Raw genomic sequence first — 72,089 nt, 5'->3', positions numbered from 1 at the left:
TTTAATAATGGTCACAAGAAAGTGAAACAAGCCATACAAGTTAACAGAAAGTACAGCAGAACTCTCTGGCTTGAAGTTCAACCCAGTCCTATAGCCCCTGAGTGTAGCACCCAGTCTTTCTGAAGGCACCCTACATCCTGGCTTCCAAACAGCCACTTTTATAGCTCTTGGTTTTGCTTGGGTGTGTGAAATACAGTGTAGCCCAACATCACAATGGAAATTATATTGCATATACTGCACTTTAGGTAAGGTTTTTATTTCACCAATTTAAAGGCCTTTTTTATTGTAAACAGCTTGGATTTATAAACCGACCAACCGACAAAAAGCCTTTGATTCATGGCTCTATAAAACCATGCAGGAGGAGGAAGTGTTTGAGATAACTAGATAAGTTGGGTATCAGAGGGGTAGCCGTGTTAGTCTGAATCTGTAAAAAGCAACCGAGGGTCCTGTGGCACCTTTGAGACTAACAGAAGTATTGGGAGCATAAGCTTTCGTGGGTAAGAACCTCACTTCTTCAGATGCAAGTAATGGAAATCTCCAGAGGCAGGTATATATCAGTATGGAGATAACGAGGTTAGTTCAATCAGAGAGGGTGAGGTGCTGTGCTAGCAGTTGAGGTGTGAACACCAAGGGAGGAGAAACTGCTTCTATAGTTGGATAGCCATTCACAGTCTTTGTTTAATCCTGATCTGATGGTGTCAAATTTGCAAATGAACTGGAGCTCAGCAGTTTCTCTTTGGAGTCTGGTCCTGAAGTTTTTTTGCTGTAAGATGGCTACCTTTACATCTGCTAGTGTGTGGCCAGGGAGGTTGAAGTGTTCTCCTACAGGTTTTTGTATCTTGCCATTCCTGATATCTGACTTGTGTCCATTTATCCTCTTGCGTAGTGACTGTCCAGTTTGGCCAATGTACATAGCAGAGGGGCATTGCTGGCATATGATGGCATATATAACATTGGTGGACGTGCAGGTGAATGAGCTGGTGATGTTGTAGCTGATCTGGTTAGGTCCTGTGATAGTGTTGCTGGTGTAGATATGTGGGCAGAGTTGGCATCGAGGTTTGTTGCATGGGTTGGTTCCTGAGTTAGAGTTGTTATGGTGCGGTGCGTGGTTGCTGGTGAGAATATGTTTAAGGTTGGCAGGTTGTCTGTGGGCGAGGACTGGCCTGCCTCCCAAGGTCTGTGAAAGTGAGGGATCATTGTCCAGGATGGGTTGTAGATCACTGATGATGCGTTGGAGAGGTTTAAGCTGGGGACTGTAGGTGATGGCCAGCGGAGTTCTGTTGGTTTCTCTTTTGGGCCTGTCTTGTAGCAGGAGGCTTCTGGGCACATGTCTGGCTCTGTTGATTTGTTTCTTTATTTTTGTGTGTGGGTATCGTAGTTTTGAGAATGCTTGGTGAAGATCCTGTAGGTGTTGGTCTCTGTCTGAGGGGTTGGAGCAGATGCGATTGTACCTCAGTACTTGGCTGTAGACGATGGATCGTGTGGTGTGACCGGGGTGGAAGCTGGAGGCATGAAGGTAGGCGTAGCGGTCGGTGGGTTTTCGGTATAGGGTGGTGTTAATGTGGCCATCGCTTATTTGTACAGTTGTGTCTAGGAAGTGGACCTTCCGTGTAGATTGGTCCAGGCTGAGGTTGATGGTGGGGTGGAAGCTGTTGAAATCATGGTGGAATTCTTCCAGGGTCTCCTTCCCCATGGGTCCAGATGATGAAAATGTCATCAATATAGCGTAGGTAGAGAAGGGGCATGAGTGGACGAGAGCTGAGGAAGCGTTGTTCCAGGTCAGCCATAAAAACGTTGGCATATTGTGGGGCCATGTGGGTGCCCATAGCGGTGCCACTGGTCTGGAGGTATATATTGTCACCGAATTTGAAATAATTGTGCGTGAGGATAAAGTCACAGAGGTCAGCAATAAGTTGTGCTGTGTCATCATCAGGGATACTGTTCCTGACAGCTTGTATTCCATCTGTGTGTGGGATGTTTGTGTAGAGAGCCTCTACATCCATGGTGGCTAGGATGGTGTTTTCTGGGAGGTCACCAATGCATTGTAGTTTTCTCAGGAAATCTGTGGTGTCACGGAGATAGCTGGGAATGCTGGTGGCGTAGTGTCTGAGTAGGGTGTCCACATATCCAGACAGTCCTTCAGTGAGCGTGCCAATGCCCGAGATGATGGGGCGACCAGGATTTCCAAGTTTGAGGATCCTAGGTAGTAGATAGAATAACCCCGGTCGGGGCTCTAAGGGTATGTTGATTTGTTCCTGCGTTAGTGTCTTTTGCCCCAGCACCCCCACGAACATGATACAGTTCTGCGGTGATCTCGAAGCATACTTTCGCTGCCTCCGACTCAAAGAATACTTTCAAGATAACACTGAACAGCGCACTGATACACAGATACCCTCCCACCAACAACACAGGAAGAAGAACTCCACATGGACTCCTCCTGAGGGTTGAAATGACAGTCTGGACCTATACATAGAATGCTTCCGCCGACGTGCACAGACAGAAATTGTGGAAAAACAACATCACTTGCCTCATAACCTAAGTCGTGCAGAACGCAATGCCATCCACAGCCTCAGAAACCACCCTGACATTATCATCAAAGAGGCTGATAAAGAAGGTGCTGTTGTCATCATGAACAGGTCTGACTACCAGAAGGACGCTGCCAGACAACTCTCCAATACCAAATTCTACAGGCCACTTTCCTCAGATCCCACTGAGGAATACACTAAGAAACTGCACCATCTACTCAGGACACTCCCTACACTAACACAGGAACAAATCAACATATTTCAAATTCGGTGACAATATATACCTCCAGACCAGTGGCACCGCTATGGGCACCCACATGGCCCCACAATATGCCAACGTTTTTATGGCTGACCTGGAACAACGCTTCCTCAGCTCTCGTCCACTCATGCCCCTTCTCTACCTACGCTATATTGATGACATTTTCATCATCTGGACCCATGGGGAAGGAGACCCTGGAAGAATTCCACCATGATTTCAACAGCTTCCACCCCACCATCAACCTCAGCCTGGACCAATCTACACGGAAGATCCACTTCCTAGATACCACCGTACAAATAAGCGATGGCCACATTAACACCACCCTATACAAAAAACCCACCGACCGTTACGCCTTCATGCCTCCAGCTTCTACCCCGGTCACACCACACGATCCATCGTCTACAGCCAAGCACTGAGGTACAATCGCATCTGCTCCAACCCCTCAGACAGAGACCAACACCTACAGGATCTTCACCAAGCATTCTCAAAACTATGATACCCACACAAGGAAATAAAGAAACAAATCAACAGAGCCAGACATGTGCCCAGAAGCCTCCTGCTACAAGACAGGCCCAAAAGAGAAACCAACAGAACTCCGCTGGCCATCACCTACAGTCCCCAGCTTAAACCTCTCCAACGCATCATCAGTGATCTACAACCCATCCTGGACAATGATCCCTCACTTTCACAGACCTTGGGAGGCAGGCCAGTCCTCGCCCACAGACAACCTGCCAACCTTAAACATATTCTCACCAGCAACCACGCACCGCACCATAACAACTCTAACTCAGGAACCAACCCATGCAACAAACCTCGATGCCAACTCTGCCCACATATCTACACCAGCAACACTATCACAGGACCTAACCAGATCAGCTACAACATCACCAGCTCATTCACCTGCACGTCCACCAATGTTATATATGCCATCATATGCCAGCAATGCTCCTCTGCTATGTACATTGGCCAAACTGGACAGTCACTACGCAAGAGGATAAATGGACACAAGTCAGATATCAGGAATGGCAAGATACAAAAACCTGTAGGAGAACACTTCAACCTCCCTGGCCACACAATAGCAGATGTAAAGGTAGCCATCTTACAGCAAAAAAACTTCAGGACCAGACTCCAAAGAGAAACTGCTGAGCTCCAGTTCATTTGCAAATTTGACACCATCAGATCAGGATTAAACAAAGACTGTGAATGGCTATCCAACTATAGAAGCAGTTTCTCCTCCCTTGGTGTTCACACCTCAACTGCTAGCACAGCACCTCACCCTCTCTGATTGAACTAACCTCGTTATCTCCATACTGATTTATACCTGCCTCTGGAGATTTCCATTACTTGCATCTGAAGAAGTGAGGTTCTTACCCACGAAAGCTTATGCTCCCAATACTTCTGTTAGTCTCAAAGGTGCCACAGGACCCTAGATAAGTTGGTGTGTCACTGTATAACCATTTTGTGCCCTATGAAGATGACTTTTAATAATGTCTATTCATGTAGCTTTGCACACAGAAGAAAGGAAAAGTATTGGCTTTGATTGTTTAATTATTTTGGCCTGCAATTTGACATTTGCCAATGGTTTTGCTTTGTTTGAGTTATTCAAGAGTTTTCTTTTGGACTATCTTAACCAGTTTGGGCTTGGTTCTTCACTGTGCCCAAGCAGAGCCCTGAGACCAGAGGAAGGGGACTTTCAGGAGACAATAGCTGGTTCAGTTGGAGTGAACTCTCTCAACCTGATGTGACACAAAGCAGGGTGCTGATGGTAGGGACCCTCAGGAAACAGCATCTCAGGTAGTTTTGAATGTCTGTAATCCTCTGTTTTAATGACAAAGTATCCATGGCATTTATATGACCTGAGCCTGCTCCCTTATTGAATTTGTGTTGGTCATCTTGCCTTATATGTGAGCTGGCTACCTATGTGGTGAATCATGATCTAGCTTCCCCTAAAGGCAGTCTAACAGAAGAATGCCTTACACTTGTTAACTCTCAGGAGTCAGTATGAGAAAAGAGGTGGATGACTATTGAGAAAAGAGATCCTTCATAACTCAGAAACATTAACACCAGTGCTTGATTCTCCTTTTCCCATTAGCCCGCATCATTAAACATGCACAGTGTACTAAGGACCATGGTGCCAGCCAGAATGACCACAGTCGATGGAGTCGCATCAAGCATCATGTAGCGAAGTTCCCAGATCTGGTTCAATCCTGCGAATCCGCAGATCTCTGGAGTGGCTCTGCAGGTGGCCCCAAATAGGATTGGGTCGTGCTCTCCTTTGTGAGTCAATGGAGAGTTTGATAGCATAGTTTGCTGGGGTGTTTTTGTCCATCCCAGTGACAGGACTGGAGAGCATGCAGTGCTGTTTTTGAGTATAAGGAGTGACTGAGGGAAGACCAGATCTTTGTGAGATTGTGACAATTTGCATAAAGTCAAACCACTTTATGCTCAAGGTTTGGCACTGACAGTGCATATGGAATGCCTCTAGCTGCCCCAAATAAGCCTGTAAGAGGGCCCAGGTTTCTGACCCATATAGCAATACAGGTAGTACACAAGTTTGATAGATCCTGAACTTTGCCTCAGTGCAAAGATGTTTCTGCATCCGTAAGTGAGACATGGATGCAATGTCTCCTGCAATGTCATGCAGGAGACAGCAAAACCTGCTAATGGGAGAATGTCTGGGTTGCTGTGACCATTTGAGTTCTGCTTACACCTTAGGTAGGTGAACGCGTCAACGCTCTCCATGGTACTTGATCCCACCTGCATCAGGGGTTCTGGTGGCCCAGCTCTGAGGTTCTGAATCTCGCTCTTCTACTATGAGATATTCAACCGCCTAGTGCAGGCAGCACCTTGGAGACATGGTGGGACATAGCTGAAATTCTGTGACTTCTCCCCAAGCAAGGCAGTATCATTGGCATAGTCTTAGTTGCTACACACTGTGAATGGATTTGGGGGGCAATCCAGACCAGTGAGGGGTTGTGTCACCGCTTACCCTGTAGCCCTGGGTGCCTCACAATGCTTTGCTACTATAACTCCTGGGACACTCACAGTCAGCAACAAGCATGCAGGTCATACCCTGTGTGTCTGTGTATAACTGCAAACCTGGTCCAGCAACTGACCCCAGTAGCCTACTAGTAATACACCAGTCACAGTCCCTGGTCTCTATTAGCCTTGGTTACTACTTGCAGGGTGACCCCAATATGCTCTCAGCTCTGAATTTTTCCAAAACTATGTGCTCTGTAATATTCAGCCCTCTCCTAAACAATTCAGAGAAATAATAAGGTTCATTTACTCCTCTAAAGACCTAAAAACAAATCACAGCTTATTAACTTAACTGGGGTAAATACACCCTTCCATTTAAACACAGCACTAAGTTGGTTTATTGTAAAAATAAAACAAATTTATTAACAATAGGACATAGGTTAAGTGATGCCAAGTAAAAGGAATAAAGTTAGAAAGGGTTACAAGCAAACGACAGTGAAAACACACATCTAAATGTCTAACATTTAATCTAGCAAGGTACAGGCTTTGTTTAAGATGTTTTTTCTCACCTCTATTCAGTTCCCAGAGACTTCAACCTCCCCTTTGGTTGAAGGAACCATCTTTCTCAGCTTGCAAGAACGCTGGCCTCTTGCATCAGTCCAGTGATGGATGCCAAAGATGGCTTCTGTCTTTGCTTATATCTTCCAAAGTTCAATGAATTTGTTTCAAGAGGCAGGATGACCTCATGCTGCTCTTCACTTCTTGTTGGCTTCCCATCCCCCTTTTATGTAAATTGGGTTTCCATTGTTTTGATTCCACCGTGCTTAATTCCATAGGAGACAGGTAGATAGCTGCGTTCTCTCCTGTCTGCGAGGGAACCTGTTTCTCTCTGTTTGGCCACAGACTTCAAAACACAATATCATTGAGTATCTGTATTTCCTCATATAGTGTTAATACATACATTTCACAATGATTTTAATCAAGAGTGTGTCATTAGCTTTCAGAAAAGACCTCACTCTATACAGTTTTACAATATCATGATATTGTATACAACCGGTTGATTCAATTGCTTATCACTTGAGGCTCTGCCCCCTTGTCTTTATAGACCAGTAAACCTTTGAAATGTGTTCTTTGAAAAGTAAAATCCAGACCAAGCTTCTGCCTTCTGTTGGCATGTGGATTCCATGCTATCTTCTATCCTGCTTGTTAGTGTGAGGTTTGTCTCCACCCCTTGTTAGCCTGATAGGTCTGCTTATGCGATATGTAAATACATTCTCATTGTCTTTCAAAGTACTTTGGTAGTAACTCCCAGGTGGGGAAAACACATTCCTTTGTCTAGTGTAGACCTATTTACCAACTCCCTTTGGCATGCCTGGTTTTAAACACACTTTAGTAATCATTCCAGCATATGTCCATAAATCTTGATACACACTGCATACATACATCACACAAGAGTATTAATGATTAGTGAGTTATTAGTTTTCCAATGACATATTACATGACACTTTTTAGATACCGATTATAACCATAGTGAGTTGGGGTACACTGAATTGGTCAGGCCAGCTGATACCAGTGAGCCCCTTGCTCTCTGGCAAGTAGCAACTTGGAGAGGGTGGAGCTGAAATTCTCTGACTTCCCCACAAGCAAGGCAGTGTTATCTTCATAGGCTTGGTCAGTAAACACTTCTTGACTAACCTAGATTCCAACATGTGGAGCTGCAAGACTTCATATCCAGTCAATATCTCAACAGAATAGTACTGGGGTGAGAATGCATCCCTGCCATACACCTGAGGTTATGTAGAAATGTGGCAAAAGCTGTGAACCAATGCACACTCTCACAGAGGTACTCATGTCGAAGATCGTGCTCCAGATTTGCCAGAACATCTGTAATGCTAAATCCTTTCAGTAGGAACTGAAGTGCTGACCTGTTGACCGAATCAAAAACCACTTTAATATTGATATATGACACATGAAGTGGGGCGTTAAAGTCTTGCTTTGCCTTTGGACAAGTTTCAAATCAGAAAGATTTTAAATGGGGCTACTACTCTTCCTACAGGTCTCCTTTGTGTTCCTTAAACTGCTGCATCTAGGCCCTATCATCCTTACTTGGTTTCTGGCCACAGGAAATGTATGGGTCCTCTTGCAGGATTTTCTCTGTCTTTTCATCACATGGAGTAGGGGATGGAAGAGAGGTAAAAAGGTTTTCCCTTCCTTGTGAAATAAGAGGAGGTCCCTAGAGCTAGAGACACCAGGCTTTAACTTTCCCCCAACTCCTCGTTAGTTCAATACTTTCTCAGCCCCTTGGCCATGCATGATCTTTGCTCACAAGGCCATTTTCCCACCGGTGTTTCATTTCAGTTTCAATACTAGTATTTTCAGGGATCCACCCTTCTTCTCTGGAATGGCATTTGTGTGGTAGATGGTGCAACATGGCCTGACAGGCACCATCTAGATGAGCATGAAAAAAACCCAAATACTAGACTGTGGATGACTTTGGTCTTGTGCCTTGTGTCTCCAGTGAATGGTGGAGGAGAATTATATTATCTGAAGATCATTTAGACTGGAGTGATGTTGAAATGCTGTTTGCTTCCTGTTCCTGGCATACTTAGGTTTCAAGTTGGCTTAAGCCTCCTTAGAAGGTAACTTTTTTTTTTTTTTTTTTCACCATTCCATTTTCAGTCCTACCCTTAAATGCTTAAGCTTTGTGTCATTTTCAGGGTGAAATTTTTTGGCCTCATATTTTTTGACTCATAAGGCTGCAGTTGACCCCAGTATTTGTTTTCATCAGTACTTATGCAAAACATTCAATTCTGATATGTTCATATTTGGACCAAATGGAAAGCACAGCCCTACCTATCACATGTTGGTACTTACTTTAGATGACTAAGCTCTGACACAGCAACTCTGCACACAAACATTGTATTTTCTTTACTTTGTGGTAAGGGTATGTGGCTTAGTAATCAGTTTGATTTATGATATTGTACTGACATGAAAATCCACAACTATTACTTTTTTGTCCTTTTAATTTTATGTTGAGGGAATGTGACTTTGCTACCATCACAGCTTGTGATACTGCCCTGAAATTCCTAATTTACATAATGACAGTCAACAATTAGTCTTTATTCCCCTTATCAATAAGGATTTTTCCGGATGTGGAATCACTAGTTGGCAGCATGCTGCAGAAGATGAACTGTAATGACTATCCATGCCCAGTGCAAAGAAGGTGAAATTCACACACATGCAGAGCCTAAGAAAGTTAGCTTTGTGTGGAGAATAGAATCCTGTACCCTGCTGTTATTCCAGTACCTTTGATATAAGTAATCCAACCTTCATGATCCAAACTGTTCTGATCCAAACAGTGCCATAAATTCAGCCGTGGGCTTTGGTTTCCAAAGTTTAGAAAACTAGTATCAGACTGAAACAAAAAAGCACTTACATGTATGACATGGCTGATGACCTCAGCTGGCCTCTTGATATTGTAAGTGCATTTTTTCACCCATAATTAAATACAGGCTCAAAATGGAGGGTGCATTACTTGCCCCTTCAGTTGCATTCAGTTAGACACTTAATTACATATCTCTTATTCATATCTTAAAAAACCACACTCAATCCTGTAAATTGGGCACCTAGTTAGTCTATGCAACCATGTATTACTTTCAGTGCTACCTTCTTTCTTCCTCCTCCACTACCTTCACTTGTTTGTCACATCCACTTGTGCCTTATATTAACTTAGACCCTGATCCTGTAAACATATATGTACGTGAATAATGTGTGTGTTTGCAGGACTGAGGCCTTACTATGTTCATAGAAGCTATGTATTTATTGTGATCGTATCAGTACAAAGTTCTGAAGTTTGTCTCCCCACTGACTTAGGGTCTGATTTTTGCTGATGGCCTGTATTATTATGGGCACATTTCTCACAAATAATTGGGCCTGCATTGAGGTACTGTGTGCAACTTTTAGACCACATCTAATGATCTGATTTAAAAGTGCAAAGATGTAAACACAAAACACCAAACTGATTATTTGTGATTATTTATGGGGTCACATGATTATTTATGGGGTCACACCTGCACCTGCTAGGAGTGAGGCTGGCTTGAGGCCCAATTTAAAATCAAACTTCTAAAAGAGAGAAACAGCAGAATCACCCAAACAAATGAAACTGGCATCTCGCCCTGAAATTGCATGACTTTAAAACTATGGAAAAAATTAGGCCTGCCGGAGTTGATGCTGATGTCTATTTAATCACGTGGCAAATGAACTTCTGCTTGCAGGTTAGGGCTGTACTTTGAATGTCTGCTTCAAACCATTTTATAGAGAGTATGTCTGGGCATTTAACAGAGAGGTTGGTTTGTTTATTTAAGTATCAGACAGAAACCACCATAGAAAGTTACTCTTGTACTATAGTAACCAGTGAGACGATTTGAAGTTGAGAGGAAAAATTCCATCTAGAAACAAGCCATTGCAGAGGCTCTGTATTTGGAGTTTGTATTTAATCTATGTTCAAGAGCAGTAAAATAGTTCAAACGCTTTATTTCTTTATACATATATTTTTATGACTATGTATTCAAAGAAAGAAATCCAGTGTGTGAAACAAGTAGGAGAATTCATGAAGCCTGAGGAAGTAGTGATCCCTGGAGACCTTTTACTTCACCCAATATCCATTCCTAACACTTCTCCCCAAATACAAATTCTAGTTGTAAGACTGTACTGTGATACCATAGCTGGCAGCACCTCAGCACTCCAGGCAAATGCTAACATTAGGAGACAGTCACAATGCCTGCCACAAGGCTGGAGGAGGTTCCAGCTGCTGTAATAAATTAATAAATTAATCAATTATAACAAGGATCGGCAGCCTTTGGCATGCAGCCTGCCAGGGGAAACTCCCTAGCAGGCCGGGCTGGTTTGTTTACCTGCTGCATCCTCAGGTTCGGCCAATCGTGGATCCCACTGGCCACGGTTCACCGCTCCAGGCCAATGGAGGCGGTGGGAAGCCCCAGCCAGCACATCTCTCAGCCTGCGCCGCTTCCCGCAGCCCCCATTGGCCTGGAGCGGTGAACCGCAGCCAGTGGGAGCCATAGTCGGCCGAACCTGTGGACGCAGCAGGTAAAGAAATCAGCCAAAGGTTGCTGATCCCTGGATTATAAGGCCAGTAGGGACCACTGTGATTATCTAGTTGGACCTCCTGCATAACATAGGCCATCAAACTTCTTTGCATTAGTTCCTACTTGGACTAGAGCACATCTTGTAAGGAAACATCCATCTTGATTTAAAAATTGCCAGTGATGGAGAATCCACCACAGCCCTTGTTAAATTGTCCAGCTCCAACTTCCAACCATTAGATCTTGTTATACCTTTGTCTGCTAGACTGAAGAGTCCTCTAACATCAAATTCTGGTTCCCCAGGTAAGTACTTATAGATTGTGTGATCAATCACCCCTTAACCTTCTCTTCGATACAAAACATAGAGTGACCTCCAGGAGGTCAATCGCTATAAGGCCTGTTTTCCAATTCTTTAAATAATTCTTATGGCTCTTCTTTGAACCTTCTCCAGTTTTTCAACATTCCTCTTGAATTGTGGACACCAGAACTGGACACTGTATTCCAGTAGCAGTTGCACCAGAACCAAATACTGAGGTAAAATAATCTCACTACTCTGATTTGAGATTCCCTTGTTTATACATCCAAGAATTGCATTAACTCTTTTAGCCACAGTTCAGCTGATTATCCACCATGACATCTCACAGATAGAGGGCTTTGGAGGTTCCCAGGTTGATCCCCAGTCTATTGATCAAGATGGTGGCCATCACATAAGCACTGAAAAATGTTATCTTCTAAAAAATACATGGTGCAGTTAATTTCACAGATATTTCTGCCAAAGTACATAGTAGTTTAGTAAAGGAAAGTCTTGCAACTCTCCTATCATATGAGTTATAGAAAACGAGAGGGCACTACCATTTAATGTTTCTGCAACTATTACAACAAATCTCCTAGGTCTTTGTAGAAGAATCCAGTTGTTTTTAATACTAGTAAGGCCTTGCATATTTTGAATAAAGCTCTGAATAATAATCTGATTACTCCTGGGCAAATATACATATGACTTGACCTGAAATTTCAAATCAATTTTAAAAAAATTTGCAACGAGCCTGACTCTCAAATTTTGGGTACAGATTCAGATCTGAACTTTTCCAAAGTTTGCATAGAGAAGTTAATTTTGAAAAAAAAATATTGAACGTTGATTTCTCATGAATTGTTCTATGGCTGCTAACTTTCCCCATAAAAACAAACAGAAATCCCCAAACCAAGATTGTTTTCTGCATGTCTTTTACCTTAGAAATTCATGTCTTGCCTTAAAAGACTCTATGATGACTTAAATTGCATCACAAGAGGCAAGAAACTAAAAGCTGAACAGTTGATGGGAGAAGATATTTTCAGTCAGGGTGTCTGTATTTGTCCACACTGAGTTTGTGTGTGTGTGTGTGTTTTCTTTTTTTGCACTGGTCTGAAAAGTAAAAAGTAACTTGCATTTGAAATGAAGATAAGCCACAACAGTGCAAGTGAGGGCTTGTTTATACAGGGAAGATATTCCTGAATAAGGTAGCGTATGGATTTAAAGTGCTATAACTGTTCTTGAATAATTTCTTATGGAGTCACTCTTCTTCTGGAATAAGAGTAACTTTTTCCAGTTTAGCTTAATCCACTATCAAAATGTCTGGACTAAAACTGTCCACTTCCAAAGTGGATTCTGAATGAAATAAGTGTGTCCACATTTGGAGCTATTCCATAATAGCTATTGAGGAATACTTTATTCTGCAATAACTTCCAGTCAATGTAGATAAGCCTTAACTATTTACACTAGGGTAATATGTTTACATTAGAATTTTGCACTGCTGCAGCTGCACACAATGCAAACAACTGCTCACCTCCAGTGTAGACAAGACCTAAAACTCTTTATTTGTATTTGTTTTTGTCAGTACCTAATTAACTCTAATACCGAGGGATGTGCTGGCCGCCGCTTCCATTGGTCTGGAGCGGCAAACCGCGGCCAGTGAGAGCTGCGATCGGCCAAACCTGTGGACGCGGCAGGTAAACAAACCTTCCTGGCCCACCCTGGTGGGCCGCGTGCCAAAGGTTGCTGATCCCTGGATTATAAGGCCAGTAGGGACCACTGTGATCATCTAGTTGGACCTCCTGCATAACATAGGCCTTAGAACTTCTTTGAATTAGTTCCTGCTTGGACTAGAGCACGTCTTGTAAGGAAACATCCATCTTGATTTAAAAATTGCCAGTGATGGAGAATCCATCACAGCCCTTGGTATATTGTTCCAGTGGTTAATTACCCTATCAAAATTTTGCTCCTCATTTCTAGTGTAACCCCACTGTCCAGCTCCAACTTCCAACCATTGGATCTTGTTATACCTTTGTCTGCTACACTGAAGAATCCTCTATCATCAAATTCTGGTTCCCCATGTAAGTACATATAGACTGTGTGATCAATCACCCCTTAACCTTCTCTTCGATACAAAACATAGAATGACCTCCAGGAGGTCAATCGCTATAAGGCCTGTTTTCCCAATTCTTTAAATAATTCTTATGGCTTTTCTTTGAACTTTCTCCAGGTTTTCAACATTCCTCTTGAATTGTGGACACCAGAACTGGACACTGTATTCCAGTAGCAGTTGCACCAGAACCAAATACTGAGGTAAAATAATCTCGCTACTCTGATTTGAGATTCCCTTGTTTATACATCCAAGAATTGCATTAACTCTTTTAGCCACAGTTCAGCTGATTATCCACCATGACATCTCACAGCTAGAGGGCTCTGGAGGTCCCCAGGTTGATTTATTCAGAAGCTTAAACTACTGTCATTAACTTTTATGCTTTTTGTCATCCTGATAAACCAACAGCAAGATTATTATTATTTTATGTTTTTTGGATGCTGAAATGCTAGATTGCTCAACAGCTCAGCACTGACTCCTGGCAAGCAACCCTTTAAGAGATCAAATAGTAGGGACTTTTACAACGATATGATGTAACCTTCGACTCCCTTATTGTAAGTGTTGTGTTGCAACCTGTGCCTGTTTTTAATAGTAAAGCTGTAATGTTTAGAATAGAGAGTTTTTACTGCAACCTTAGCACACTAGCCTTACACTTCAATAAATATTTCATAACTTTACCAGTGGAGAACTCTATGTTCAGTGACTTAATCAGGGGCTTCAGTTTCCAGTTCCTACTTTTATTTTTAGCTAGCTTTGCCAAGTGGAAAGTTTCCCTTTTCTCTGCAGTTGAAAGCAGCCTGATGCTTAGTTCTGTAGCTGCTCTGATAGCAAACAAAGTCCTCACTTCTACAGCCACAGAGGACATCTCCATCTAGAGCTAGGTGTTGATTCCTTCAGCTCTTTGCCTGGGACAGAGACAGAGCAGGGCGAAGCAAAGGTAGCTTCATGCTACCTCTGTGCTTCTCATTCTCTTTTTTACCATAATCTTCTGTTTTCTCATGGGGCAAATTCTGACTCCTCCTCTACAGCCAAGGATAATTGTTCATAGACAAACCAGCGCTGTTCTACTTTGTGGGAAAGGAGGCAGCTTTGGTAGACATTGCACAGGGAGACTGTACCCTCTTCATGTCCTCAAGCCCCCACCGGGGAGGGGAGATCACTGCATTCCAGCGTGAGTGGGGCAGGAGCAGGTCTGGTGGGTCTGTGGCTATGCCAATACAAATGTGGCCCAGTGAAATGCTCTCTTATGGAATCTGTGGACAGAGCTTGAAAACTTCGCTCTAAAAGAAGTGTAAACAGCTCCTCTGCATCCCCACGGGGTGTTTGTTCTGAAGCCTAATGAAGAATGTTTGAATTTCAGTGTTGTTAACTAGTTCACTGTGAGTGGAAATATCCCAGGGATTTGCGGATCCAGGGTGAGTGGACAGTATAGAAACATGAGATGGAAAAATACTTATTTTAAAGGTAATCCACTTCCTTCCTACTGCAGGAAGGAGAAAGGGGGCAGGAAGCACGAGGGCTGAGGGAGAAGCTATTAAAGGAGGGAAGAAAAGGAAAGTGTAATGACAGCAGTTGCTCAGGGACGGAGTACTGCAAAGATGTGCTTCCCCAAGCCAGGGCAGGGAGTGGCGGAGAAACTGTCCCTCTGGCTTTAGCAGCTGAGGGGAAGTTCCACTCACACATGCTACCCCTTATTTTAACCCCTTCTTATCATTTCTACTTGCTGGGCTGATGGCAAGGCCTTAGGTCCCTACCTCAGCAGCTTTAGCTTGCTGAATTAAAGCCAAGGCAAGCGCACAGGTCTTTATGAGGGGTCTCTGAGCTCACAGAGATGGGCTCTGCACATCTGCTTTTTGGGCCCATGCCTCTGCGAGGTTACTGGTGCAGCATCTCTAGCTTACTGCTTTTATGTGTAGGGCCAGACTTTTATGAGCTCACTAGGTCAGCTCCTTTAGCGGACTGGGGCTATATCTTGGCAGAGACTCTCCGAGGTTACATATGCAGTACCATTAGTTTGCAAAGCTCATGTCAAGGTTTGGGCCTCCGGGAGACCTCTGGTTCAGCATCACTAGCTTGCTGAGATGATGCCAAGGCACAAGCTTCGTGAGGTAACTTGCTCAGCAGCGCATAGTGTCTTTACGCAGTCTGATGAACACGAAACCAGAAAACCTGCTATCATTATCAACTTCTGGTTTGGTGTCTTTTCATCCTCTTGGGATACAGGTCAAAGGACATTTTGGATCTTAGGGGAAAATCATTTTCTGTGTCCATATAACTGAACTGGTGTCAGTAGCTAAACAATGTGCAGGCAGTTAATATTACTAGTTACTGGTTTGTCATCCGAGTCCCAGACGTTAAACTTGACTAACTGAAGGGCGTGGTTAGGGGATGTTGGAAGAGCCCGTATTTGACAAACTGTTTTGGAGCCTGAGCTGAAGTTTGCAAAAGAATTAGAATCTCAATCAAAACTGATTTCAAGTGGGTTCTGTGTAAATCATTCACAAACCATCATTAAATCATTAGATAAAAGCAGACAAAAGTGGGCTTAGGACAAGTTCCTGCCCTGTACAAGTGAGTGAAGATACCGTAGAGACACAATATTAAGATATTAATAATTCTTGGATTCATTTGATTTTTCATGCTTGTTTTTTTCAGTAATTGCCCCTTCCTCTGACAGCGATTTCTATAAAATTATTTTGCCTTCTTAACTTCATGTGCTTACTGTTTTATTTGAAGGGTTGCTCAGAGGCTGCTGGGCAGCTGGTAGGTTTTTTAAAATACGTGAGACCATTTTAATATTTTCTGGAGAAAAATTAATGTAATAATAATATAACTCTTTGGCCTGACCTTGCTAAGGTGGCAAGAACTGCTAGTGATGATGGCTCTACTGAGTTATTTGTTAATGGCTGCATTTTGATTGCTTTAAAAAAAGGGGGTGGGGGTGGGGGGAAAGCCACACCAGCACTCCAGTTTCTGCTAAACATCTGAGCTGCTTTTATGATGGAAAGACTCACAAGTTTAAGGAAGGAAAATGTACTGTATATGGACCTCTGTGCCATGTGGTGGCTTTCATGGATGACTCAATACATGCAACTGACCTGGTTCAGGATTATATGATGGGTCAGAATTCAGTGCACCAGTGGTTACTGTTCAAAAGTGTCTTCTTGAACTACTTCCATAGAACAGTGTTATTGAAACTAGGGTAAAAGCAGCAAACACCAGTAGAATGAAATAGCCATAGTGTGGTGTTCAGCATAGTCCAAGGGTTATAATTTAGGAGTAGTGGTATGGAATTTAAATAAAATTAGGTTGAAAATGAGGACAAGTTTCTGATCAGTGAGGTCTATTTAACTGTGAGATAATCTTTCAAAAGAAATGAGGGAAGGTCCATTGCTTGACTCACTTAAAACTGGTCTGGGCAATGAATTGGAGAGTACTGTGCAGTTTAGGGAACAATCCTGCATTAGTAGCATTGGTATTGGTGATGGTATGGATTCAGAGTCTTTCCCAGCTGTAAGTCTATGATTATAAATGTATGAAGACCTGTATATGGACTTACTCATAGCTGAGTAGCTCCCTCAATGTTTAGTAAGTTTTGTCTGGTTAGATGTTTATATATATTTTAATTGATTACATGTTTAATAAAATGAGGGCAGAGGAAAACCTATGAACTTTCCAAGTTGATATCCTGTATATGGAAAAGCTAGGATGTATTTTGAACCTTCCAATCCTGACAAAGTCCCTTTAAGAGAAAGTAGAATTTTGCCTGCACTGTCAACAATGTATGTGTTTGTTTAAGGAACCCACCATACCTACCTTCCTGATACAGAAGACAAGGAGTGTTGTGTCTAGGATACTGGGGGAATTGGGAATTGTTCAAAAACAGTTAATCCTTATGTAAAGATTGTCCCTGTTAGACTGCCAGAGTCTAGGCAGCCTACTAAGTGGCAGTAACATAAACCTGGAGATTTGGGGGCTGATCCTTATTTCAGCAAGAGATGTGGGTTCTCAGCACCTCTCAGCAAATGACATGGGCGAATAGGGGACGTGTTTTTAACGCAGAAGTGGTTTCTCTGTTGGATTCATACCTCTTCCTCCCCTACCCTACAAGTGCATCATTCCCTTTCACTTTGCCAACGCTATCCTGTTCCATGGTGAAACCCTTAAGTTAAATGAGAGAATCACATTTTGCCTGATTCATCTGTGACCTTACATTAAATCAGTGACACTCAGACTGAGGCTTGGGATCCGCAAGTGGCTCTTTAATGTGCCTCCTGCAGCTCTTTGCAGAACATGATATTAACACACTGTATGATTTTAATTATTAACCAATCTAAGTTATTAACCAATTAGGATGCTTTTACTTTGTTATTAACCAGTTGTAGAATACTTGTGAGAATAATATATATAAAAATAGTAAATGAAACAATAAATTCACACTCTTTTGGGCAATGTTGTTCACAATTTGGCTTCTGAACCACTGAGGTGTGAGTATCACTGCATTAGAACCATCTTCAACATGAAATCTGTTTTAAAGATGGTGATTTGTTCCCTAATTGTTCAGTATAGATGGCTTTATCTTTAGCAGGGCATCATCCTGGGATCATCTATCACACAACAGTGATTCTGTTTGCTATTGATTTGTACATTTGCATGATCACTGTAAGTTCATGGGTGTTACCCTTTGTTAGCTAAAATTCACATTAATTAGTAACACAGAAGGGGCCAGATCCTCAGCTGACATAAATGGGCACTGTTCTATTGACTGCCAAGGTACCTGGTCCTTACTGGAGTGGACAAATCTGTTCTCTTTGTGATCCACAGCATAATGAAAGCTTGGAAAGAAAAACTAGGTTTTAAAATGCTGACTCCCAGGGAGTTACATTAGGATGCATCTGGCCTCTGATTTTTATGTCACAATTTATAAACCATTTACCACCAGGATTGGGCTTTTTTGCTGTCTACCCATGAAACATATGAAACAGACTTTTTTCTTCCAGAGAATGAAAACTTTTTGTGTGTGATTTCATAATACACAGGGAGCTAACCTTGTTATTTATGTCAGAGAATAAATGCCAAGAAGGAGAAAGGCAGGAGGACAGAAAATGGCATAGCTTTGTTCCTTCATCCCCAAACACAGAAAATGTTCAAAACATTTCTATTCTATATGAGACCTACCATTAGAAAATCTCAATTTGCACGGGGCAAATTATACTGACACAGAGGGTTTACATAGTTTGCTTTCTTTTAATAAATGCATGTTATATGGTTACTGACGGTGTATCACATGACACACATTAGACATGAAATACAGGACTCCTTCATAAAGGAACACACACATTGGTGTGTAATGTGAATTCCTCTCACTTTTAAGGGCATATTCCCCCCCACACACATACACACACATTTTCCCTTTAGCATTAACATCAGTCACATGTCTAACATATGAATCAAGAGAACAGTCACAATGCCGTGAACACATATGCCTGAACTGATGCAAAGCTCCATGCTGAGAAAGAGAGAGAAGTTATAAAAGCAAGTTAAGCTGGAATGTGTCCGATGTGGCAATTCTGTAACTCTGTTGACATTTGCATACTACTTTGTGAGGGCAGCAAAAAGTAGCTGCTGGTTTCATAATGAACAAAGATCTGTGTAAATTGTAGCTGTGAGAATGCAGCCAGTTCTGTTATAGCAAAAATCAATCTTTCCCCTTCCTCTATTAAAACTGCATGTGAAATGTCGTGACAGTTTAAACCCTAAGCATAGTACAATTACAGGTTCTTTTCTTCTTTTTCTTTTATAACTCCAGTGTGCTTCCTTAGCAAAATTAATATCACAAAGTCTTTCTACTGGCAGACATTTATATTGGATCATGGTATCAGAGCACCTTACAAGTTATTAAATATTAAGGGCCGAATTCTGCACTTAGACACTGTGCAACCCCATTGATCTCAGTCACTGTAGAATTTAGTCGTATGTCTTTGGAATATCAGTGCAAAATGTCTTTTTAAAAATTAAGTGGGCCTTAATGTTAGATGGAGTGAGACTTTGCTGTTACTAGTCTCATATACGCTAAATACTTTTGAAAGGTGCTGAACTATTATTATTTGTATGAGGTTAATAGCTGGAAGCCCTACCTGAGTTCAGGGCCCTATTGTGGAAGGCATTGTACAGACACTAAGCGATAACCCCAGAGAGCTTACATTCAAGATGGACAAAGGAAGCTTTATTATCCCCGTTTTACAGATGGGGAGCTGAGGCACGTAGCTGAAGTGCCTTACCCAAGGTCACAGGAAGACTGTGACAGAGATAGAAATAGAATAATAATAGCCGCTTTGGCTTCTTACTCAGTGAAGTCAATGGGAGTTTTGCCTGAGTAAGGAAGATGGATAGGGCCCTGCAACACCTCACTCATTAATAAAGTGGCACTTCACAGATGGAGATGGCATATTCAGCTTGAGGAAGGAGCTCGCTGTACCACTTTATGACAGCCTGCCTGTCTCTGGAGCAGAGATGACAGGCTTTGGAAGGATCTGCATTCAGGTCTTCACATCTGGAAGGACAGTTGGGTCAGACCTTTAGGAATGGAGAGAATTTATTGGAACTTAGCAGTCACTCCTTTGGCTGTGGGAAAAGAGTAGAAGTTTTCTACATGGTTTGTTCTCCAGTCACATAGAAGACCCTTTTAAAATGGTCTTTGCATATATTATATAGGGTTATGGCCTGCGATCTATGTCACATCCACTAATATGACAATGCAAATGGTTGGGTTCTCATAGACTTCAAGGTCAGAATGATCATCTAATCTGCAGGCCACAGAACCTCACCCACCCACTCCTGTAATAGACCCCTAATGTCTGGCTGAGTTACTGAAGTCCTCACATCATGATATAAAGATGTCAGCTTACAGAGAATCCACCATTTACAGTAGTTTAAACCTGCAAGTGACCCAGGCCCCATGCTTCAGAGGAAGGCAAAAACACCCCCCCCAGGGTCTCTGCCAATCAGACCTGGGGGGAAGATTCCTTCCCAACCCCAGATATGGTGATCAGTTAGACTCTGAGCATGTGGGCAAGACCCACCAGCGAGACACCTGGGAAGGAATTCTCTATAGTAACTCAGAGCCCTCCCCATCTAGTGTCCCATTACCAGATGTTGGAGCTATTTGCTGTTAGCAGCTGCAGATCAGCTACATGTCATTATAGTCAATCCCACCATACCATCCCCTCCATAAACTTAACAAGCTCAGTCTTGAAGCCAGTTAAGTTTTTGCCCCCAGTGCTCCCCTTGAAAAGCTGTTCCAGAATATCACCCCTCTGATGGTTAGAAACTTTGCCTAATTTCAAGCCTGAACTTGTTGATGGCCAGTTTATAGCTATTGGTTCTTGTGTCCACATTGGTGCTTAACTTGAATAACTTTTCTCCCTCCCTCTGATGTATTTATAGAGAGCAGACATATCTCCCCTCAGCCTTCTTTTGGTTAGCTAAACAAACCAAATTATTTGAGTCTCCTCTCATAAGGTAGGTTTTCCATTCCTCGGATCAGCCTAGTAGCCCTTCTCTGCATCTGTTCCAGTTTGACTTCATCTTTCTGAAACATGGGAGACCAGAATTGCACCCAGTATTCCAGATGAGGTCTCACCAGTCCCTTGTTAATGGTACTAACATTTCCCTATCTCTACTGGAAATACCTCGCCTGATGCACCCCAGGACTGCATTAGCCTTTTTCACAGCCGCATCACATTGGCAGCTCATAGTCATCCTGTGATCAACCAATCATCCAGGTCTTTCTACTCCTGTCGCTTCCAACTGATAAATCCCCAGTTTATTGCAGAAAATCTTGTTGTTAGTTCCTAAATGCATGACCTTGAACTTCGCACTATTAAATTTTAATCCCATTTCTTTTCCTGCAGTTTACAAGGTCATCCCGATCTTCTTGTAAGATATTCCAGTCCTCCTCCATATTGAAAGTACCTCCCAACTTTGTGTCATCTGCTAATTTTATTAGCGCACTCCCACTTTTTGTGCCAGGATCAGTGATAAAAATGTTCAATAAGAATGGTCCTAAGCCTGATGTCCGAGGAACTCCACTAGTAACCTCCTGCTAGCCTGACAGTTCACTTTTCAGTGTGACCCGTTGAAGTTGCCCCTTTAACCAGTTTCTTGTCCACCTTTAAGTTCTCATATTAATCCCTATCTTCTCTAATTTAATTAATAATTTTCCAAGTGGAACTGTATCAAATGCCTTCCTGAAATCCAGGAAGATTAGATCTACTGCATTCCTTTGTCTAAAAAAATCAGTTATCTTCTCAAAGAAGGAGATCAGGTTGGTCTGGAATGATCTACCTTTTACAAACCATGTTGTATTTTATCCCAATCACCATTCATCTTTATGTCCTTAACTAGTTTCTCTTTCAAAATTTGTTCCAAGAACTTGCACACAATTGAGGTCAAACAGGCCTGTAGTTTCCTGGATCACTTTTTTCCCCTTTTTTAAAAATAGGAACTATATTAGCAATTCTCCATTCATAGCGTATGACCCCTGAGTTTGCATTTAAAAATCCTTGCTATTGGGCTTGCACTTTCATGTGCTAGTTCCTTTAATATTCTTGGATAGAGATTACCTGGGGCCCCTGATTTAGTGCAGCTAAACTGTTTGAGTTTGACGTCCACCTCTGATGTGGTAATTTCTACCTCCATATTCTCATTCCCATTAGCCACCCTGCCATTGCCCCTAAGCTCTTCATTAGCCTCATTAAAAACTGAGGCAAAGCATTTGTTTAGGTGTTGGGCCATGCCTAGTTAATCTTTTAATCTCCACCCCATCCTCAGTGCTTAGCGGTCCCACTTCTTCTTTCCTAGTTTTCTTCTTATTTGTATGACTTAGAACGTTTTACTATTGATTTTAATTCCCTTTGCAAGGTCCCACTCTGCTTGGCTTTTGGCAGTTTCCACTTTATCCCAGCACTTTCTGGCAAGAGGTTGCTTTCCTTGCTGATCCCTCCCATCTTCCATTCCTTGTAGGCTTGCTGCTTTCTCTTAATCACCTGTTTGAGATGTTTGCTCATCCAGCTTGGTCTGTGGCTCTTCCCTATGAATTTTTTCTCCTTGCTTGGGATGCAGGCTTCAGATAGTTTCTGCAACTTTGATGTAAAATAATTCCAAGCCTCCTCCACATTCAGATCCTTGAGTTCTTTGATCCAGTCCACTCCCCTCACTAATTTCCTTAATTTATTAAAGCTAGCTCTTTTGAAATCAAGGACCCTAGTTGCAGATCGATTTTTGTTTATCCTTCCATTTAGTTTAAATTGAATGAGTTCCTGATTACTTGAACCAAGGTTGTCCTCTACAAACAGTTCTTCTATGAGGTCTTCACTACTCACTAATACCAAATCTAAAATGGTATCATCTCTTGTTGGTTCAGCAACTATTCGATGAAGAAATCTGCCAGCTATCACATCCAGGAAAATGTAGGCCCTACTGTTAGTAGTAGCACTTTGTCCTCTGATCTATATCTGGGAAGTTAGTTTCCCATAATCACACAATTACCAGTAGTATTTATTTAATCAAAAATATTAAAGATGTCTCTATCCATCTCCAGATTGGATCCTGGTGATCTGTAACACACCCCAAGTACGGTAGCAGGGAGACCTCTAGTAGCTTTCTTCCCCAAAGTGATTTTGGCCCAAACAGACTGTCTTATCCAGTCCATCACTTCTAATTTCTTTACAGTCCAACTCATCAATATACAATGCTACTCCACCACCTTTTCTTTTATTTCTGTCTTTCCTGAATAGCACATACCCGTCAATACCTGTACTCTAGTCAGGATTACAATTCCACCATGTTTCTGTTTACCCTAATATCTGGTTTCACTTCCTGCACCAGTAGTTCTAGTTCTTCCATTTTGTTAGGCGGGCTCCTTGCATTGGTGTACAATCATCTTAATTGTGGGTGAAGCCAAGCAGCCACATTCTTTGCCCGACTGGGAACACAGTCATTCTATTGCCAATCTGACTATTCCTTCCCCTTAATATCCATTCTCCTACCCCCTACTGTTCCTTTCTTACTTGATTTTCCTCCCTCTCAATGTTAAAATCAGGCGTACAGATCACATGAGCATCCTGCTAGAGAGCCTAGTTTAAAGCTCTCTTAATCAGTTGTGCTAACCTCCATCCCAGAAGTCTATTTCCCTCCCTACTCAGGTGGAGTCTATCCCATGGGAACAGCACTCAGGGTTAAAGTCATAGAAGAGGCATGTTAACGTGGGCAGTTTAGATCTTGTGTACTCTGTGTTCCTACTGATGTAAGATTTTTTTTTTTTGTTGAATTTGGAAAATAGAAAAAGGAGGTGGGGCATTTAAACACAAAACTTACATGAATAACCTGTTAGGCTTCAGCTCTAAATGATAGTGCTGTGTTTAGGAAATGCATATTGAAAATGAACCTTTATGAACTGAAAGTGAGATTAGGGCTGAAACACCCTATAATCAAAAGCATAAGAGTGGCACAGAGGAAAATATGATGGTAGATAATGACATGGCTGTAAAGGAAATAATACATTGATGCCTCCTGCCCCCCACCCACCCTCATCCTAGAAACCTAGGCCAGAAGCAAGTCATTTCTATATCTACAATGTAGTACATTATATTCTCTAGGGGCCTGAATCAAATCCCACTGAAAATTTTGGGTGCCTTTCCATTGACTTTATTGGGCTTTGGCTTAGCCCCTAGAAACTGTATTTCTGATCAAGCTATACATTCCTTGGTTAGCTGATAAGACAGTTACAAACTGCAGCCTGAATTCAGCAGACCCCATATGTAGGCCTGCAATAGTGGTGGTGAGTACAGGCAGTCCTTGTGCATGATTTAGCCCTCAAAGTTCATGGTGCATCATAGGGCCATTGACAGATGAGGTTCTGACCAGCTAGTCCAAGACATTTGGAAGAACAAGTTTGAGAGCTTTTCCACTGTGTTTTGTTTTAAAGAGCACTTTATAAAACTACCTATTCTGCTTTTACAGCAGGTTGAATCCAGTGCAATGAGAGCAGAATTTGGCTCATATTTTTGTAACTACTAAAACAAGGGAAATGTCTCTTTCAAAAGCACTTGATCATATTGTTTCCTCCATTTTTTCTCCTTTAGAGAAAGGCAAGCTTAAGTATGACTGGCATGTTATGGCCTACTATCTTATTTTTGGGGGGGGGGGAGGGGAAGAGGGGGAGAAGAGAAGAAAACAAAGGACTCATGGTATTTGCAAAGTCACTCTTATTCCATACCAGGTGATGTTGGGAATGTTTTTCAACATGAGTGGGAGTTATGTACCCTTCACACATGTACCAGTTTGGGGATAGGTTGTAGTGGCTTTTCTACAGAGCATGGAGTTATTCTGGAATAAGTGTGTCCATATTGCACTTTAAAATTCACACTATCTTCATCCAAATTATCAAATGCCAGCTTGAGTTAAAGACTCTTGAAAATATTGTGTTCATCCTTCATCTGGAGAAGTTACATAAATTCTTGTAACTTGAATCAGACATATGTACTGTACTCTCTAGCAGTAAAGGGGGAAGAGTGTCAGCACCAGACTGTTTGAGGAAGGGCATAGAGCCTTATGCAACATGTTCTGTACAGAGCTAAACATCACCACAAAGAGTTATTGCCTGATTCTCCTCCCACAAGAGCTGTACACTGAGGTACCTCAACTCTTTTCAATGGACTTACTTCCAATTTACACTGGTCTGAGAAGAGAATCAGGTCTGTGACTTCAGAAGGTATTTCCACAAAGGACTATAAGAGAGCTAATCAAGATATTTAGGAATTAATAGAAATTAAATTATGCACACCATTTTTTTTCTGTTTAAGATGTTTTAATAAAGATTTGTTTTTTCCTCCCTCTCACTGTACAACACATTTCAATGTACATCAAGCTCAGATAAAAAATAAAGCTTTCTTACAAATTACATTTTTCCAGTGAATCTTTTTTTGGCAGTAAAAAATAGCTGCTACATAAATCCCTCCTGATCTCTGAAAAAGGAGCCACATTTCCAAAAATAGAATTCATATTTTAATCAGATGGGATAAACCAGGGGGGAAAAAAAAGGCTTGTATATAAATTGTTTTTAAAAGGACATGCATAGAAGTGAAAAAACATGCACCATTCATCCATGTTTTCGTTTTCAGTTAGGAGAAACAGGCCCTTTATGCCCCAGACTACATTAATTTCTTGTCAAAATGAACAAAGTTTGCCAGCTACAGTTATGGCAAAATATTCAACCAATACCCTACAGTATAATCATGTACTAGGCATTTTACAGACTGCCTCAAACTGCAAAATGTTCTATGGCCTATTCAAACATGAAACAAATGTTTACATTCTTCCTATTTCAAACGCACATACAATTAGTTTAAATTACATTATACAATATCTGTTAAATAGGAACATTAAAGAACTTCAAGAAACAGCATATAAATATATACAAACTGACTTGAAATGGTGTGATTTTTTCCACTCTCCCTTGAAAGGAAAAAATAATTGCTACACCTAGTTTTGAAACGTAAAACAAAAATGTTTCTGTACCTAACATGTTTGTGTAATAAAATGTACGAGACAAATTTCTCTCTGCGCTTTAAAATAAAGGTTACATAGGTTATTTTTAAAAATGCATATCATGATGTAAGCAACGTGGTTGTTAAGTTTTGAGCTAGAATTCTGATGCATTACTGGTCACTCTCCAACCTTTGGTATTAAAAACAACCCATAATTATATGGCAGTGTAAAAAGCCAAAAAACATTTAACCCTAGAGCACTTTCATGTCTTCAGGTTAGAGCTAGGCACTGTGCCATCTGCCACACTGCTCCAAAGAACTTGGTGCAGCAATACTTGAAGCCATTGCGTCTGATGAAATAAGGCCACTTCTTCCTTCAGCTTTCCCCGATTACAAAACCAGTTCAAGGTCCTTATTTCTTAACAGTTGCACCAATCTGAACAGTCAAAAGACTGACTGCAGATGGGTCCTAGTCACAGTTGAAAATCTTGCAATCTTTGCCAGTTTTGCACGATATTGCAGTGCTCAATCTTCTGTGTCTAGCTGCACTCCCAGCATGGCATGAAGTTCCTCTGCCGTGTACCCCAGCAGATTCTGTAGGTCACATACAAACCGGTACACGTAGCGTTTCCCTGACGTCTTGTGGATGATGTTCTTGTCATAATAATAGCGCAGGCCTCGGCTTAATTTCTCATAGTTCATTTTTGGCTTGTTTTTCCTCCTTCCCCACCGTCGTGCCACCTTCAGCCCCAAAGGGGGAGGAAAAAAGGCAAAAACAAACTAATTAAAGCATACTATCTTGGTTGCTAAATAAGTTTAATTTTTCCATTTACCATCATCTAACCAAGTCATTTTGATGGCTCAAATGCCATCAAATCAATGAGGATACGTGGGTGAGTAAGAGCTGAAGCCTTAATAAAGAAACAATCTCGGATTGAGTTATTGGCCAGACTTTGATTAAAAGGAATAAGACCTAGGGTCTATGAACATGACACCAATAGACAGTGGATGGGTGCATGAGGCACCTTGCCACAAAAGGGGTTTAAAAAAAAAAAAAAAAGCTGTTAATGCAAGAGAAGAGGTTAAGGTGAATTCTTCTCTCTCAAAGAAGAACCACCTCATCTGTGAGAGATTAGTGTAAAGTGAAAGTTGAATTATGTGTAGTCACTTAAGACCATATCCAAAGCTCACTGAAGGCAATGGGAGTCTTTTCATTGACTTCTGTAGGCCTTGGATCAGGCCCCTTAACTGCAGCAGAAAGTGATTCCATCATCCATTAGAGGGTTGGAGTTTATTCTGTTAATGACTAGTTTTAATTTCCAAGTTATCACAGCAGTCATTTGATGCATGTCTAAAAACAGACCTTTGAAGGCCTCAGTATTCTGTGCATCAGCCATGTTTCTCTCAATTCCCAGAGGTTTTTAATCAATTAAATTACTTTCTTTAAACAGTTAAGCGATGCTGTAAGTTAAACTTAAAGGCAGCATGCACAATAAGGCTATAATACACTAAACTTTTACGTACACCTAGGTACTTGACTGATGCTCTTGAAGTCACCCAGACTGCACAGTAAAGCATTTACAGAGGCAGAGACGCCTGATCTTGTAAACACTTTGCCTTGAGGGGTGCCTTTCACTGATGTAGGATCAGGCCCTAGATTTTTATTAAAATCACAATTAGTCACATACCTCATCTGGGTCAGCAAGTTTAAACTCCCATCCATCTCCAGTCCAGCTAATAAATGACTGACAGGATTTGTCTGTTAGTAACTCCAGAAGGAATTGCCACAGTTGTATAGGTCCACTGCCTGTAAAAACCAAGAAGAGTAAAATTATTAACCATAACTAAGGGATATAGTAAGACACATACCATAAGCCTAAGATTTATCTGATATAATTTTAAGATGTTTGGCTGAGGCAAAGAACAACGACTGTTTCTGTAACAGGAATCTGCTGAAGGACACGTTATAATGAACTTTGTCCACTATTTTAATTCAAAGTAGTTATTCGAACCAAGCTTTGCTTCTCCCCCTCCCCCCCCCCCTTCATTCCTTTCTGCTGGCAGCTATATTTAAAATCTTAGGGTCCTAAACTAAAGTCCTTGCCCTGATGAAGCTTTCAGTGATGAGCATTTTTCCTGAGGAAGCACTCTAGGAATGAGTGCTTAGTGGGTGAGTCAGTGCTGGTGAACTCCTTGAACTGAATGAAGGTTTTGTCTGAGTTTCCCTCCTTTTTAGACAGAGGAGTGCTACCAAAAATAGAATGCATTCCAGGTTTTAATACAGTCTGTTTTTTTACTAGAACATTGCATTATTAGTGAAGAAGTCATTCATGAACAAACGATGAGTAAGGAAGCGTGTACCTCTCAACCTCCCTTTATCAAAAATGGACATACACCCACACAAGGGATCAGAAATGTGAGAACAAGAGATATTGTGTGACATCACTTGCCTGTAAAGCCTGCTAGAATTGCTGCTGGTATAACTGGTTTCCCTTGCTCTACAGGATCACTTCTTTCTTGAATGTAATCTTTGAAAGACATTGTAGGTTTGTTCAGACATAGAGACTGGCTACAATCATCTTCAAAACTTTCATAAGAGGGCACACGTTGTACATCCACTAAAGATGATTGGCTGTTCCAAGACTGAAGTTGAGAATCTGTGCTTTCATAACTTTCTGTGCTGCTGTCACTGGATTCATGCTCTCTGGGCTTACCTAAAAAAATTAAATAATGGTTGTTATTCACTTTTTTCTTAACGTGGTTTATACATACAAAAATAGAGTGCATAGAGCCTTAAACTAATAATTAGCAAATGGATAAGGTAAATCTTACCAGAGTTATCTATCAGCAAGTTCAGATTGTTTGTGAAGTCATGGGTCATGGAGCAGTAGTTCACATTGACTGTCTCTAACTGAGCTTTGGGGAACATGGAAAATTCTTGATCTGGGCTGAGGAGATTTGGTCCTGCAAAAGTCTGACATAAGTCACTCAGGAGGCTGGCTTTGGGGTAGCTAGGTATTTGCATACCATAAGGGGCCTGTTCTGTATTAAAACCTAAAGTGGGAAGGAGAGGGAGAAAAAAAAAAGGAATGGATTAGTTATTCACTACAGTCCTTCTCATAAATGTAATACCTTCATGTAAGCAGAACAAAACCAAGTCAACCCTTCCACTGCAACACAGACATACAGTTATGCCACCAAAGAATATTTTTTAGCTGAAAACCTGACTGGGTATGAATGATAGGCTATGTGTCTAATCCAAAGTCTACTGAAGTGAGTTGAAGGACTCCAATTGACTGCACTAGGGTTTGAACCAGGTTCTGTATCACACAACCTGTATCTGCTGTATGATTCACAGATTGCCAGTTGTGCACAGAGCTCTCTGTGGTTTCCCAGAATGACAGAACACATAGTGCTGGGGAGGGGGCGAGGTGGTCCATAGCAGGATTCCTCTCTTGTTAACTGATCAGCAGATTAAGAGAAATGTGCTGAAAATACAACCTCAGACATATAAGCAGTATTTGGGGGTGGGGGTGAGAAAGAGGTCAGGAGAGGGCCACTGGTCCGTGATCTCTCTCCCTATTTACTCCATCTGCCCTCTGAGGCTCCATATTGCATCCACCTTCCTTCTACCAAAAAGGACCAAAATATGACTCCTGCTGGATCCCATCAGTGCTGCTTTTAGATTCAGCCTGGTAACTGTGGTAATGGCCAGTTTGTACTAAACACTTGATTTTTGGCAATTCATGTACCAAAAACAAAATCTGGGCTTTCATAAATTTTCTCCACAAATCAAGACTTTTGATTAACCACAGCTTTCACATAGTCTTCTTTCCTCCTGGTTTTACTGACTCCAAGGATTTGTCTTAAGAAAATATCTAGTCTCATTATTTTCAGTGTTCAAACCAACTTGCAGAATTACAGTGTGTGATATCACATGCAGCATAAAGCCAAGAAAGTGATTTTAAATGTCAAGCAAATCAGGATACCTACTTAATGAGTTGTTATTGACCCAGTGTGGGACTGAGGTACGATGAGAGTTTTCAACATATTGGTTCTGTCTCTTCTCTTGACTGTCTGAAAACAGAACAAATATTCTTTTTACACATCTGACCAGGACATTATGGGGAACTTCAAAGCGACTGGAGGTATTTCTGATGGTTACATGAAGTTAGTCACCTGACATCAAACTTTCAAAGAAATAACTGCTAGTAGGGAAAATGTCATGCCCATGGAATTCTAGTATTTAATCTGTCTAAAAATCTGCAACAAGGCCCTGATCCTGCAAACACTTCAGCAATTGCTTAACTTCATGCACATGCGCAGTCTCATAATTCCCTTGACCTCAATGTGTACTTAAAAGTTTGTAGGATCTGGGCATTAGGTAAGTGTTTTACACACAGGACTAGAACAGTGAAGAGACAAAAAGCAAAACCACCAAAATCCAGCTAGACAAAAGAACACTCAACTTTCAAAGCTGTTTGTTTGACAAATGCTTAAATGAAAGACAGCTTATGGTAACAATGGGAAAAGAAAAAAAAAGTTTCCCCTTTTTCAATAATTATTTTGGCTCTCATTTTATCGGATGATATGGGCGGGCAGATCCCTGCATCCATGTGAAGCCTCTCGACGAAATTTGTGCTCATCCCTCTTTTGTCTCAATGAAAGCACCCTCAAGTCTCTCTGTCACTCCTATATTCATTCACTGACTTATTCCAAAATACTGGTAAAAGTCACTAGTAACATGAATTGACCTAATTTGACTTTTGGTTACATATTTTTTTCAGATTTGAATTATATATTGCATCAGATCTACCCTAATCTCATTTATATGAATGACCATTCCATATAAAACTGCTGCTGAGACAACTGCACAGTCTGGCAGTAATTGACAAGCTAGTGACAACTGATGCGGATTGCTTTTATGCGCTCCAGAAAATGATTTTTTTTAAAGATACCTTTGATAATGTTTAAAGATTTTAAATTCTCAGTTTTTTAGGCAATTACAAAACCACAACTTGGTGAAATACATCACAGTTGTGTTTGACAGAGTTGCTTTGTTAGCCAAAAAGGACTCCTGCTCTGTGATCCTATCTAGTTACCTTTTATCATCTGTTCCAGGTGTTCCCACAGAATGTCGCCTACATAATCAGGAGCTAGCTCCAAGAAACGTTCCTTGCCCAGGCTGCACAAGTCTTGGCCGTTCATGACAAACTGATGAAAGTTCACATTTGCCAAACTAAACTCCCTGGTAGCCCAGAAAAGCCACTGGCAAACCTGCTGTTCAGTCCACAGCCAAGGATCTGCAAATGGGGAGTGGGGGAAGAGAAGAAAAAGAGCATAACATTTAGAGGCAACTCTTGATAGCAGGGCCGGTTTTAGGACCTTTGGGGCCTGATTTGAATACCCGGTGGCGGTCCGAGTCTTCGGCGGCGGGGGGGGTCCGTTCCGCGTCTTCCGCAGCACTGAAGGACCCCCCCGCCACCGAAATGCCACCGAAGACCCCAGAGCGGCCTCCCCTCCCCCCCGCCGCCGAAATGCCGCTAGAGCGGACCGCCACCGGGTGAGCCTAAGACGCGGGGCCCTCTTAGGTGTGGCCACGGGGCCCTCTTACCCGCAGGGCCCGATTCCGGGGCATCGGGGGAATTGGCCTAAAGCCGGCCCTGCTTGATAGTTACATTCATAAGAACCTAAAATAAGTTTAGTTAAAAAGATATTGAGTGAGGGCTCATGTTTAAAAAGTTATCTAGGAGATCTAGTTCTGAAGCTCAAATATCAATGATTTATTCTTAATTTTAAGTCAGTGCTCTAATTTTTCCTTCTATATTCTTTTAATCAGTGGATGAGCTCAGTTTACTTGCTCCTCTCTTATGTTGTCATCTAACCAATCAGCAAAATTTTTGCACTAAAAAGGTTATAAAAAGAAAGCACTTACTGTTCGGGATACCCAGACGACACTGTTCCTTTGCGAAGCCACTGAAAGTAGCTTTTAAGGCCTGACTCATCACAGCCTTACTGCATGGGGTTAAGAGAGGCAATTCACAGCTGTTTGACTCTAAAAGAATGAAGGGGGGGAGGGGAAAAAAAGAGAAATATTAGCATTTAGGCTAATGAACCAGACAGACAATGGAGAATCCACTATGTTACTTAGGCCTTGGCTACACTGGCAATTCACAGCGCTGCACTTGCTGCGCTCAGGGGTGTGAAAAAACACACATCCTGAGCGCAGCGAGTGCAGCGCTGTAAAGTGCCAGTGTAATCAGTGCCTGCAGCGCTGCACGCTCACTCGCAGCACTGCAAGCTATTCCCCTCAGAGAGGTGGAGTACTTGCAGTGCTGTGAGAGAGCTCTCGCAGCGCTGGCGGCGCGACTACACTCGCGTTTCACAGCACTGCCGCGGCAGCACTGTGAATCCGCAAGTGTAGCCAAGGCCTTAAAGAGCAAGCAAAAGAAGCTTCCAACTATAAAATGGGACCAAATATGGCAAGCCTTATTTGTATGTAGTAGGTTAGTTCTATGCCAGCGTTTAAGATTTTGTTGTAGCCAACGATGCAGACTCAGACTGACTTTGGTAGTACGAAATATGCCTTTGTTATGTAGAGTCAATTATCTTTATTAGAAAATAAGAAGACTGCTGCTTCTTCTTTTCCTCCTCTATAATTTGAGAATCAGGTGACCGCTTGTCAACTCCAGATACTTAGTTCTCAAGCTCAGTGCAGGGTAACGGGCAGGGTAGCAGTGAGGAGTAGGCTTGTGGGTACATTTACCACTGCACTAGATTGAATGTCAAACCCACTCATGCACAGATCAGTCAACTGAATTTGTGGTGTTGTCATGCCTTATTCAATGATTAGACTGTAAAATGTGTTTGGTCACAAGCTAGTTCCCAATGCCAAATTTATGTAACTGGCTGATGATCATGGTACTGAATTTTATGCAGCCATAAATTGTTATAAATTCATAATCTAGATAATCAACTCCTTAGTTAATGCTGCAACCAACTTCCATTCAAAGGAATAATTTAGCCCCCATCCTATCTTCTTTATTAGAAAGATTTGGCATGAAAATGTCCAGACTTCTTCTGGAGGTAAAGAGCATTTTCAAGAAAGGTTTGAAGAAAATTAGTCAATTTGTTTTTGCATTACATGTCATTAAAAAAAAAGTTAACTGGATTTGATATTCTGACTGGTGTCTAACATTTCCTCGGGTTCCCTCTAGCTTGGAACCAGGTTGTCACTACCTCTTCAAACTTTTAACTTTCCACAGATCTCTTTGAAAACAAGTGCACAGATTGTGGTTGACAAAGTTAAGTTGCACTCATGTTATTAATAAATCGCTACATCTAATAATGTTAGTGTCACAGGGAGAGTGTGCATACACGTGTGATAAACTGTCAGGCTTTAGGACTGTGCATGAATCTGCAAAGCTAATCTAGCTATCTATGGCCTGCATTGAGCTTCACATGAGCAAGCAGGTCCCTCTGCACACATGTGGAGCTCATTGCAAGGTTGAATAAAAACTTGGGTGCAACACCCATCACCACTGTATCTGAGTAGCTTGGGAATAAGCCAGTCAGAGAGATCTGAGGTGAAGATAAATGGAGATCTTTTAGTGATTACAGTCCTGCTACAAGGATTTCAATGTGTTACTTAAGCAAAGTTTCTAAAGCTGCAAAATAAACCTGAGGGAAAAGGGGACCAAGGACCTTGCAGAGTTCTACATTTATACAAGTTCAGCAGGACTAAATAGAGCTCTAATATTCTGTCTTGACCCATTTTAAAAATACACCAACTTGAGTTATAGAAATGAACAAATAAAGGTAGGTAAAGATTATTAGTAATGTTAGTCTTAAAGATACACATATCCAAAGACCTCTTTAATTCTGCTCCAGTATGCCTAACTGGCCTTCTACAGACAACAGATCCTCTTATATTCACACACCCTACTTCAGTGTAGGTTTTCAGTAAGGGAAGCTGTAAGCTAGCAACAGAACTACTCATGTGAATCAACTTAAGAATGTATGTAAATGTCTGCAGGACTGAAGCCTTAACCTAATATTTAAAAAAGTCTTCTTTATTATTAGAGACTTATTGTTGCGCATAGTAGGTAACAGTGACAGAAACCTAGTGAGAGAACCCAGCACTTCCTATTTTGACTGATGTGGGTGATCAAACTAAAACACAAAACAAACAATATTTACCATAAGAAATTGAATCAAACCCTGTTGGTACTTCTTGAAGGGTTTGATCTTCATTTAATGAGGGAAAATATCCTGCAAACAAAGAGTTTGTGACATCAAAGCCGTCAAATGCTGGTTGATGCTGCAAAACAGTTTAAGAAAAAGAATATTCAGTGTAAGTATTCTGCTAGAGCACTGCTAACAGCAACTGCAAAGAGGACGGGTTAAGTTAGTATCTGGAGATTATGTACATACAGTCTAATAATTATTAATGCAATGTTAAGGGTTGTATGGTTAAAATAAAATTAAGGTTCCAACAGCAGTTGTAACTTTCTTGTGTGGCACATTCCGTATGTCCTATGGTAAACATTTTTTTTTTTTTTTTGTTAAAACAACATGAACAGTGGAATACTAAGCTACACATTATACAAAATAAGCTAATGCTATATTTATATACTGCAGATGAACTAATGTTTATGTTTCCTGTCCTTCTGGGCCAGACCCACAGATGGTGTAAATCAGAATAGATCACTGACTTCATTGGAGCTAAACTGGCTTACATAATCTGAGGATCTGGCCTTCTGATTTTTGACTGTGCAACTCTGATACACTAAAATGCCAAAGAGCTGTGTTTAATCTTTTCAAAGACAATGCTGCCTGTATTAAATTGTTAGAAGTTAAATCACCCCAATTAGGCTTTTATGGTTCTACCTCCATAGAGGTGAGAGGATCAAGTTCCCAGATGACTGGTTATTGCCTGGAGGCAGCGTTCTGCAAGACTGTGTTCGAAAAGCAGGCTGCTTTACAGTGTGTGTTTACAGTGTAACAGCTGCATCTGTAATTCAAAGATACTAGACTATTTTAAACTTGAGGAGATACAACGAAAACTACAAACTTTAGTTATAGTAGGCACAACTAGCAGCTATTTTAACCTTTTCTATAACTGAAGTTTTATTCTAAACAGGTTTGTATCTAAATTTTAACTGATTGCTAAATTGTAAAGAGAGATTAGTATCATTTTTAGTCTTGTAATAGACTGCTAATGATAATGACTTCCTTTAAGTGCTAATTATTATACTAGAAGGACCAGTGAATTATAACAAAATAATTGCCAATGTGAAGATCCAAGTAGGTTTACTTACATTTTTGGAAATATTTAATCTGAACCACATTACTGCAAGACTGTTTTACATGATTGATGAAGTAGAGTCTTTTCTTGGGTTTATTTTATTTTGTGGTTTAGGTTACCTGATTGTACCAACTACTGCATTTCACAAAAAGCAGCTTGTTAATCCTCAGCAGTCTCTAATGAGCCTTTGCTAGTTTAAACAAACGAACAAGAATAAGCAGGACTGGCTAGAACAGAATGTTTGAGGGGAAAAAGGAGAGTGATTTCTGATGAGCTAATAGTCACTTCTATTAAAGATTGCAAATATTTGTAGAAAATCTTGTCTATCATTCAAATTCTGAAGTGCTCTAGTTGGGAGGTGCTGTGTACATGCAACGTTATTACTGAATCTCCCAGGCCACCTGCACCCCTTCTTAGTAAATATGTCTAAAAGTTACAAGCTTTTTCTACAAAAGTGAGCTGAATACGTTTATACTTAACATGCCAACTAGTCATGAAAAAGACTTGTAGCAACAGGCAGAGGCTATCACTAGAAATTCCCATTGATGAGATTTAAGAACAAAAAATGCCACACGCCAAACCTGTGGCTACAATATTTGGAAAGCTACAGAACACAGCAGTGATACCCATATGAGAGCATCTGCAGTAAAGGGGAGCCAGAGACTAAGGAAACACATACAATATCTGTTGATGGTTCCTATTTGCTTAGGCATCCACTTAAATGTTAATGTCAAGGTACAAATTTCTGTTGAGAATAAGCTAATGCTCCTCAGCATAACACAGATTTGCTCTCAATTGACTGTACTAACTTAAATTGTTTTTGCAGAATAGCATATAAAGTATCTGGTCTTTCCCTGAATTCACCATGGTTCCTTTCTGGAGTTTTCAGCTTCTCTATTTTGGTGTATGGTGCTATTTTTGTTTTGTAAACTGGCAGGGCAGAAATTCAAGACAGAGACTTTGGCTTGTCTGTAGTATTGAGGCTGGTTTTTATACCAAGTTGCTATGCATTTCAGTATGTAATTCATGGCAGCCTATGATCCACAGAAGGAAGAGGCTGGCATGAAGAAAAATCTAAAAGTCTTCCTTCTAATGGCTAATGTAGTCCAAAAATACACTGAGCTGACCAGCAGACTTAAAGTAATATTGTTCATACTAATTAAGACTGTTCATGTACATATGGTAGCAATAAGAAAAGTCAGAGTAAAGATACTTGAAAGATGTGTTATCTGTGAAATAGTTAATAAAACCAGCTGGTCTGTTACTAAAAATGCTTTAAATGTGAATAGATAATAGTTCTGATTCACCATTTGTATCTAGAGAAAAGGCCAAGTTCTTTCAACATAATCTGGAAACTCCTGTATTTTGTGTAACTAAGTGACCCTTACAGTGACTCACTGGAAAAAAAGCAGTAGTATATGAATGAGTAGAAAGCATACTGTACCCTAGTCTCAAGTTTCATAAATGAGAAATGTATTAGTTAATGTTTGAACATTGCTCTGAATAGGTAATAAAACCCCATATGGGATAACTCCTGCTAACTTTACTCAGTGTTTTAAAAAAAGGCAAGCAAGCATTATGTGGTTTCATGGCAGTTATGTATAAATTTAGTAATACAGTGCAAAACTTGAAGCAAATCCAAAAAAATTGGAAACAACTATGCAGTGGTGGAATAGAGTTTTAAGGGCTGACATAAGATTGCGACAAATTTTAATCTATCTCCAATTTCCTTTGTGCCTGGCATAACTCCTGCATGGGAGAGCACTCAATTCAAAAATTTCACGTAAAGCTTCCTATTATGCTCTATGAAATGAATATTTGGTTGGTTAGCAAAACAAATTATATAAGCAAGTTAGGGGGAAAACAAAACAAAACAAAACAAAACAAAACAAAACAAAAACACACATTTGCAACTGACTTTAAATGAGACTAATATCATCTCTGAAACACTTGCATTTCTCATAGCTTTCTAGGCCAAAAAGTTTGACAGGTCTTTATTCAATTTGTCTTGATCACCACAATACAAGTGACCAATGCTGGCTATAGACCTTTCATGAATAATTACAAAAAATAATTAGCTACATGGATGCCCTTGCAGTTACAAAAATGAAATATTTTAAATTCTGTTTTTTCTAACCTGTCCTTGATCTGTAGGTATCTTTCAAAGCAAGTCAAGACATTTGAACAACTGTTTCTTACAAATGAAACTGAATAGTTTTCATGCATTTTACTCTACATTTTCATTTGGTAAATTTTCACATAACCACAGAGAACTTAGTTTTCCTCATACTAGACTAATGCTTTTATATACACTGACAGCCTTGCATGAAGTTAAATCTACAAAGACCATATCTAGGACCCAATTCTGCTGCCCTTACTTACACAATTCTGATTGATTGGAATGGATTGGAAATCAGAATCTGACTTTTCATCTTGCTTTCCAATCTTTAGGATGGGTTTGTCAAATGTATATTTTCCTCTTTAAACAGGGTGCTTTAAATGGCTAGGTATAAAGTGCTTGCTCCTTATCTTATAGAAGTAAGTGTCAACAAGAAGGAATCCAAATGTAATTAGCTTAGTCTCTCCTCAGCATGCATATGCATGTCTCTCACTAACATGAGAAATGTGTGCATGGAGTGGGAGATTAGGCCACTTGTTTTTAGCATCTCTCCTCGGAAAACTCACCTTGAGCATTCCTCTGTAGATGTTAGATACAGGAGCTACCTGATCCATGTTCTTGATTCCAAAGTCACTCATCTGAAATGAAAACAGAATGTATGAAAAACTTGTTCTTGCAGAAGGTAAGAGTTCATTAAAAAAAGCACCTTATCTACTCTATTGTAGAACATAAACTTGTAATACAACAAAATGCTTCATTCAGAGAATCGTCTGACAAGGCAATAATAAGAAAGCTTTCATCTTGAGTACTATGTCCTCAACACCAGGCGTGATTTACATGTTTTGAATTGGGATGAACTCCATCAAAATCATTAACATTAAAATGGTATGAGACATGTATATGTGAGAAGGATCAAGCTCTTAGTATACAAGTTTAAAGACTTCCTAGTGCCTAAGTTTGTTGAATTTAAGTTTACAAGCCTTTAGAAATTCTTTGCTTGCCAAGTATTTATTGCTTATCCATAGGTATCTTCAAGTTTTGGTCCCACCGCTTTAAGTGTTCATGCTTTGACTTTTTGAATTTTGACTTTGTTTACTGGATTTTTACTAAACACCCACCCATAAATGACTTACGACTATCTCTTTCCAACAAGGGGTGTGGGGCTGCATGTAAGATTTAGTGATTCCTCTTTGTTTTCACTCAAAATATTTTGGAACTAAATCTTGGTCATATGTATTTTGGGACAATCCAGAGTACACACAATCAAGTACTGAATACAGGTTGTTTATAATGTGAATTATTAGCCTGAGAAAATGTAGCTTCTGATAGATGGATACAAGTTTCAGTTATTTACTCTTTGACAAACAGTTAAATAAACAGTATTTGGAGACTAAGCAAAATAAGCAACAACCCATTATGAGCAGATGTAATTTCACAACACTACAGGGTTAGGTACTTTGGACACATTAGAAAGAACATGCAGTGAGACGAATCTCTGAAAAAGCTGACTGTGTCTGGATGGTAGATGTTCTAACTCTATTACCCCATTTTACATTCTCTCCCCTTTTATGGAAATCGCAACAGTCTATTCCAAAGACTGATCCGATTATTTATTAAAGAAAATATCCCTAAAGTGTTACACTACCGTTTTGCACACTCACAACTTAAAATGTAACCAAGTTTGGTAAAAATATTTGTTTGGAGATCAACTGTCTGCCAAGTTTCTGCCTAAAATATCTTACTACAGTTATAAACTTAACATCTTAAGAGGGTTTGTAATATAATGGGACTGATAACAGACTTGCCTGCAGTAGCATAAAAATACTATCCTGTGGCCTATAATACAATGAACAGAATCGTGTGTGATTTTATGACTAGTTCTAAGTCTATGTTTGACAAAATAGTGAAATATTCATAGTAGCTCACTTAGCAAGGGAGGCTCAAACAGAAGACAGGAACGGAGGCTTATGGGCCTTGCTCTGGCTTATCATAAGGACAAACCACACTGAACATAAATACTTTATCAGAATCCACTGAGACACTGTTCATTTAAAACTTTTCCTTTCACTTTGTCTTAGCACAATGCTGGCTTCTCCACCCTCACAGAAAGTGTATAGAAATCAGTATTAGTCCGTAAATGCCATATCAGGAAAAGGTCAGCCCCACCATTCCCACATCAAAGCTGTAGTTATTAGAAAACTAAATTCTTTCTGCCCCTCTTAGTTACTTCTATATACATGTGTAAAATAATAATAATAATAATAAAAAAATATCAAGAACTCAAAAGAAACTAAGCAAAACAAATACAGCTTGCTGAAATGATACACATCCAAAGTATCTATATAAATAAACCAATAAAATCAGCCTCTTTCTCTTCTCCTTTCTCTGATCACTTAAAATCCTAAATATTTAAACTTAAAGGCTCATTTTGGTTTGTGTCAACTGTTCTTCCACATACAAAACTCGACTGAAAATAGAAAACTGCATTTGAGGCACAATAGTCAGGTAGACTCCACATAAATATGGAAAATGCTAATTGGTGTGATTTTGTGGAAATGAGAACACAAAATATCCCATCTCTATTATGAATGTGTTGGTAATGAATAGCCATCTCTATACTGTTCAGGTCATAAATTCACTCATCAAGTGTCCCCCATCCCTTCCCTGAAGATATTACAATTTTAAATTAACAGCTTATCCTGCTAATCCTGTTGTTGCTCCTTTTCACAGTATAATGAATTTCTAAAGCTTTTTTTAGTCTCTACGTTACTACTCTTTATATTTTAATGGTCTCTAGCTATGAGCCTCAACTTCTAGAGAATAGCTGCAATGTGTGATGCAGAAATGCTTCTGTATATGTTTTCAATAACCTTAATTTTTGGCCCATTGTTTATTGTGATTAGTCTGAAGATTTCAGGTGAAATCCTGGCCCCATTGCAGTCAACTGTAATCTTGCCAATGACTTCAAGAGGACCAGGATTTTACCTGTCATTTTTTTTATTTGTCTCAGTAAGTGTTCACAATACTAGTAGTATTTTATTAAAATAATAGTATCACAGGCATTTCTTCCAGTATATTAAACTAGTCACTATTTCTCTATGCCAGTCTACTCACTTGCTATTTCAAGCACAATCACTTTTGCTTTTTGTCAGTATTGTATGTTTTGAAGGCAACTGGAAATAGATACTGTAGCACACAATTATGTGCCAAAATCCTCAATATTTATTTTCCTTTGATCAAATTCTTCAGGTACAATTTGTATGACAAATGAAAGGATTATTCATAGTGTTACCAGTTTGGGTGATCTACCAATGTTTCCAGCTCTGTTATAGGGAACTCACTAGCATACTGGAAAATAAACTGGGCTGAGTGTGCGATACAGATCTTTGCAATAGAGAGACTTAAAGTTGGAGTATTTCATTGGGATAGTGAATGTTGTTGTTTTAAGTTCTTAAAAAGGCACAATGGCTCAATGTGATTGGGCCTCACTACCCACTCCTTCACTAAACACTGACAACTAATTCCTTGGCTACAATGAGCCTAACTATCAGAACACCTTTGTCAACAACACCTGTGCATGGCTGAGAGTGGGTGAACCTAAACACACTCAACAGGATCAAGCAATTAACTAATACTTCTGAATGCTGGTCAACTTCTTTCAGCAATAATCAGGTACTTCCTTTACCTAGAGTAAGCCTGTACCTATTCAAAAGAAAAACTAAATCAGTGTTAATATTTGAGACCTAACTAATTAAGCAGCTAGTCTTCATAGGCTAGATCCATCAGTTCTTCCCAAGCAACACTCCATCTGACTTCAAAGTGTTTTTATAATGGGCTTAAAAACAACAAACAACAACACCACCACCACCCCCCCTAAAACCACACACCCAAGAAAGCTCTTAATTTCTAAGTTTAACTATTAGATTCCAGTTAGTAGTGATACTGCCTTAAATACATGATAGATGACTTGTCACGCAGTTGGCACACTTGCCCATAAAAAAGTAAGGCGTAGAAATCATGCCACTAGACCTTAAAAAACAAACAAACAAAAAAACCACAACCTTTAAAACTAAAATAATAAAATAATAATAATAAACCAAAACTTCTGAGGTATCTGCCTACCAACTCTTTGCCCTCAACACTCAGTCACATCCAAAGGACTTCGGTGAGTTCCAATGTTTAACTTACTGCTCAAACGTCCAGAGCATCAGAAACAATTTATAAAACAACTTTGAAGTATGTGCCACCTTCTTCCTACCACACTAGTAGAATAAAGGAGATCATCATAACCCAGCTATAGATTCCAAGAACTCACAATTCAGTGCAAGACCAGCCTGGCTAAAAGAACTGCTAAATATCTCTGACACCGGCAAGGCTGGGAAGAACCTCCCTGTAAGGTGGGAAACCTTCAAAAAAAAATTCGATTTCCCCTCTCCGCTTGCCTCCAAATCGGCTCTCTCCCCTACTTAACCGGTGTCACCTGACTCGCCAATCTAAAATATAGCGATTCCCTTTGGGGCTTGTTTCTCGCTCCAAACCTAGGGAGGGGGGCAGCAGCGGGGCTAGCTGAGGGAGCCGGGGGGCGAGGAAGGGTCGTTCCGCGCACAGGGCACTGCCCGCGCCGGAGTTCGAGGCACCTTCCTTCCTCCCTCCCGCAAAGTTTGGGTGCAGCTGCCCCGGGGCAGATCCCGAGCCCGCTGCGGTCCGGCGGTAACTCCAGGGGCGGCGGCCGAAGCTGGGGCTGTTCGGCTCTCGCTCCCAGCGGCTCCACACCCCATCGCTGGCAGACGCAGCGCAAGAGCGGGCAGCTTGAGACAAGAGGCACAGCGGAGCCACACGGCTGCCAAGCGCCCCCTTCAACGCCACCAGTCCCCTCCCCCTTCAAATCCATCGCACCCCCGTCCCCAGGGCCGCCCGGCTGAACCCTGCGCCTTACCTGGGCCGCCCGGAGCCGAGGTCCCGCAGGGAAGCTCTCCAAACCCAGCGCTCGCTCGCTCGCTCCTGCTGCTCCCTCCTCCAAACGCCGCTGCCTCGTCTGGAGCCGAAATCGCTTTTGCGTGGTCAAGCCAGCCGCCCCCGCACTGAGCAGAGGGCTCGGCCGAGCAGGAGGCGCGCGGTCGCAGGCGTGGTGCGGTGCGGTGCGTGGGCGCTGCCAGTGCCCGCCAGTGCCGGTGTCTCCGAGTGCGCCGCGCTCCGCTCTGTGCCCTCCTCCGAGCCTTTCGCTGGCTCTTCAGCGGGCAGGAGAAGAGGGCGGAGCTCGCCTCCCTGCGGGCCCAGCCTCCCCGGCTTACATGAGGAGGCGGAAGAGCCGCTTCCTTTTCTTATCGCGGTTGTTGTCCTTTCGAGTCTGTCTGGGCTGCCAAGCAAACAGCCGCCACCCCCTCCCCCGCCGGGGTGTGAAGGGAGCCTGGGCTGGGGCTTTCACGGGCCCCCGCCTCTCTCCTCCGTCTGTTTGTTGTTTTCTTCCCTGAAGGGAGGGGGCCGGCCTGCCTTTGAGGAGTTTACATCACAAAAGAAGAGAGAGGGGGAAGAAATACCTGTATCCTCTGAGAGAGATGGGTGTGATTCTCTCCAAGAGTCCTCGGGAATTCTTCATCACGGATGATTTTTCTTTTTTAACCCAGAGTGGATGTTTTTCTAAAAGCTCTGCTCCAGGCATTATTCGGGGGGCGTTCTGTGGCCCCTGTTATACAGGAGGTCAGACTAGATCAGTGATTTTCAACCAGTGCTTAATTTGTAATGAAAGAGGTGCCCAGGCTTACGCACTTAGGTGCTGGGGCTCAAACAATTTTTTTTTTATAATCATAACTGATGCAGCAAGCCCAAAGGTGCCAGGCTATGAATTTCCAAGCCTAAAGGTGCCAGGGCTCAACCCTGACACAAATTAAGTGTTGTTTTCAACCTTTTTTTCATTTGTGTATCCCTAAAAATTGTGAATGGAGGTGTGGACCCTTTTGAAAATATTAGACATGGCCCACGGACCCCTGAGGAATGTAACAGCTGTTCTATGGCAACGACAGCCTTATGCGGACCCCTTACACATAGTCTGCGGACCTCCAGGCGTTGAAAACCCCTGGGCTAGGTGATCATCCTGGTCAAGCCTGGCCTTGGAATCTGTGAAGCTAAGAACATCACAAGCATATAAAATATTTAGTTTTTAATTGAACCAAATGATGTATCTACACTGTTGTAAGATGAGGTGTGTCAGGCTCTTGGGCACAGAGGAACATGAAAATAGTTCTTCAAGTCTGCCTTCCAGCCTGGACAGTATTGAGTGCCATGGTAGAGGATGTATCATGTTAAACTGATACTGGGTTTCCCCAGGGCCACTGTAACCTATGTAAATGGCTTTGTTGGGTATTTTCCATTTATCACTGTAGATACTTCTAAGGATGCAAAAGCACAAATGTTGTCATTCATTCCAAGCGCTCCATGCCTGTTCGTTATTTTTTATGGGGAAGTGGCCATGCCAAATGTTAAATTATGGGATTGATGCAGGAATTTCTGGATGAAATTTTATGGCAAAAGATCATGGTCATAATGGCCCCTTCTGCCCTTAAAATGTATGAATCTTCCAGAACTGAGTACCTTTCATTGAAACACTTCTTGCTAGCAGCTTGATAGCAGATCACAGCTGCTGTAGAAAGGTTTCAGAGTGGTAGCCGTGTTCGTCTGTATCAGCAAAAAGAACAAGGAGTACTTGTGGCATCTTAGGCCAGGTCTACACTACCCCCCTAATTCGAACTAAGGTACGCAACTTCAGCTACGTGAATAATGTAGCTGAAGTTCGAAGTACCTTAGTTCGAACTTACCTTGGTCCACACTCGGCAGGCAGGCTCCCCCGTCGACTCCGCGGTACTCCTCTCGCCGAGCTGGAGTACCGCAGTCGACGGCGAGCACTTCCGGGTTCGACTTATCGCGTCCAGACTAGACGTGATAAGTCGAACCCAGCAGTTCGATCGCTCGCCGTCGAACTAGCGGGTAAGTGTAGCCAAGGCCTTAGAGACTAACAAATTTATTTAGGCATAAGCTTTCATGGGCTAAAACCCACTTCATCGGATGCATGCAGTGGAAAATACAGTAGGAAGATATATATACACAGAGAAAGCTTATGCCCAAATAAATTTGTTAGTCTCTAAGGTGCCACAAGTACTCACTTTTTTAGCTGCTGTAGAATCACACAGAGAGATGATTTCCAAGTAGCCAGCTCCCAAAACATTTAAAGAGTTTTAGATACAAAACCAAGACATTTCATCTTATTCATTTAGTTGGGAGGCTACAAAATCTTTCAGATATGTAACCAGGATTCTGGTATAGGTGTGAAATCCAGCTCTACCACATAGAAAGGACAGACAATATCTTGGGACAGCTAAATATTTATTGGCTGTTCTTTTTAATGTAAGCAACAGGGAGCTGGGGGAATACAAGTGAGAGTTCAATCTTCTGGGTTGCCTCAGGCAACAAAACCTTAGAGCTGACTGTACAGTGTGTTTTTTGTTGTTAAGAAAACCTGGACCTCTCTTTACCTGCAGGACTGCAGTGTATTTATTCTGAGTCTTGATCTTTCTCCCCCTTCATTTATTTCTAGGGTCACAGTGATAAAATTCATGGACCTTTTAAGTTTAAGATAGTTTGCAAGAGACCAGCATTATGTATTTGATTATGTTGATTTGTCTGCGACACTGACTGTTCTTTTTGTATCCTGTAAAAATATTTTGATAAAACGGATGAAATTTTCATTGGTCACATGTGACTTTTTGTTGTGTTAGGGGACAGCACAAGCTGGCTTTTTCAAGCTTTCAGGGGAGCCAAGCAGATATTTTAAAGCCAATGTCTCTGATCTTTTCTGAGCTGAACTTCAATATAATCTATTTCTGATTAACTGTTTCAAAGGATGCAGAGTAAACTAAAGATTTTATGTAAACAGAGCTAAATCTTAATAGGGTCTCCTGATTAACAAAAGAAAGTGCCCTAGGCATTCCCTGTCAATACAAAATCTCAACTGCCTTGTCTTGCTGCCCTCTCTCTCAAAGGGAGCAGTAGTTTATGCAGAATCCTATTTACTAATACTGGTGCAGAACTGTCCTACTGGTTAAGAGAGACAGGCCTAGGTGTCTGCACAAGTAAGTAAATCCATTTATTCATGTCTGAATATCAGTGACATAGCAGAATTTTCTAAAGCCTTCATGATCCATCACTAACTTTAAGTACTCAGCAGCTGGTCTTCCACTGACATGCCACATACCATCCATCTACTTGCTTGTTGTCCCCTATTGTGATGACCCACCATTCCTTACACGGTAACTTTCTCAAGTTTATTTCTATCTCTACACCTGTGACCAAAGTGCATAGGCTCATGTCTGTTGTTTTCCAACATCAGAGTCTTCTTCTCTCCAATAATATTTCTAACAGAGGCATTGGTCCTTTTTTCTGTCCAAGAGATAAGCAAGAGTCTTTGCCAGTGCCGCCTTTTAAAAGCTTCAGTTTCCTTCTTGTCAGAAGCATTAACTTCCCACAATTCACATTCATAAATTGCTATGAAAAAAATTAAATTTCTCATCAGTCACCTCTTTGTGCATTTCGAGGTGCTGTGGTTTTTCTACACTTTCTTAAGAGGCCATTCCAATCTTAGGCAGTTCTAAAGAAATCAGAAGAACCTTCCTGGTTGGATATATATGATCCCAGATAATTACATTCATCTACTGCCTCTACAGTTTGTCTGTTAATTGTGACTTCCACTTGCATCCTGTTTTTGTTAGTCAAGTCACACACATGTATTTTGTTTTCATCACATTCAGGAATATTCCTCAATAACTGTTTTTACAGACTCCAGTTTTTGTTGCATTGCGTCCGTGGTTGTAGCAAAAAGTGTGTCATCTGCATATCTGTTGTTGGTTAAGAGGTGTCCGCCAATGGAGATCTCAGCTCCTTCCACTTTGTTAAACGTTCCAAAGCTCATCTCATAATAAATTCTCTGCATAAGTTAAAGAGGCTTGGGAACAAAATACATCCTTGTCTCACACACCGGCACAGTGGAAAACCACTTCCTGTCACTTACTGCTGTTTGCACTGTGGTCTGGTGGTGGTGGTAGAGACTTGCAATGAGTTCAATGAGTTGCTTTGAAATCCCCATATCTGCAAGTATCCTCCACAGTTGGTCATTATGGGTGGCATTGTATGCTTTTGAGCAGTGTACGAAGCACGTGATCAATGGGCGAACATACTCTCTTCATTTTCAGTGATGTGACAGACAGTCATGATTTGATCATGTGCCTTGGCCATGATCCTTGAAACTAGGTTGTTGTGGTATTAGTTCTGCTTCTATCCTTTGTTTCATGTGACCCTGGATTACATAGAGCAGATATAATGTGAGATATCAGGAAAATGATATGATAGTTACTGCACTCTGTTATGTTTCCCTTCCCTTCCTTTCCCTTGGTATGGGCAGAAAAATTCCCTTTGTCCAATCTTCTGTCCAATTTCTAGTCATCCATACACCATTAAAAATTTTTCACGTAGCCTGTGAATCTGTCTGCTCAGTTTCTCATAGTCTGTCCTGCGTTCTTCTGTCTCCAAGCCAGTCTCTTTCACTCTGTCATTTTCCTGCCAGCTCAAACACCTTATCAGTTAACCATGATTTGAGCAGAGACTTACTTTTGGGAATGTGTGCTTTGGTGGTTTCAGACATAATAATTTTTTGGGAAAAGCAGAAAAAAACTCAAGACTGCCTTAGTCAAATCAAAGAGACAGAGAGACTCTGAGACCATGGTGAAGAGAATTCACTTTTCAATATTTTCCCATTGGTTTTAATTAACACCCTTACACCACCAAAGACTTCTGAGAGTGAAGCCTTAAAAAAAAAAATGTATGAAGTAACTGTATTTTTTTCTTACAGAATTTGTTCTTATAAGTCAACCATGTCACTTGTTCTATTCATTTTAACAACAGTTCTGTACTTAGTATCTTCTGCAATAGTTTCAGATCACAACATTTAAAAGCAAGTTTAAAATAATTTTCGGGTGTATACTTAAAACTGGTACCTGTTCAGCTTTGTGAATTTGAATCAGAAGCAGATATCAGAGTCATGACACGTGAGTACTCTTCAGGCCTTGAAAAATCTGCTTGCCCCTGGAAAGTGAGATACTTCCCCCAGAGAAAGCAAGGGCCTTAAAGTGTCAATTTTTTGCACATTTTTTCATTAAAAACATTTGTTTCTTGCTCTTTGTGAAAGTTGACCTCCCCAAGAGGAGGTAGAGTGGTCCATCGGATAAGGCACTGGACTGGAAGTTAAGAAACATAGGCCGTATGCCACTGATTGCTCTACCATTGTGTGTCTTTGGGCAAGCTACTTAACCTCTCTGAGTCTCCTGATTTGTAATTTGTACATAATTATGATTCTTTGTAACCCCTTATAAAGCACTTTGATATCTGCAGATGAAAAGTACTATAGCCCTGCTTCAGAAGGGTATGAATGTAACTCACATTCTTGTTTTCATTCATAGCATAACTCGGTAGCTGTTACTTTTATGTTCAGATTTCTGTACTGGAATTCAAACTACTATTTGAACATTGATTTCACATCTCAGAATCACGATTTTTGGCGTTAACAATTGTAGTTTCTTTTAGGGCTGGTGGTGCAACTTTATAATTCCCCCATTTGCTGCCCTTAAATAATGGCTCCCCTGCAATTTGTGGTTCTGGAGGTCTGTACTCTATGGTTTGTAGACCAGTTTCCTCAAAATTAGATTCTTTAATTTAATACTTTCCTTTTCCATGTAGCTTTTTCTCCAGCCTCTAGATAGTGGCTTGATACCTGTTTCCTTCTGTCAAACGTGCACAAATCAGGAAAATTATGACAGCACACTTTTGAGAGAGACACAAAAATGGCTTGATTATGATGATGACATTTCTTAATACAAGAAAGTCCTGATCTAATAAGGTGGCATCTGTTAAACTCACAAGGGAAACAATTATAAACTGTATGTCAGCTGGATAGCGATTTTAATTATAAGACTGGCAAGAACAATTATGCCACCATTAATAGAGGGGAAGCAACTCTCAGAAAGGATAAGATCACAGATTGGAAGTTACTTATATTTTGTTGATCATTTCTGTGCTGGGATCCTATGCAAAACTAAAATCTTTTAAATAACTCTATTAAAACCAATGCATACATCAGTATTTTAGCTGCAAAATAGATAGTTATGCCATCTTAAACTGAAACAATCAAATTTACATCAGAACTTGTTTTGTATTGATTAGAAACACTTGGTATTAATGCATCTCTATGTCTTGTCTTAGGTTCTGCCTATTTCGCTCTCCTCCCCCCAACTAACTCATGGTTTTACCTGTACTGCATTTTATTTGTTTTAACTTACTATAAAACATGGTGACACATGTGAATGGTGCAGCATAAGTCAATGAATAATCATAACGTCAGTGCCATTGTGAAATCTCCATTGAGAATCTTCATTGTGAAATCACTGTGGGAGACTGGCTCCTTCTTTGCAGCTGAGTTCTCACAGTGTTGCCAAGTGACTAGGAAGGTGTGACAGCCAGACAGTAAAAGGGAAGAGAAGTGTTAGGGTCAGAATTTCTAGGAGCTCGTGTTGCATGGGTCTCCAGTAATTCTTCCACAGAATACTTTTCTCAGTACACTTTCATTATATGGTGTCTTTCTAGCGAGGATGGAAGTGAGTCCTCAGATTTTGGGGATGGTTCTGGCTTGCTCCCTGCCTTTCCATGGTATAATGTCTTCTAAACTCTCTAAAGAATGTCCCTCTGACTTTGTGATTCCAAGTGAAAGAACTTGCTGAAATGTCAAAGTATTTAAATATGGGACATTTAGTGGGTCAAATTTTTCTCTTGGTTATGTGTCTCCCATTGATATCACTGAAAGGGGTGGATACTTATCTGGGGGCATATTTTGGGCTGATCTTACCAATTTGGCTCCGGCTACTTTACATCTAACCGCAGGTCTCAAAAGGAGAAGGGTATATTAAATTTCCTTCTGATTTCTCTGGTCTTGAAGTGCATGTTTGACTCCTGTTCTGTGCACAAAACTCCCACTGATGTCAAGACAGAGAAAAATAGGACCTAAAAAATTTATGGTTTAAACAACACGGGGTGTGTGAGAGGGCAGGTATGAGGAGGGGCTTCATTACAATGGGCACCCAGATGAATTACAGCTGAATGCTCCAAAATTCCTCCTGGGACTCTGGAGAACATGCTGGGGTGGAAGCCTGCTATACTTTTAAAGGATGCAGTGTGGGCTCACCTTCCCCAGTGGGGTGCATGGGGGAGGGAAGGGGAGCCTGAGGACAGGCATGGCCTCACTCTCACCACACCCTCTCCTCCCACTGAAGAGCCTAACAGTGCTGGCTGCACGGTCTTGGAATAGTCCTTGCACTCAAGGCTGCAGATGACAGCAGTCCTTGCTCAGGGACACAATATCGACCTGTGCTGTCTCCCTTTTGCATACCCATGCAGCACCTGCAACAGTCTTGCTCAATGCATCATTTGTATTAAGTACTGTTGTAAAATGAATCATCTTGGATTAAAAAGTCCATATGTGTGTGGACCTTCAAGATAACTTCCAGTAAAACTACAGAGGACACCCCATATAAGGTCATAGCATAAGGGTTTGGGGGAAATAACATCTCCAAAAGCTAAATTGCCTATTTTTCTCAGTTTGAAAACATCAGCATCCAAACTAAATTCTATTATAATTTAAACAAAACAAAGGGCCAAATTCATCAACTCCATGATCTAAATAAAGTTACAGCAGAGATGAATTCAGGCCACAATGTTTACTCAATTGATATCCAGCAAATGATTGGTTGTGTATAGTTGGAGTAGAAGTAAGACAAGTGACCCTCCCAGAGTCTACCTTTCAAGCTAATGTGCATTCCATTCCTTCTGAAGAAGAGACTTTAAATTATTTGGAGAACAACATTTGATCAAGGTAACGTCTGGAAAGACATCTCAGTGAGTCATAAAGTACAGTAATTTCTTCATGTGTGTCATTGCGTTTAATACATGCAGATTGGCATTAACACTTACTGCAAAGGCAAATACTATGCCAAAGTTCTTTAGGCAAGTTTGAACAAAAGAATAAAATTGGATAAAATTGATGATCATTAAATAAACCTTACAACTCAGTCATTTATACTTATAAAAACTCAAAGATATTTATGCTCATGTGACTTTTGAATTGGTGAAAATGATCTGAGCATGACTTGCATAACTTTTGCAGTTGGACCGATGGAGATGCATAACACATGAATTTTATTATGTTTCATACAATTTGAAAAGCTAAGTCTTTACTCTTCATATTAAAGTAAAAGCTTAGTCATTATACTACTCAGCCTCACGGTTGCTTAAGAGATTGCCCAAAGTACACTTACTTCATTTGGTGCTGTTGGAGGCATAAAATAAAAAGCATATGTTAATATTTTTAAGGCCACATTTGTCCAGAAACTGAAGAGAACATTCACTCGTTTTTGGATCTCTTGTTTTCCAAGAGATTGTGTCTTTTGAAGTTTCAACAACTGAAAGGTTTTATATCTTTTATTGTTTGCATTTCACATAATGCTCATTTCTTTTATAAGCTTACCTTGCTGTTATAAGTTTACCTTTCCTCTGTACAGACTTACCATGCTGTTGTCCCAGACTTTTATAACTAATGTGATTTCATCACCAAAGTTAATTAGGTTTCTATGGATGTGCACAGCTGAATGATTCCTTCACCAGTAAATACGGTTCATGGTTTAATCTATACACTTTTTCCATATTTGGATTTTCACCTTTTTTTAGGTTACAGTAATTGCAGTTGGTATTTTGACAGGATGGCTGCTTTTGCCCCAGATACATTTAGGAAGGCATTGTAAAATACAAAATCAAAAAGCCCCTGATACCACGCTTGCTTCTTGTTCTGAAAGCTACAAGTGAGAGTTTTTGTCACTGGATGCCACTTCAGAAGCTCTGCCTTACCTACATCCTTTAACTACTGACATTCTGCTACCTTTTAGTGGATTAGCCTAATAATGGTAAAGGTTTGGTTGATTTTTTTTTTAGCAACTTTTAACTTTTCTGTCTATTCTCATCATATGCATTCTAAAACAAATTTTTCTTCATACCTCTTACATTTCCCACTACACAGAGACAATGTGTTTTATGTACCAAGTTACAGGATAATGGGGGTGACGGGTGGGGACTCAAGGGAAAAAAGTGAACATGGTATCACATCCAATTTCTTGTTCTATTACAAGTAAGAAAATGTGACAATTGAGTGACCGTCTGCTTTTATCCCATGCTTTAATGTGCAACCCAAAAGCAATGGAGATATCTCCTCCCTACTATAGTTAAGGCAAAATAAACATTTATTATATATACACACTATGCTTCACATTATAGCTCAAATTCTGGCAGGTGCTACCCATTGGCACTCAAAAGACACATGGCTCCCAGTAGCAGCATTGTGGGGGAAGTTGTTTGACTATTTTGACCTGCACACAAATGCATGCAGAGGCAGTCTGCTCTGTGGGCTCTCTGAACTCAGGTAAGCTAGGGCTGCCAGGGTGTAAGCCACGTATTGGTTGAAATTCATCATAGAATCATAGAATCATAGAATATCAGAGTTGGAAGGGACCTCGAGAGGTCATCTAGTCCAACCCCCTGCTCAAAGCAGGACCAATTCCCAGCTAAATCATCCCAGCCAGGGATTTGTCAAGCCGGGCCTTAAAAACCTCCAAGGAAGGAGACTCCACCACCTCCCTAGGTAACGCATTCCAGTGTTTCACCACCCTCCTAGTGAAATAGTTTTTCCTGATATCCAACCTGGACCTCCCCCACTGCAACTTGAGACCATTGCTCCTTGTTCTGTCATCTGCCACCACTGAGAACAGCCAAGCTCCATCCTCTTTGGAACCCCCCTTCAGGTAGTTGAAGGCTGCTATCAATTCCCCCCTCATTCTTCTCTTCTGGAGACTAAACAATCCCAGTTCCCTCAGCCTCTCCTCATAAGTCATGTGCTCCAGACCCCTAATCATTTTTGTTGCCCTCCGCTGGACTCTTTCCAATTTTTCCACATCCTTCTTGTAGTGTGGGGCCCAAAACTGGACACAGTACTCCAGATGAGGCCTCACCAATGTCGAATAAAGGGGAACGATCATGTTCCTCGATCTGCTGGCAATGCTCCTACTTATACAGCCCAAAATGCCGTTAGCCTTCTTGGCAACAAGAGCACACTGTTGACTCATATCCAGCTTCTCGTCCACTGTGACCCCTAGGTCCTTTTCTGCAGAACTGCTACCTAGCCATTCGGTCCCTAGTCTGTAGCAGTGCATGGGATTCTTCCGTCCTAAGTGCAGGACTCTGCACTTGTCCTTGTTGAACCTCATCAGGTTTTTTTCAGCCCAATCCTCTAATTTGTCTAGGTCCCTCTGTATCCGATCCCTACGCCTCCTAGTTTAGTGTCATCTGCAAACTTGCTGAGAGTGCAGTCCACACCATCCTCCAGATCATTAATAAAGATATTAAACAAAACCGGCCCCAGGACCGACCCTTGGGGCACTCCGCTTGAAACCGGCTGCCAACTAGACATGGAGCCATTGATCACTACCCGTTGAGCCCGACGATCTAGCCAGCTTTCTATCCACTGTGCAGAGGGTTAGCACAAGGTCTTCACACCACTTCAGTTCTATTTTCAATTTCCAGTTTCCTGCATGGGATATTTCCTACATAGAGAACAATTTAGGTCCTGCTATCTAAAGAGTTTGAACTAAATCTCACAGAAATACTTGGCAAGCTAAAGATAGTAGCAGGCCTGATGTGTAGATGGATATACTGTACTTGGAAAATTGTCTACCTTTTGCTAACAGACATCTCTTCAATGAGGAATGTATTTTGTCTAAGTGGCATCGTCTGCCTTTTTTTTTTTTTGCTTCTGCATCCCTAAAGTCATAATGTCAAATTAGTCACTTTTATACCAGAGAAACTTTAATATCTACACCCGTATGTATTCCAGAACACTGACAAGACAAAGCCATTTTTATAAAACTATAAGCCGTGATTGTTCTATTTTTCCAATACTTTTTTAAATAGGGCAGGTGCAATGACCATATGTCTTATCAGTAACTAACAATGAATCACTCACATTCTCTAGGTGTTACATGCTTGTATTACTCAGCCTGTCCTGTGCTTATTGGAATTCAGGCAGACAAAACATTGCTCAAGGTGTATCATTTAAGATTCATTGAATATCCGTGTGCAAACAGCAAATGAAGTAGAAAAATGGAGATGATGGCTTTTTAAAACATTTGTAGACAATAAACTTGGTAAGCCAGGTCACAGAACAGTTTAAGAGTATTATTTATGAAGCAAAAACTGCCAGTGTCACTTGACCCAGCCATTGATCTACTTGAGTGAAATTCACTCCATGTATGTAGAGCCTAAATACTTGGGCTTCTTTTGGGTGGATTGTAGGTCAGTGGGGAAGGTGAAATCCACCATCATACCCAACCTAGGGCCAATGTGTAGGACTGCCATACAGCCCAATGCTGGCAACACCTCCTCCATGGCTAATCTTCCAGTTTATAGCTTGAATACCATTCACAGTCCAGTGTTTTGGTTGCACCAAGTACTAGGGCCATTGGATCTATGTAAACACTGATCCACAATGCTTCCCACTGGTCAGTTCCCTGGCCTACCCACACTGTGACCTCCTGCTCCAGCCTGTGCAAGGCTGGCATAGAGCTGGATGGGAAATGGTGTTCCTGTCCTGCAAGAATTCTCAGGGTTGTTTGTTTTGTTTGTTGTATTAAAAATTCCTATCCTGAATCAGGATGAAAAGTTAAAATTTCAAAAAATTTTGTTAACTGAAAATCTGGAGGGGGGGGGGGGAATTGCATCATGTCACCTGAAACACTTCATTTTGATTTCAATCGTTTAAAAAAACCCTACATTTTAAAACTATAAATGTTGAAACGAAAAGTCATTTTGACCAAAACAGAACTTTTTCATTTCAAAGTGGGATATTTCGACAATTTTTTAACCTGGTTTCAAAAATTTTTTGAAATCGGTCCAAACCAACTCCTGCCTGTGAACAGTTTTCAACAAATCAGTATTTTCTAATGAAAAATACATTTTGTCTAAAAATTCCCACCGGGTTTAGGCTGGCAAGTAAAGATTCTTTTTGCGGTACAGCCCCTGTGCAACTGCTCAGAGCAGAGTCAGTATAGCATCTATGGGGGGCAGTGTGTTGACTCTCCACACCAGGATGAACAGGGCCGGCCCACAACATTTTGGCACCTGAGGCGGGGAGCTCAAATGAAGCCCGCATGCCCCCTCGCTTGGGCTAAAACTTTGAAAGGTCTCAATTCTGCCTTCTTCCTGTTCTACTCCTCTCATGGTACTGCTCTGCCACCTACCCCAATAAAGGAGAATTAACAACTTAAAATGCCTTGTTCAAAAATGTTAAGTAACACTTAACTTTCAAACGCCTGAACAGCAAATGTAACTTTTCTTGTCTGCATAGTAAACACTGGCATTTTATCTGTTTGAATAATCAAATTGGTGCTTTTCGTGCCTTCTTGGTTGCAAAGATTTGAACTGCTTCCTGAAGGTCCACAGTCTGGGCCAGCTCATGCTCTGTTGAGATGGTTGCAAGGCCGACCAGTCTCTCCTGTGTCATTGTGGAGCGTAGATGTGTTTTTATTAACTTCAGCTTGGAGAAGCTGCGTTTGCCACTGACAACTGTTATAGGAAGTGTTAGAAGTATGCGCAGAGCAACAAAAGCATTTGGAAAGAGGGTGGTCATCTTATTTGTGCACATATATTCCAGAACAGCCTTTGGAGTTGATCCTGCTGAAATGTATCTTGAAAGGGCTTTCAGTTCATCCCCTAAATCACTCGCATCAATATCGCGCATATCATCAGGTGTCAACGCTGTCTCTAGTGCCCTGCATTGCTGGTGTAGATCATCTTCAGGTATAATGAGGAGTTTTGGAATATCATACAACATCCCAAATATACTGCCGTGTTCCTTGAGCTGCATGAAACGTTCTTCAACTGACTACCACAATCTACCACCTGGTTAAAGAATTCAACTTTCAATTGTTGTTTGGGGTCTCTTATGGGATTATCCCGTGCCTCGTAATGAAAATGTCTTCTTCAGTGACTTTGTATTCTTAAATAGGTGGGAAAATACCTTCAGTGTGAAGTTCCTCTGCCGACTTCTGTGCACTCTTCAAAACATTTTGAAATCCCTCATCTGACCGATAAGACTATAAGTATGACTTTACTTTGTCCAGTTGTTCCATTGCTCCAGATATATCAAGGTCAACACCTTGGAGTCTCTTGCTTACAACATTTATTTCAAACAATATGTCATGTCACAACACTAAGCCACACAGAAATTTGAAGTTATGTATGTTTCTGGTGATTCCATTTTCCTCTGCCACTGTTCTCCCACAAACAGTTCCTGTCATAGCATTATCCTCCATAATGGCAACTATGGCATCACCTATCTTCCCAATCTGGTGTTTGATAGGCTTTATCGCCTCCACTCGACTTTCCCATCGTATGGCATTCAGTGGTTTCAGTGTCAGAGAGGATGTTCCCAGATGTTGCTTCAAAATTTGTCATTGATGAGTCGATGCAGAGAAAAATACAGAGATGCTTTGAATTACATTAAAAAATTCAACAGTCTCACTAGAAGCTGATGCTGCATCACTGACCACCAAGTTCGATGAATGAGAACTGCATGGGACAAAAAAAGCTCGAGGGTTTATGTGTCTGCACTCCTCTGTTCTTTCCTCTCATGTTGGCACCATTATCGTATCCCTGACTTCTTATGTCAGCTATCGCAATTCCTGTATCTTCCAGCTTTTTAAGAAGCACATTTGTCATACCAGCTCCTGTAGTATCATCAATGTCAATAAATTCTAGAAAATGCTCTCTGACAGTCACTATTGCAGGGACATTTTCACTAGGTTCTGTTGTTGTTACAAAATGCACCATTAAAGGCATTTGTTCCGTATGGCAGAATAACAGAGTAATATCTTGCTGACTTCAGATCTGCCACAATCTTCTGTTTGATTTTTGTTGCCAGTAACTGTATGATCTCATTTTGAATTGTTTTTCCACGGTAATGGTATGTGTACATTTCTTGGGTGGTGGCTCTTCTTAGATGCTCCTGGAGTACAGCATCAAACTCAGCCATCAGCTCCACAATTTCAAGGAAGTTTCCATTGTTTGGCACATACAGCTGATATGAAGTGCCACGCAGTGCTAGGTTTTGGGTAGAAAGCATTCTCACAATGGCAATGAGCCTTTTCAGAACATTTTGCCAGTAAAGAGACTCTGATGCAATCTTCTCTTGATGCTGATCATCTATGGTGGCTTTAACCATAGTCTCATCTCAAGCTCTTTCCACCTATGGAATGTTCTCTGGTGATTTGCTGCCTTCTCATGGCATGCCAGATTTCTAGCCAGATTTTTCCTGTCCTTTGTTCCTGTAGAACCCAATGTGGCTGGAACATTAGACTGGAAGAGTTTGCAACAAAAAGAGTAGGCAGCATTCTGGGTTTTTGAGTACATAAGCCATGGCCTCTCCACTTTGTCACCATTGAGGATTTCACACCAATAATGTGTTGGATGGAAACTTCTATTTTCATTGTCTTTGGGGAACATGAAGTTTTTCACTTGCTGTGGCCCATGCAGTACAAGGAAGTCCCTCCAGCTACTGCTCAAGTGGGTCCACAGTCCTGGATCATCTAGACTTAAGGAACTAAACTCAGCAGCAGCTGTTTCTTGCGCCTCCACCACACTCTTCTCTGATCTACACTTTTCTTCAGGAATGTGCATGGTTACATCCATTTGAGATGGAGATATGGATGCTGCAGTAGCTGCCAGGTCACCTGCACTCTGACTAACTGGAAGATCAGGCATCTCCTCACCACTCACATCTTCACTGGGGCCGGAAGGCTCACCGTGAATATTTGTGTCTATGTATCTCAGGAGAGCTCCTTCCTGCTTAGATAGAAAAGCTTCCTTTGCTTGCTTTCTTTTTTTGAATGCTGCCCCAGAGGGGTGTTTTCTTCTTTCACTCATGACTACTGTTCTGTGCCAGCTATAGTGGCTCTCAACACTCAATTGAAGGGGACAAATAAGCAGGCTGGTAGCAGGGCCTGAGTGAGGGAAGATATCAGCGTCTTAAGGGCCTAACTGGCTCCTACTACTTTAGCTGACTGCCTGTTCTCCTCAAGTGGGTTCAGGGAAGCAGCAGGAAACAAGAAGCTCCCTGAGAAGCTGGTGAAAATCAGTCCAGGCTCCTGGGGGTGCTAGAGAGGGACATAAGAGGCTCCTCCTTCTCTCTCTCCCTGCAGCTCCTGCTGCCTTCTGTTATTCCCTCTCACCTTTTATCCTGCCTGCCTTTTGTGCCCTCCTTCCTCCAGCTCAGCACTCCACCATCTCTGTGCATCTAGAGCAGAGAGAATACACATGCACCAGCAGCAGACACAATTTTCTACACTCTGGGTCCTAGTGGCACCCCCCCACAGTCTGGCACCTGAGGCAGCCACCTCATGGTAAGGCCAGCCCTGGATGAACTTCACCTTTTGGCCCAGACTTTGGCCTTCTTACTTCTTGCACTGGTGAGCAATTACTCAACTGAGCAGTCCCATTGACTTAATTGGGACTTGTACTATAAGGAACTGCTCACTGGTGTGGGCAAAGGGGTCACAATCTGGCCCTTTGTGAATAAGCAACAATTGCAATTTAGTGCATGCGTGCTTTCATCCAGTGTCTGAAAACTTTGGATTCCTGTGAAAATAACTTTGCTAATTCACTACTGTTACCACAGTGTAAAACTGCTGTTTTTTATTGTTCCAGTATAACCTAAATTATTAATCTGACAGATTTATAGAAAAGCTTGGATGAGTACAAAAATGTTTTTAATTATTATTTCCTATGTATTCTGCTGTAACTTCTAAATTAATCATTCCTTTTCACTAACGATCTGTGTTACTTTAGCAATCAGTACACACTTTATATCTCTAATTTGATTCATATATGGAATCTGTGCTTTGGAAATATTATTCTTCAACATATATGGAAAAATCTCTTGAGCCAAGTTCAGAGAAGTGGAAAGTGAGAGCAACTCCACTGACTTCCACAGGCTTTATTATGGAGACTTGTATCACTTCAAACTTGCCAGGTATAGAAGGGAGAATCCAGCTGTTCTGAGCTGATCTGTGGTCTGAGAAGAACAAACCCTGTCTTGTTTTCTGCTCAATTAAATACAAAATTCAAAATATGGAGATTTTGATCTTGCCTTCTTTAAATCCCTTCTATGCCCTTGCAGAAGCTTACACTCTTTGTCAATTCCAGTAATTCTGGAAACCAATGCCAATTACATGCAGGAGCCACCATTTCAGTGTGAAGCCACCAGCCCCTGTGAGACTGTAGGGGCCATCAATCCAATGACCTGGTGGACGTGCTCAAATAGCAAAACTCTTGGTAGCTATCTCTTAAAATATCCTATCTCACATTCACACCATCTGCTGCCCCTCCCAGTCTCCTTGGAACTCCCACTGAGGCCATCCCTTCTACTGGCTGACCTTTCAATTTCTACCATTGACAGACATGCCAAAACAGAGGCCTTCTAACTAAACATAGTTGCTTCAAAGGTGTGTTCTAAAATGAACTTGTTGGACACCCACGCAGAGGAGATAACGATCAGCCCTAGACAGTAAGAGGATTGGCTTTTGTGCAGTAACAGAATACACTACAGCGAGAAAAGACTGGGGTTAAAATGTGTTGTAAATCATAAATACAGCTGCCTCCAACGGCACACATTTTAACTAGAAAAACTTCCCTGAATTTCTTTGTGTCTCTGCATCCTGTTTGCTTTCACACTGCAGTGGAGAGTTCAACTACTGAGACAGAGGCAAAGAGGGCTTAAATGACCACGCACTTGACTCCTTTTGGCATTTTGAGTATTCTAAGGATATTTCCTTCCTCTCTTCCCATCCCCTTTCACATGTCATGCACACACACGGAGCTAATCAGTGTATTAAGACTCCTTAGACTGAGTCAGCGTTTCTGGATAATGTTTTTTGAGAAATGAGGGGAAGGTTTTTTGTTTGTGTCTGTTTTGCATAACTTACAGGGAGCAATATTGCTGGGATGAGCAGAATAATGAATCACTTACACATATAATGTCCTGACCGTGTTGGAACTGGATGACTCAGAGTTGATAATAGGATGCAGAACATACCTGCATTAATCTGGTTTGGATTTGGAGTGTCTGGAATTTGTTACCGTCTGTAGGCTATTCACTGGCTAATGTGAAATGAGTTGGTGGTTTCACACTGGCATCTATTTGCAACTGGCCACCACAGTTGGTACCGATGTTGGTCAAGTCTTGGCAGGAAGGTCAGGACTGAAAGAGCATGGAGACTGGCCACTCATTTGTCTCTAGAGAGTGGTCAGATCTGTTATCTTTGTTTTAAATGCATATTATTTATCACTTGCATTACCCCTTAGTGTACCATAATTGATCTGTGAATGATAGGGGGACTTCGTTATAGGTTTAAACAGAAGGGGACGGGTGGTAGTGTTTTCACTGAGAGTCCTGCCCTATAGAACCTGCTCCTCTCCCCACTTCAATAGGACTTCAGGGTTCACTGCAAATTTTATCTATTTCCCAGGCTTTCTCTGGGATGGGATTGAGCATGTTTTAGGGAGTTTTGTTGTTGTTTGTTTGTTTGTTTGTTTGTTTTTTAATTGGGAGGATTTATCAGAAAATGGTCCTGTTTGACTTTACATCTGTATTTTATAAATTCTGAGCATTGGATGGGCACAGATTTACTTTTATAAATATAAAACCCTAAAATAAGTATAGCCTAGAGAATTTGAAATCTGGCAACTTTCATCAATACTAAATTCACTAGGCAAATCTTTAACAGATCTCATCCCTAACCCTGTCTTATAAACAGTAGCAATCACATTGTCTAATGTGGCTTATTACTGTATTAATTTCAGGAAAGATGTAGACAAATTGGAGAAAGTCCAGAGAAGAGCAACAAAAATGATTAAAGGTCTAGAAAACATGACCTATGAAGGAAGATTGAAAAAATTGGGTTTGTTTAGTCTGCAGAAGAGGAGACTGAGGGGGACATAATAACAGTTTTCAAGGACATAAAAGGTTGTTACAAGGAGGAGGAAAAAAATTGTTCTTCTTAATCTCTGAGGTTAGGACAAGAAGCAATGGGCTTAAATTGCAGCAAGGGTGGTTTAGGTTGGACATTAGGAAAAACTTCCTAACTGTCCGGGTGATTAAGCACTGGAATAAATTGCCTAGGGAGGTTGTGCAATCTCCATCATTGGGGATTTTTAAGAGCAGGTTGAACAAACACCTGTCAGGGATGGTCTAGATAATACTTAATCCTGCCTTGAGTGCAGGGGACTGGATTAGATGACCTCTCGAGGTCCCTTCCAGTCCTATGATTCATCCGGTGGTTGGATGGATGACGATGATTTGTATTACATGAGTTTCCAGGTTCCCAATAAGAATCAGGTCTCAGCATGTTGGATGCTATATAAATAGAGTAAGAGTCAGTCCTTGCCCCAAAGATTTTCTCAATTTAGTTTGACAAGATGGAACAGGAGGGTATAGTAGACAAGGGAGTGATTGGGGAGGGCTGATGATGGTAACAGCAATGGAACACCAGGTTGATTGGATATGCTGTGTGCCTAACCTGCAGTTTTCAAACCAGGAATTACATACTACAAAGAGGAGGGATTAATGAATGTTGACAGGCCATTCATCTCACCATTATCATTGTCCTCCTTCAAGTCCCTCGCTAAAACTCTTCTCTGCAATGGCACCTTCAAAAAACTTGACAGTGGTTAGGGAACTAGCTTGCTGTGATCACTGATTTGCATAAGGAAGAAGGCACAAAGATGCTTGATCCAGATCTTAAAAGGCATTCAGGCACTTGACTCCCACTGAAATCAGTAAGAGTTAGATGCCTAAGTATCTGTGAGAATTTGGGCAGTATAGGTGGAGCAGAACTGGGGTTGAGCAGATAGGCAGGGAAGGACTAAACTGTAGAAGGCCAGGTCCTGGTAAGGAGCAAAAGTCTGGGTTTGATGTGATGGATAGTTTTGAAGAGAGTGGCAAAGTGACAAGCCAGGAAGATGATTTTAGCAACAGTGTTTTGAATGGATCTGAATGGGGCAAGGTGTGGGTATCAGGAAGGCCAGGAAAAAAGTTGCAGTAGTCAAGATGGGTGAGAAATACCCAGTTGAAGGATTAGACCACACTGTAACACTTGTTCACATGACAAAAAAATTAAAGAACAAAATTTGAGGCCACTTTATCTAAATCAGTTCAGTGGCTTTTCAGCCAAAATAAAATCCAGTTTAGTGAACTGGGTACATAACGTGTGGTGTGGTGTGTTTTTATTATTACTATTTTTATTTAACTGTTTTGATGTCAAAATATATCAAGTGTGCCTTTTGGTGAGTGAATAATAGAGATCGGTTCTGCAAAATGTTATTAGTGGGTGTTGTTTTGCTGTTGGCAACATTCTGTTGCCACACCCAGAAGTGTCCTTTTAAAGATACTTCCAAAGAGGAGCTATGGCGATAAGACAAATATTTGGCAACGTGCACTGAAGCAGTTGGACGAAGTGGTCATTTCTAGGGAATAGTAAACAATGTTGGAGTCATGCCTGATCACTGGTTCTCCACTATCAGTCATCAACTCCTCCTTCTCTACATACTATTATTTATAGCAATGACTATTATGCTACTTTAAATTTGGGGTGCACACTTATTTAATTGAAATTAAAATCTGAACTTGTATTTAGTGATCTGAATTCCTATCCTTACTCATTCATCTATCATTCATGAAAATTATATATCTGGAATGTGACATGTGCATAATTAAGATTAATTAAAGCCACAAACAGTATGCTGAAAGACTTGCATTTAAAATAGGGACTTGAATAATTAAGGTAATTAGTCAGATTGGCTGTAATGTAGCTTCTTGAAAATATGGAAGAATAAATCACTAATTTTCTAGATAGAGCTGGACAAAACATCAGTTTGGTATTTAATTTTGTAAAGATCAATTAACTGAGGTGGTGCAAATCTGAACCCCTTTTTATTCAAACCTCTAACATTCAGGGAAGGGGATAAGTGGCAGATAAATGGTTCCAGTGTTGACCCCTCTGTATAAGGAGTTGTTATTGTTCAGAATACATAAATAAGAATTCAGTGTACCAGCAAGAATTCCCAAACCTAGCAGGACACTTCCCACTTTTAGTTTCCATAATTTTGGTTTATAATCTTAATTTATCTGCTAGCTCTCTACAGCTCTTATTTCATTCACAGCTACTGTACTATGGTTAGTGCTTGCCTTAGATCTGTGTGCAAGATACAACATGGCAAGATATCTCATGTTCTTTATCCCTCCCTGTAGGCTTAACAAGCTTCCTAAAACTTTCAAGGAAGGTGTAATGGAATCTAACACCCACACTCTGGGAATGCACCTCTTTGTCATCATGAGTTTATGAACTACCACTGGAGCTAGAACTCAAGGAGAGGGAGAGAACAGGAGAAGGGTCTGGAGTATTGCACAGGTTTGAAAGAATCTCCCAAAATTGAACCTTTTGTTCTTTATCTACATCAGGGGTCGGCAACCTTTCAGAAGTGGTGTGCTGAGTCTTCATTTATTCACTCTAATTTAAGGTTTCACGTGCCAGTAATACATTTTAACGTTTTTAGAAGGTCTCTTTCTATAAGTCTATAATATATAACTAAACTATTGTTGTATGTAAAGTAAATAAGATTTTTAAAATGTTTAAGAAGCTTCATTTAAAATTAAATTAAAATGCAGAGCCCCCTTGACCGGTGGCCAGGACCCAGGCAGTGTGAGTGCCACTGAAAATCAGCTCGCGTGCTGCCTTCGGCACGCGTGCCATAAGTTGCCTACCCCTGATCTACATCCTCCTTAGTTGGACTAGCATCCTTTACCTTCAGTGGCATTTTTTGCCTGTGTAATAGGGAGCTGTGGATAGGTTTCACAGTCACTGTACCATATGTATCACTAACTCATTACTGTAAAACACTCCATTTTTAGAGACTTGAAAACGGTTCATTATAAAACCTTCTTTTTTCTTGGACGTAGAAACCTTTACACAAAAGGCATGCTAGTTAAATTATTTATTGCAAGATCTGAGATTTTGCATTTCCAAAAGTGTTAACGTGCTCATGCCAAATTCTGCTCTTGGTTACACAGTTCCCAGAATTTGGATCATTCTCTTCTATGTTTTGCATTAAAACCCAATTCAGCAAAGCACTTAAACACCATGCTTAAGTCCTACTGACTTCAATACTTAATTCTGAGCATGTGTCTAAGTGATTTGTTGAATGTGGGGCTTTGTTTCTCAACTGAATAAACCTACAGGGAGATGACTAGCAGGGTTTTTTTAACCAGCTCAGAAATATTTTTAGAGTCTGACAAAACGATACTTTATATCAACACAAAGTAAGCTATTGAAAAAGAGGAAATAATGTCTCAAGGGAAGTCAGCATTACCATCTTTCTAATTACTAATCCTTTTGATGTTGTCAACTTGTACCTAAGCAAGGGGAATCATTGTCTAACTTCCTTCCTATTTAATGCGGTCACTTTATTGCTTACAAAAATGGCCATTGCTGGTAACACTTACCATTTAAGGTCTAGATTGTGACATACAAGCACAGCCTTGTGTTGGGGGTGATGTCACGTTGAACAGCCCCAGGGAGAGCATGGGGAAGCATTCTGCCTTGAGGAGGAAGGTGGCTTCCCAGAGCTTCCTAGGGCACACGGGGAATGTGCCTCCTACACAACACCCCTTTGCGGAGTACCTCTTGCTCTTCCTTGAATGGCCTGCTGGCTCTATTTATCAATGCAAAAAAGAGGCAGAGCCATGCCTCCTCCCAGCCCCATACTGGGATTCTATGTATCCCGTGAAAAGTGTGGCTCAAGCAACCCTTGCGCACCTCTGATCACAGGGTTTGCAATTTTACCAGGGCTTCACATGGGCTGCACACAAGCTGGGGGAGGAAGACTCTTTAGCCTTTTTACTAATTGTGGGATTCTTTTTCTGGGAGTTACACTTTCAAAAACTCTTTTCATTATCACTGGTGCTCAGTGTTTGTTATGAACGATTTGTTCTTTCATGCTTTTTTTGCTGCCCCTTTATTTATTTATTTTTAATTGTGAAAAAGGAAAATTCAGGCTTGCAGGGAAGTATTACCTTAAGCAAAAACTCTGATAAATTCACACTAAACTTGATTCAAAACTAGACTGAGGTTCTATACTGATACTATACAAGAATATTCCTGATCTGAAGCTGAGCTCAAAAGCCACACTGTCTGTGTGGAATGCAAGTCCACGTGGGCTCTGAGGTAGTGTTATATTGTCTTTCACAGGGCCTTATGCAATGCTCCAAAATGTAACCGTGCTTTAGATGATTTTGCATCATATGTGGTATCAACACATTAATAGGTTTCTTTGGTGTTTGTAAATGAGATTAATCCCCTGCTTTCAAATCTGTTTCCAGACATGCTGAAAAGTCCTTGTACCATAGTATTGTTATGCAGATTTGCAAGCCGAAAGGTGCAAACAAACCTGGCTAACCAGTCTAGGGCCTTGGCTACATTCGCGAGTGTAGTCGCGCCGCCAGCGCTGCGAGAGCTCTCTCGCAGCGCTGCAAGTACTCCACCTCTCCGAGGGGAATAGCTTGCAGTGGTGCGAGACAGCGTGCAGTGCTGCAGGCACTGATTACACTGGCGCTTTACAGCGCTGCACGCGCTGTGCTCGGGAGGGGGGGGGCATTTTCACACCCCTGAGCACAGCAAGTGCAGTGCTGTGAATTGCCAGTGTAGCCAAGGCCTAGAGGGAATTGTGTTTCTCAAACTGAAAAACAAGGGATGGAATAAAATTACCTCATAGTCCAGATTTAAAATGTTCACACAAATAGTTTTAAAAGAAATCCTGCTGAAATGTGTAGCCTGATTAAAAAAACAATGACTAGAGTCAACTATATATTTGTATTATTATCACACTATTGGGTCAGATCCTCAGCTCATCCTCCACAAGCTCTGCCAACTTACACTAACTGAGGATCAGGCCCTGTATATTTAGTGGCTAAATTCTGTAGTCTTTACTTAGTTTTGGCCCCATTTTATCAATCCTTACTCAGGCCAGATCTACACTAGGAAATTAGGTCAGTACTGTATAACTACATTGCTCAGCTGTGTAAAAAATCCACACCCCTGAGTGATGCAGTTAAACCAAATAAACTCCTGGTGCAGACAGTGCTATGTCGACAGGAGAGTTTCTCACGTCGACATAGCTACCATCTCTTGCAGAGGTGGAGTACCTCCGCGGATGGAAGAAGACCTCCCGTTGGCATAGGTAGTGTCTTCACTGAAGTGTGAAAGTGGCGCAGCTGCACCAGTGCAGTTACACCGCTGCAGTGTTTTAAGTGTAGACCTGGTCTCAGATAAAATCCTATGGGCTAAATAGTCCCCAAGAAAGCCACGTTTAAGAATGGCCATATTGGGTCAGACCAATGGTCCAGCTAGCCGTCTGTCCTCTAACAGTGGCCAGTGCCAGATGCTTCAGAAGGAATAAACAGAACAGGGCAATTTTGAGTGATCCATCCCTTGTTGTCCAGTCCAAGCTTCTAGCAGCTGGAGGTTTAGGGACACCCAGAGCATGGGGTTGTGTTCCTGACCATCTTGGCTAATAGCCATTGATAGACCTATCCTCCATGAACATAGCTAATTCTTTTTTTTTTTTAACCTAGTTACACTTTTGGCCTTCACAACTTCCCCTGGCAATGCGTTCTACATGTGGACTGTGCATTGTGTGAAGAATTACTTCATTATGTTTGTTTTAAACCTGCTGCCTATTACTTTCATTGAGTGACTCCAGTTTCTTGTGTTATGTGAAGGGGTAAATAACACTTCCTTATTCACTTTCTCCACACCAGTCATGATTTTATAGACCTCTATTATAGTACCCTTTTGTTGTCTCTTTACTATGCTGAACAGTCCCAGTCTTTTTAACCTCTCCTGGTATGGAAGCTGTTCCATACCCCAATCATTTTATTGCCCTTCTTTGCATCTTTTCCAATTCTAATACATCTCATTTGAGATGGGGAAAGCAGACCTTCATGCACTATTCTAGGTGTGGGCATACCAGGGATTTTTATAGTAGCATTGTGATATTTTCTGTCATATTATCTATCCCTTTCCTACAGTTTGCTAACATTCTGTGAGCTTTTTTGGAGTGCTGCTGCACATTGAGTGGATGTTTTCAGACAACTAACCATAATGAGTCCAAGATCTTTCTTGAGTGGTAACAGCTAATTTAGATTGCTTAATTGTGTATGTATAGTTAGGAGTATGTTTTCCAGTGGAATTACTTTGCATTTATCAACATTGGATTTCATCTGCCATTTTGTTGCCTAGTCAGATCCCTCTATAGCTCTTCAAAGTCAGCTTTGGATTTAACTCCCTTGAGTAATTTTGTATTGTCTCCAAACTTTGGCACCTCATAATTCACTCCCCTTTCCAGATCATTTATAAATATGTTCAACAGCACAGGTCCCAGTATAGAACCTCGGGAGACCCTGCTATTTACCTCTCTCCATTATAGATTAATAGATTCTAGGGCTGGAAGGGACCTCAAGAGGTCATCGAGTCCAGTCCCCTGCCCTTATGGCAGGACCAAATACTGTCTAGACCATCCCTGATAGACATTTATCTAATCTACTCTTAAATATCTCCAGAGATGGAGATTCCACAACCTCCCTAGGCAATTTATTCCAGTGTTTAACCACCCTGACAGTTAGGAACTTCTTCCTAATGTCCAACCTAAACCTCCCTTGCTGCAGTTTAAGCCCATTGCTTCTTGTTCTATCCTTAGAGGCTAAGATGAACAAGTTTTCTCCCTCTTCCTTATGACACCCTTTTAGATACCTGAAAACTGCTATCATGTCCCCTCTCAGTCTTCTCTTTTCCAAACTAAACAAACCCAATTCTTTCAGCCTTCCTTCATAGGTCATGTTCTCAAGACCTTTAATCATTCTTGTTGCTCTTCTCTGGACCCTCTCCAATTTCTCCACATCTTTCTTGAAATGCGGTGCCCAGAACTGGACACAATACTCCAGCTGAGGCCTAACCAGTGCAGAGTAGAGCGGAAGAATGACTTCTCATGAAAGCTGACTATTTATTCCTACCCTTTGTCTCCTGTTTTTTAACTAGTTACTGATCCATGAGAGGACCTTCCCTCTTATTCCATGACTACTTACTTTGCTTAAGAGGCTTTGGTGTGCAACCTTGTCAAAGGCTTGCTGAACGTTCAAGTACCCTATATCCACTGGATTACCCTTGTCCACATGCTTGTTGACCCGCTCAAAAATTCTGTTAGGGTGGTGAGGGATGATTTCCCTTTACAAAAGCTGTGTTGACTCTTCCCCAACATATCGTATTCATCTGTTTCTGATAAGTCTGTTCTTTACTATAGTTTCAACCAATTTGCTGAGAAATTAAGTTTGGTTTACTGGCCTGTAATTGCCAGGATTGCCTCTGGAGCCTTTGTTAAAAGTCAGCATTACATTAGTTATCCTGCAGTCATCTAGTACAGAGCCTGATTCAAGTGATGGGTTACATACAACAGTTAGTAGTTCTGCAATTTCACATTTGAGTTCCTTCAGAACTGGCTCTGGTGATGTATTACTGTTTAATTTATCATTGTATTCCAAAACCTCCTCTACTGACACCTCAGTCTGGACAATTCCTCAGATTTGTCATCTAAATAGACTGACTCAGGTGTGGGGATCTCCCCCCACATCCTCTACAAAGACCAATGCAAAGATCAGGGCTGGCTCTGGCTTTTTGGCTGCTCCAAGCAAAAAAAAAAAAAACCTGCAGTGCGGCCGGAGCACAGGTGCCGGGGGATCGGCTGGGGGGGGCAGGGGGAGGGAGCGGGTGGGAGAGAGCGAGAAGGGGGCGGCCAGGGCTTCAGCAGGGGTGCTGCCATGCGGCCCCTCCCGCTGCGCCGGCTCCTGTCACCTGCCACGAAGGCTCCGCTCCCGTCGGCGGGGAGGGAAGGAAGAGGACTGCCCTGCAGGGCGCTCTGGTTCTTCGCACCACCGCCCCCTACAGGGCAGCTGGAGCGGAACAAGAACAAAACAAAACAAAAAAAAGCGGCCGTGCCGCCCTAGGATTGGGTAGAATGCTGCCCCAAGCACCAGCTTGCTCAGCTGGTGCCTGGAGCTGGCCCTGGCAAAGATGCATGGAACATGGATGTCTCCTCTCCAGCATGGAAGGGAGATTTGGCCATATCGGGTAATACCATGTCCCCCTTCTGTTGGACTCAACGGAGGGTGCTCTGTGTGACTGGTATCTGTACAGTAGGAGATGGTAGAAACTGTGCAGGCCAAGGAACCACATTGTTTCCTGTAACCTTGCAAAGCTTTGGCAGAAAATATAATGTACACCCTAAAGTATGATGTCCCTCTGCACACAGAGTTGCTCAGAGATTGTCTCTGAGGTGCAATTTCTCCCCAGGAAGCCATGCACCTCTGAACTGCCCACAACAATTTTACCCTTAGTTGCTTTGCCATAAAATGCCTTTTATACCGTACATAAGCTATGTGTGGTCTCTTATGATTTAATGATCAGTGTTTAAGGCATTATACCATAAAGTGATTATTGTGTATAGATGTATAGAGAAAGTTAGGAGTATAGTAGTCTATTGTGATTGGTACATTTTATAAGGAGGGGTTATCTGATTTTATAAAATAGCTGCCCCAACTCATAAATGATTTACTGGGATGGTGAGAGATTAGGAAACAGCTCAGATCCACAAAGCTGACATTTATGGTTCCTATTCCCCATGTGTCTTAAACTTTTTGAAGTGGTCTCAACCACGCTTCAAAATCAGCACATAATCTTTTCATGCAAAATCTTGCATGCAAATAATAATATCTCATCTCCCCAATCTCCATTTGCAAACTAATGTAATTCTGTAGGTAAAACGGCATGCCCTAATTTAGAGGTTGCATTTGAAAATATAGTTCTAATTATTCTACATTATATATGCAGAAAGATGGCAACTGTAATGTGCCAGATAAATTTGTCACGCTGTGCAGGTTCCGATGCTTTTAGTGTGAGCATTTTTTTTTTTATTCTGCAAGCTTTTAATTAACTAAATACTTCTAGAAATGGAATTGTTTCTACTTTATGTTTTGTCTTGTTGAATAAGTGAGACACAATCAGTATTAGCTATATCTTTTTATTTTTTTTTTGAGATTTCGAGAGAGAGAGGGAAGGTAGGGAAGGTAATATTGTTTATTAGACCAACTTCCATTGGTGGAAGATACAAGCTTTTGATTTACAGAGTTCTTCAGGTCTGGGGAAAGAAATCAGACAGTCTGAGCTAAATACAAGTTGGTTAAGATACAGATAGTTAAGCAACATTGTAGGAGGTCACTGGAGATGGAGTGGGCAATAAGGGTTGGATTGTTATGCAAAATGGCTTTGAAGAGGGCCATTAAGAGTTAGCAGGCAGGTATGTATTACAGATTGTAGGAAACCAGTGTCCCTGTTTTAAGTCCATGGATTGTAGTGTCTGGCAGCGTTATGAATTTAAGTTCCTAGGCTTGCCCTTCTGAAGATGTTGTTGTGCAGGTTTCTGCTGAGGATGAACACGGAAGGATTAGATGTGGAGTGATCGCTTTTGTGAAAAGGTGTTTGCCATGGATAATATGGTGTTTTTTGTCTGTCTTTTATCACTTTTTTGCGTCAAGAGTGTGGTGCTTGTCTGGTTTCACCCACATAGTTGTTACTGGGACATTTAATGCACTGTATGCACCACATGTTGTGATAGGCATATGTAGGCCCCATAAATCTTGAAAGGTGTGTTGTGGGTGGTATTTATCACCATAACAATGGAGATATGTCTGCAGGTTTTGCCTCTGTTGTTTTGGCAGGGTCTGGTGCTGCTTCGAGTTCATGTGTCCTTGTCTGTGGAGAAATTATTTCTGATGAAATTGAGGGGTTGTTTGAAGCCCATAAGGGAGGGGGTGCAGGAAAGATTGCTTTCAAGATATGGACCCCTTCAAATATAGCTTGTAATAGTTTGATACCCTGTATGAGTTCCAGTGTGGGATAGTAAGTGACAACTAGGGGTGTATGGTCATTAAGTAGGTCCCTGGTTTCAAGAGACAGTTTTGGTGTCTGGAAATAGCCAGAATGCAGAGGTACTCAGCCATGCCTCGTTTCTCATGTGACACTTCATATTATAAGGCTGCAAGAAGGATGACACAGGTCTGTTATGCCAGCTCTGTGCCACACAGGGATTCCTTCTATGCCAGGGGAATTTCCATGTATCTGGTTAAGCTAGGGTTACCATACGTCCTCTTTTTCCCGGACACATCCGGCTTTTCGGCACTCAAACCCCCGTCCGGGGGGAATTGCCAAAAAGCCGAACATGTCCGGGAAAATGGCGGCTCTGCTCCTCCCCTGACTCTTCGGCTCTGTTTAAGAGCCGAGCTGCCCGAGCGCTATGGGCTTCAGGCAGGCCCCTTGCCTCCGGACCCCAGCCGCCGGCCGGGCACTTCCCCTCCTGGGCTCCGGCGGCGCAGGGTCCGGAGGCATGGGGGCTGCCCGAAGCTGGTAGCGCTGGGGCAGCTTGGCTCTTAAACAGAGCCGAAGAGTCAGGGGAGGAGCAGAGCCTCCGGCCGTGGCGGCTCTGCTCCTCCCCGACTCTTTGGCTCTGTTTAAGAGCCGAGCGCTACGGGCTTTGGGCAGCCCCCATGCCTCCGGACCCTGCGCCGCCGGAGCCCGGGGGGATGTGCCCGGCCGCGGCGGCTCTGCTCCTCCCCGACTCTTCAGCTCTGTTTAAGAGCCGAGCGCTACGGGCTTTGGGCAGCCCCCATGCCTCCGGACCCTCCGCCGCCGGAGCCCGGGGGGGATGTGCCCGGCCGCGGCGGCTCTGCTCCTCCCCGACTCTTCGGCTCTGTTTAAGAGCCGGGCTGCCCGAGCGCTACCAGCTTCAGGCAGCCCCCATGCCTCCAGACCCTGCGCCGCCGGAGCCCGGGAGGGGAAGTGCCCGGCTGGGGGCGCAGGGTCCGGAGGCAAGGGGGCTGCCCGAAGCCCAAGCGCTACCGGCTTCACGGTTTGCCGGGCAGCCTCCAGACCCTGCGCCCCCGGCTGGGAGCTTCCCCTCCCGGGCTCCAGCTGCGCAGGGTCTGGGGGCACAGGGTCTGGGGGCTGCCCGGCAAACCGTGAAGCCAGTAGCGCTCGGGCAGCCCTTTCCCCGTGGGAGGGAGGAGGGGACGGAGTTAGGGCGGAGTTGGGGCGGGGAAGGGGCGGAGTTGGGGCGGGGCTGGGTGGGAAATGGGTGGGGCCAAGACCCCGTGGAGGGTCCCCTTTTTTTATTTATTAGGTATGGTAACCCTAGTTAAGCCAGGTTTTACAGCCACTTTATGTTTTTTGAAGCAATCTGAAGGGGTAGTGGATGAAAAAACAGGCCCATTGTCTTAACCCCAACAGTGGCATGAATACAATGGGTATGTAGTTCCCATAAAATGATATATATCTACTTGTCAAAGGGGGTTTTGAGTCCAATGTTGGCAGAACTGTCTAGTGGTGATACTCCGGACTGTGCAACCCAGTGGTGAGTGTCAGTAGCTGTTTTGCCTAGTAGTGGGATTCAGCAACCGTGTCACCCAGTGACAAGAATCAATGGCCGTTTTGCCTAGGAGCAGGATTCTGCGGT

General features: G+C 41.7%; 1 protein-coding gene across 2 annotated transcripts; it reads right to left on the bottom strand.

Annotated features, from left to right (window-relative positions):
• Positions 1 to 25,108: 25,108 nt before the first annotated feature.
• ETS2 (ETS proto-oncogene 2, transcription factor) lies at positions 25,109 to 42,671 on the bottom strand. Of its 2 annotated transcripts, none has more exons than XM_005304437.5 (10): positions 42,172 to 42,671; positions 37,802 to 37,873; positions 34,009 to 34,129; positions 31,745 to 31,864; positions 30,912 to 31,112; positions 29,803 to 29,886; positions 28,642 to 28,863; positions 28,260 to 28,523; positions 27,498 to 27,616; positions 25,109 to 26,550 (listed from the first exon to the last, which is right to left on the bottom strand). In XM_005304437.5, the coding sequence occupies exons 2-10, from the start codon at positions 37,871 to 37,873 to the stop codon at positions 26,335 to 26,337; spliced, it is 1,419 nt and encodes a 472-aa protein (XP_005304494.2). In that variant the 5' UTR covers positions 42,172 to 42,671; the 3' UTR covers positions 25,109 to 26,334. The 2 variants fall into 2 exon arrangements, with proteins under 2 accessions (XP_005304494.2, XP_065433534.1); XM_065577462.1 differs by having other exon boundaries at positions 27,498 to 27,612; positions 28,256 to 28,523; positions 42,172 to 42,435.
• Between the last annotated feature and the right edge of the window lie 29,418 nt (positions 42,672 to 72,089).

Source organism: Chrysemys picta, chromosome 1 (genome assembly GCF_011386835.1).
Source record: "Chrysemys picta bellii isolate R12L10 chromosome 1, ASM1138683v2, whole genome shotgun sequence".
Taxonomy (NCBI): domain Eukaryota; kingdom Metazoa; phylum Chordata; order Testudines; family Emydidae; genus Chrysemys; species Chrysemys picta.
Note: the sequence above shows the minus strand (reverse complement) of the source record. Positions and strands in the feature narration are given on the sequence as shown.

Coding starts and splice junctions, on each gene's coding strand:
- ETS2 (XM_005304437.5), bottom strand. CDS start 37,873: ATGAGTGACTTTGGAATCAAGAACATGGATCAGGTAGCTCCTGTATCT. Junction 31,113..31,744: donor TCGTCTGGGTATCCCGAACA/GTAAGTGCTTTC, acceptor CCCCATTTGCAG/ATCCTTGGCTGTGGACTGAA. Junction 26,551..27,497: donor AACTTGCTGACCCAGATGAG/GTATGTGACTAA, acceptor TTGGGGCTGAAG/GTGGCACGACGGTGGGGAAG.